Here is a 72089-nt window from a genome sequence, read left to right on the forward strand (position 1 = left end):
TGGAAAGAAAATTACCCGGGTAGCTTCATATTTCCCACCTCATCCCTGCCATGAACTACTATTATATTTACTATATATAATTCCAGGTATTATATGTTGATATATTACTCTTTACTGTGTCAACTATTATTATACACTTACCTCACTTTCTTTGATGACCAACGTATATGTTACCCTTAGATCAAGATATGTGTTACCTAATGATGTTCAATAATTTATACAACCAGTCCCCAATTGATGGGAATTCTGTCTTCAGTATTTCCTAAGCCAAAAATTGTTGGAGTGAGCATCACTGTACAAATGAGTTTTCAAGTGTAAGAAGACTATGAACAATGTGATCTCATTTGATTTATAAAACAGTTACATATATATATATGCATGTATGTATATTTAAGGTTTGAGATTAAAAAACTTTTACCAATACCTATGGTCAATCGAAAGAGTTTAGAAACCAATACTTTATAAACATTAGGTATTAATCTTGAATTCTTTCTTTTTATTGCCAACATTATAGGCAATAATTATGTCTCAATGTTCTTCTAATTTGCATTCTTTTAATTATCAGTGCTGTTGAGCAACTTTTCCAAATTTCTTTAGTTTTCAATATTGTTTTTCTGATGGCTTGTAAAACTTTAAAATATAATAAACATATATTAGGAGAAAAATAAAATCCCTAGGATCACAACCCCTAGAAAGAAAGACCATTAGCAGATTGGCATATGTTTTAATCATATTTGCATATGTTAACGAGCACAGAAATATATACATATAAACATACGAATCATAAAACAAAAGTGGAATCATACAAACCAAATGCGTTCACAATAGCTTTTAAACATAATGATGTTGCTTGCACATCTTTCCATGTTGACACTTTATTAGCTGTGTAGCATTCCTTATGGATGACCAATAATTTGATCTGCTGATGAATATTTAGATGGTCTGATTTTTCACAATCCTAAACAATGCTGAGATTAATATCCTTGTTGTGAGGCCATAAACCAGAGAAGCCATAAAATTCCTAGTTAAGGCAAAAAAAAAACTCTTCCCTGTAGGTGCATCTTAAAGTGATATGTTTATGATCTTGCAAATCCCGCTCTGTGCCTTCCTTGTTCTTACCCCATATAACCCCCTGTAATCTCCTGAGTATCAGGGAGCTACTACTGCAACCAGCGAAGACCAGCTTCCTGGTTTGTAAATTCCCTAGTAAACTGTTACTATTTGGCTATATGGAGGGGCTTGTTCATTTTTTGGTCTTAAATGGCCATTGAATTTATGCAGAACTTATTCTGTAGGGTCACAGCCAGATAATTGGCCACCCTGCCAGGAAACTGAAAAACAAACGCTGAAGGAAATGGGAATCCGCGGGGCAAATCCCAGGGTGGCCAACTTCCAGTATTGTGAAGGGTGATAGCCTCCTTTTCTTTTTAGAACAGTTTGGCCTAATGCATGAGAACAGGGACAGCCCAAGATGCCAGTCAGAGTTAATGTCCTAAAAGGGAACCTGGTGGACAAATGGAACTCCCAAAGAAAAGAAGCGATTGCAGTCACATGTGGCTGTTGTTATGGGCAATTAGATAAGCTACTGAAGCCCGGTTCAAAGCAGAAACTGAAGGAAGGAGATTAGAAGCGGCTTTAATTCTAGAAAAGGTTATTAGGTTAGCATGTTCCAATAAAGCTAATGAATTAGCAAAAATGGTACAAACCCAAGAGGGACAATTAGAAGTAATGACAAGTAGAGTTGCAAAAATGCGTGGAAGAAGGATGCTGCTGCAGGTCCAAGTAGTTGTTCAGTGTGATGGCTGGCATCTGCAGGTGCGGGATCCCTGGGAGAATGTAGAAGAGGGAGAATGGGAGGAGGAAGTTGAAACTGAAGAGGAGCCTAAACAATCAAGGCTGTTAAAGACTTCAAAAATGAAAGCATGCACTAGGTTTGCCTTCCTGGAACAACCAGGGATTGCTGATAAACCTCAGGAAGAGATCCCTGCTCAGAAGCAACCAGTAGTGAGACAGTATACCCCTGCAGAATTAGTAGAATTAACAGAAAAGTTTAAACAGAACGGCCACTTATTTACTAAGATTATAGGACATAGGGGGACATGGTCTTATGCCTTCAGGTGTGGAAATAGCAAAAATGGCTAGCATCATTACACATGCCTCTCTTTGGCAGCGTCTTTACCAGGCATGGCGAAGACCAGATGGTATTCAAAATGTATTAATATGGTACATTTTAGATGCAAAATTAGCCTGGCCAGGCCCTTGATCTTGAGGCTTGCTCTCGTTAAGTTTATTTATGTAGCAGAGAAGCTAAGCCTACCTGTAGTTATGCCTAAGAGTTAATTCCAGAGGACCTTTTTTGGTGCGCAGATGTAGCTTCTCTCTCTCTCTCTGTAAGCCCAAATCTGCAAGTAAAATTACTCTCCCCACTATGTGAGACATGACATCCAGGGATGAAAGTCTCCCTGGCAACATGGGATAAGACTCCCAGGGATCAGTCTGGCCCTGGCCCCATGGGATCAGTAATGCCTTCCTGACCAAATGAGGGAAAAGAATTGTAACAAATAAAGTATCAGTGGCCAAAAGAGTTCAAAAAGCATTGAGAGGCTACTCTTATGCAAGCTTCAGTTTGATATTGCTGTCTATCATGGTTTGCCAAACCCCAACCAAAACCATTCCTGCCAACCCTAAAGAACACCTAAGACTTTATTTGAGATTCTATAAAGATTCCATGCACTAAGATTACTTCCCAGAAACCTACAACCTCCAGATGGGTGCCTAAGCCAGATAAGTCCTGAAACCCAGAGGGGTCAGCCTCTCTAAAACATCAACTAGTTTCACCCCCCTATCCCATATTATCAACAGCCCTTCCCAATGTGAAAAAGTTAGAATGGGCAAAGCCCAAATACTCCTAAAGAATGGGATAAAGATCAAAGGAGAAGGTGGAGTTATAACTGAGAAGATAGAATTTAACAAATGATAAAGACTGCTGAATCATTATATTGATATTTCTTTTAGTCTCCAGTGTCTTAGGGCAGCTAGAAGGAAAAACCTAAGATTGTGGAACTGTAACCTAGACCAAACTCTGAAATCTGTTCTATAAGTAATTGTTGCAGTGTGCTTTGAAATTTATTGCTTTTTTGTATGTATGCTATTTTTTCACAATAAAAAATGAAAAAAATTTGACCTGTACTAATGAGGGGGATGTGCTGTCCACAATAGGCTAATGGTCATCTATGGAAAAATTACAAGATATAGTCGGAGAAATAGGAATGGTGCATGCAGCATATGCTGAACACTTTTGTCGACCTGATGATGAACTATTCACCACTGGTATGAAGGATAAAATTCTCCAAACCATGCTTCCAGCCTGTAATGGGACATTAATAGCTATTCTGTGCCCGCCAGTGGCCAAGCCATTGATTGGGTGGCACAGACAATAGCAGACTTGGGTGAGGCAGAAAGAATATGGTGACAAGGGGTAAGGCAAGGGGTAAGGAAAGTAACCAAAGAGATTCCCAAGGGAAGGGGCAGAGGGGGCCTGTTCGTGTAACCTGTAAAGAATTATGGGCTGATTTAATTGTTGCGGGCACCCCAGTAGAAAAAATAGATAAACAACCTAATGCTATATTAGTTGGATTCTGGCAAAAACTGCCAAAAGATAAAAGGTCTCAGCCTCTGCCTATGTCTGAATCTATGCTACCAGTTATCACTCCCACAGCAGCCCCTGAGGAAAGGAAGTCTGGTATAATGGGGTAGATACCCTCCACCCCCGAAAACTAGGAGTGGGGCCACAGTTGTCTGCAAATACGGGTGACAGCAGGCAATCAGAGGTCTCAAGTAGAGCTATTATCCACTGGTCAATAAACCATTTACATGTTGTAGCACTTATTGATACTGGAGCAGAGTGCACACTCATCTGTGGGAATCCTTGCCCCTAAAGGTGATAGATGAATACGGGGGGAAAGCCATATGAATTGTGCAGACTACCCTAGCATTACAAATCGGGCTCCTCATTCCCTGAAAGTATATTGTGTGTATTTCTCCCATTCCCGAGTATATATTAAGGGCAGATGTGTTACAAGAACCAGACCTTACCACCATCACTGGTGAATTTTGCCTTCACATCTGTACAATGAAATCAACTATATGGGGTGCTGCTCTTTGGTCCCCAGTGTACCTGCCCCCATCCAGGAGAGTCACCTATACCAAGCAATATTGCCTCCTAGATGGACATGCTGAAGTCAGTGAAATATAAGAACTGGCCAGAGTGAGGATCATACGACCAGCACAGAGTGCATTTCATAGTCCTGAATAGCCAGTGAAAAAACAGATGATGATTGGAGAATGAGAATTGATTACCGATAATTAAATAAGGTTATTCCTCCTATTCACGCCACAGTGTCAAATATTGCAATGCTTCTCAATTAGTTTTTGGCCCAGTTGGGAGAGTTCCATTATGTATTTGACTTAGCTAATGCCTTTTGCAGTATGTCACTAACTGAAGATAGCCAAAATCAATTTGCATTTATTTGGGGAGGGTGGCAGTCAACTTTCTAAGTTTTGCCACAAGAGTACCTGCATAGCCTCACCATCTGGAATGGTGGCAGCTGATCTAGCAAGATGGGAAAAGCCACCAAATGTTGCCATCTCACTACATTGATGATATGTTTACTTCTGATGGTTCTACATCTCTAGAAACAGAGGCCCCATCATTACAGCACCTCTTAACAAGTTGAGGATGGTTCATCAACAATGCCAAGATCCAGATAGTCTATAAAATTTCTAGGAGTGATTTGGCTGAGTAAGACAAAAGTCATTCTGGAAGCAGTCATGGATAAAGTACAAATGTCTCCAACTCCCTGCCCTGTAAAGGAACTGCAAGCAAGACTCCGGTTGCTGGCCTACGGGAAGCTATGCAAGGAAGCCAGAGGGGTCCGAGGTCGCGAAAGGCCCACTGTCGGAGAATGCTCCAGCCCAGCCGAGCGAGGATATCCCTACAGCAATTCCGGTCCCGCTAAACGCAGCATGGGCAACACGCAGAGAAGGTTGCCGAGGAGCCCAAGTAGAAGAAATATGGAGTTTGGAGCCTGAGAATTTTGAAAAATTAAAGCCAGTTCATGGGTTAATTTTTCTTTTCAAGTGGCAGCCAGGAGAAGAACCAGCAGGCTCTGTGGTTCAGGACTCCAGACTTGACACGATATTTTTTGCTAAGCAGGTAATTAATAATGCTTGTGCTACTCAAGCCATAGTAAGTGTATTATTGAACTGTACCCATCAAGATGTCCATTTAGGAGAGACATTATCAGAGTTTAAAGAATTTTCACAAAGTTTTGATGCAGCTATGAAAGGTTTGGCACTGAGCAATTCGGATGTCATTCGACAAGTTTACAATAGTTTTGCCAGACAGCAAATGTTTGAATTTGATGCAAAAACATCAGCAAAAGAAGAAGATGCTTTTCACTTTGTCAGTTATGTTCCTGTTAATGGAAGGCTGTATGAATTAGATGGATTAAGAGAAGGACCTATTGATTTAGGTGTATGCAATCAAGATGACTGGATCAACGCAGTGAGGCCAGTCATAGAAAAAAGGATACAAAAGTACAGTGAAGGCGAAATTCGATTTAACTTAATGGCCATTGTGTGTGACAGAAAAATGATATATGAACAGAAGATAGCAGAGTTACAAAGACAGCTTGCAGAGGAGGAACCCATGGATACAGACCAGGGTAATAATATGTTAAGTGCTATTCAGTCAGAGGTTGCCAAAAATCAAATGCTTATTGAAGAAGAAGTGCAAAAATTAAAAAGATATAAGATTGAAAATATCAGGAGAAAACATAATTATCTGCCTTTTATTATGGAACTGTTAAAGACTTTAGCAGAACACCAGCAGTTAATACCACTAGTAGAAAAGGCAAAAGAAAAGCAGAACGCAAAGAAAGCTCAGGAAACCAAATGAAGAAGATGCTTTTGGATGTGTCCACATTTCTGCTTCTGCGCTTATTTTCATGCAAACCATTAAGTACAAAGGGCTTTGAGCAACATCGTAATTGGCCTAGTGCACGTTTGACAATAGTACCAGTCTGTCTTGTCCTAATGCATGGCTTCATAAATTTTCCCAACCTACGTCATGTGCATGTAGTGCATATTAAATAAAAGTAATGTTAAGAGTTGTTTGCTCAATTCCATTATTTGACATTAAATCTGAGAATTCCTATTGGTTCTCTCTGAGTATAAAACTACTGTAATGAACCTAGAAAATGCACAAATGATATGCTGTACCTGTAATTGTTCTAATTAATCTTATGATGTTTTAGCCCAGTGAAATACTTAAAATTGAAAAATGTCAGATCTTGTTTAAATTGAAAAAAAAAAAAGGAACTGCAAGCTTTTATAGACTTATTAAATTACTGGAAACCCTTTGTATCCCACATAGCTCAAATACTTTGATCATTATATAGACTGGTTAAAAAAAAAAGAGGGAATGCTCAGTGGCATTGGGACACAGAGGTCGAGCAAATATTCTAATAAGTAAAAATAGCTGTAAAACAGATCCTGTCTCAAGGTACTTTAGTAGTGGGATAAGCCTGTGAATTGGATGTTGCCAGCTACCCAGAAGGGTGGGGCTTGTGGCAAAAACAAAATGGGAAGTGAGTACCACTTGGGTTCTGGTCCCAGCTATGGAAAAGAATAGAACAATGATATAGTCTTATTGAGAACCAACTATTAGCAGTATAACTAACTCTTATGGAAGTTGAGCCTTTAACAGTGGCTTTGCCAATAAGTGGATGGGTCAATGACATATGTAATCAACCCAAAAGTCCTTGTGTAGCAGCTACAAAAAGGCATGCTTATTTGCAGCTATGGAGTTCTCCTCATACTGGCCCACTTTCCGGGGATTTACAAAAGTTATTGGGGCTAGTCACTTATGTAGGGGATCCAAACTCCCCTACATCATGCCAGCAATAAAGAAAGTAGCATCAAAAATGGAGGGAGTACATAAGTACATGGAACCTTGAGTAGGGCATGAGATTTTGTTTGTTCGTCCAGAGTGATGCCCTGATAAATCCCAGAGTGATTTGAACAGTGAATAAAAAAGTATTTGCAAAGTCCCCTTGGGGGAATGATGAGAAAGGGGGAAAATTCAACTTCCCAAAGTTGAATTCTTGATATTCTCACAAGCAGTGGGGACAACCAAAGCAATAGGCTGAGCCCCCAATCTTGGGGTTTGTTCATATGAAACTTAACCGCACAAAGGATAGGTCAAGCCTACTTAAAATTAGGCCTAAGAGTCACCCCCAAGAGAACCTCTTTTGTTGCTCAGATGTGGCCTCTCTCTCCAGCCAGCACAACAAGCAAACTCACCACCCTCCCCCTGTCTACATGGGATATTACTCCCAGGGGTGTGGATCTTCCTGGAAATGTGGGACAGAAATCCTAGAATGAGCTGAGACTCAGCATCAAGGGATTGAGAAAAACCCTAGAATGAGCTGAGACTCAGCATCAAGGGATTGAGAAAATCTTTTTGACCTAAAGGGGAAAGAGTGAAATGGGACAAAAAGTGTTAATGACTGAGAGATTCCAAACAGAGTTGAGAGGTTATCCTGGAGGTTATTCTTACGCATTAAACAGACATCACCTTGTTAGTCAAGATGTAATGGAGAGGCTGAAGGGAACTACCTGAAAATGTAGAACTGTGTTCCAGTAGCCATGTTTCTTGAAGATGATTGTATAATGATATAGCTTTCACAGTGTGACTGTGTGATTGTGAAAACCTTGTGTCTGATGCTCCTTTTTTTTTTTAACTTTTTTAATTAATTTTAAAAAAATTAACAAACAAAACATTATCTGATGCTCCTTTTATCTACCTTATCAACAGATGAGTAAAACAAATGGAATAAAAGTAAATAATAGGGGGGAAATGTTAAAATAAATTTAGATTGAAATGCTTGTGATCAATGAAAGGGAAGAGTAAGTGGTATGGTATGCATGAATTTTTTTCTGTTGTCTTTTTATTTCTTTTTGTGAGTTGATGCAAATGTTCTAATAAATGATCATGATGATGAATATACAACTATGTGATGATATTATGAATTACTGATTATATATGTAGAATGGAATGATCATAATAAAAATTTTTAAAAAATAATAAATCTATTTCATTGCCTTTGCATTTCTGAAAAATGGTACTTCCCAAAAGCTTGGCAAAAATTCAGATAAACAAAAACTCTTGAGAAAAAAAAAAAGGAGAGTGTAGGGGCCCTGATGGAGGATTTCTGGTATGTTGTTGGCTCCTTCAGAGGACCTTACCCTCATAGCACACAATAGCAGTTAAATAAATACAGATACCATATGGATAGATGAAAGAGAATGTCATAGCAGCCAGTGGGCTCAGTTACAAGCTGTCTGGATAGTTATAGCTCACAAACCTATGCAAATCTGTGCACTGACAGCTTGGCTATATATTGTTGTCTGACTCTGGATGGAGCAGTGGCAACCAGAGAACTGGTCTATAACCACAAAGACATATGGGGTAAATCCCTGTGGGAAGATATCTGGATTTCAGAACAAAGCCCTGATGCCAAAATGATATATCTGGCATGTTCCAGCCCATACTTCATGCATCCCTCTGGAAAATTTGGAAGCTGACATCTTTGCTAAAATAAGGTGGGTTGAAGAAAACTATGACCGAGCAGATTGGCTACACCATAAATTTGGATACAAGCATCCTGTGCTGGCTTGAAACTGTTATGTACCCCTAGAAAACCCATGTTCTTTTAATCCAATCTTGTGGGGGAGACCTATAGCTTAGGGTGGGAACTTTTGATTGGGTTATTTCCATAGAGATGTGACCCCTGACAGAAATACTACGGGTGCAAAACAAGGACTCACAGAAATAGCCAGAACTGGAGAGAGTTGAGGAAAGCTAAGAAATGAAATCCAGAGTTTGCCCTGGAAAATCTCAGTGAGGGCCCATTGACACTTGGGGAGAAAGCCACTGGAATCAGAATCTGAAAACAATGAACCAGGAGCAAGGACCTCAGATGCCAGCCACGTGCCTTCCCAACTGACAAAGGTATCCCAGATGCCAGCTGCCATTCCTCCGAGAAGGTATCTTCTTGTTGGTGCTTTAATTTGGACATTTTCATGTCCTTAGAATTGTAACATGTAACTTAATAAGTCCCCTTTGTAAAAGCCAATCAATTTCTGGTATATTGCATTCCGGCAGTTTTAGCAAACAGAGACAGGTCCTAAGACTGTATGGGAATTATGTAAAATATCACATCTCCCTTTGAAATATAGCAACATGCATATAGCCTGTGAGTCCTATCTAACGTGCTTGAAAGAAATTTCCCCTACCCCATAATAGAGGGCAGATACTACAGGGAACATAGGCTGGGCAGTGCTGGAAAATGGACTATATAGGACTCCTTCTTCATCAGATGGACAAAAGTACACACTAACCTGTGTAGATACTGCTTCAGATGTTATGCAGGCTTTTTGGATGTTGACTAACAAATCAACTTTCAACAATATGAGGACTTGAGGAACTTTCCTATATGTATTAGTACCTGCAACACATTAAGGCACCCATTTTACAGGTCACCAAGTCCAAAATTGGGTACTAGAAAATGAAATTGCCTAGCATTTTCATTTGCCATACATTCCCCAGTACAGTGGCCTGATAGAGAGGAAGAACTGTATTTTTAAACACCAGCTGCAGTAGTTATCTCAACCATTCATTGCATGGGTGGGTACCTTGTTTGCAGGAAACAATTGTCAATAAATAGTGCTCTGAGGATTGGACAAACCTTAGCCTATGAGTGTTTCAGGACCCTGATGTCCACTTGATATTGAACAAAAACAGTGGGTTCTCTTCCCAATGTGCAAAACAGCCAATCTATGATATCAGAGTTTCAACGAGAGAAAATGTTTATTGCTATATGCAAAACAGGAGACCAAGTAGCCTGTCAACCCCAAACTCTGTTTCCCTGAGTCTAAGGATTCAGGGTTTTATGGATTCAAACAAGAGGGGTGGGGTGGAATTGTTACCATTACAATAGTAAGTATACACAGGTCTGAGACTAGGCTGTAAGAACTATTACAATAGTATCTGTAAATCAGGTTGAGACTAGACCAGAATGACCATTACAAATAGTAACTGTAAACAAGGGTGAGACTGGTTGAATTTCAGTAATTTCAGGTAATAACTTCTGCCTATTCTACAATGTAGAAAGAAAAAACATCTATATAATGATTCAGTAATCATAATCATTTGTTAATTATTGATTTCTTGCTTGCAATTCCTCCTTTATGTTTTTGTTCATTCTTCAATCTTGAGGGATATCTGGTTAGTAACTATTCTGACTTCTTCATGCTGAAAAGGGGCATCAGCGTGGGATAGAGGAATGAAACTGTTGTCATTCCTGGAGAGACTGGTACCTCTGGGTTTCAGGGCTTAGCTGGCTTAGGAACAATCTAGAGGCTTTAAGTCTCTGAAAAATAAACTTAATAAGTAAATTAAAAATTATAGGTTTAAATAAATAACTTTTTATAGATTTTAGATAGAATCTGGGGTGTTCCTTAGAGTTTTCAGGAATAATGTTGTCAATATCTGGCTGAGACCTACATTAAAGTAACCTCCAGAATGATCTCCTGACTCTATTTGAGGTCTCTTAGTCACTAAAACTTTATTTCTTTTTCCACTTTAGATCACAAATCCATTGCTAATCCCACAGTGTCAGGGGAATTACCCCTGGAAGTCATGTCCCACATTGGGGTGAGGCGGGGGGAAGTTAGTGAGTTTATTTGCAGAGTTTGACTTAGAGAAAGAGAGAGACAACATTTGAACAACATGGAAATTTGCAGGGGGTGACTCTTAGGTATTATGTACTACTAGGTAGGGTTCATATGCTTTAAAGTAAATTAGAAGCCCCTATTCCATGAGAGAAAAGTAGAAATTCCCAGTTGGGAAGTTTAATAGTTCCACACTTCTTTTCCCAGTCCCTCAAGGGATCTTGCAAATACATTTTCATTTTATGCCCAAAACACTCTGAAATGCAACAAGATAATATATCAACTTTTACAGAATACTAAGATCTCATTCCCAATTCTAAGTTCCATGTCAAATAAAGCTGAATTAGGTTGTTTAAGTAAACTGACAAGATAGGTTAAATTAGATAGTGTGCTACAGAAGATTTAAATTTTGGACAAAATAAATATCTCTTCCTTTGGTCTCACACAGAAGTTAAAGTTTTAAAATACAGACAATATTGCCCTTTCCCCAATATTCTGATTTACCTTAATCCTAACCAGATCAGCTTCATTCATATCTCTAATTGAAGTCTCATCACTTTTTCAGCTTTTTTAACAGTAGCTGAATGGAGTAATGCAGACTTTCAGAGGTGGAGGACTCTAACTCTGAGTCTCAGGTGTCACACAGGTACCCATAGTTCCAAGGAACTACCAGGTTATACACAAAGAACACAGCATCTTAGAATTCAGAAATAATAGTTAAAGCTCAGGAATAAATGTGATTGCTGTCAGAGCTTACAGTCTAGGCCATAATTTTCCTATAACCATTTTCTAAATGAAGCTATATTTGATTCTGATATGACATAGAATATTTTTCTTCTAGACTGAATACTCAGGTGGTTAAGAAAAACTTTTTATAATCTTTCATTAGTAGCAGACCAACAATCTGCATTATTTTAAACTATGGATTTTTTTTTTTTTTTTTTTTTTGCTTAGACAGGCTCCAGGAATCAAACCTGGGTCTCCAGCATGGCAGGCGAGAATTCTGCCACTGAGCCACCATTGCACCACCCTGCATTATTTTAACAACAGGAAAACTGAACAACAGTTTTGCATGAATATACAGTTTGAAGGACACCAAAAGCTCTTAAAAATATTATAAACAAACCTATTGATTTTTTGGTCAGTATTGGCTATGACAAACAATTCACTTTCACAACCCTTCTACAATTTTCCGTATCCATTCAGGTCTTGCTTTACACATTAAAGCTAGCCATTTACAAAACTACACTCCTTTAGACAAGTTCTTCAACATTTAGTCAGCCTTGACTATGACAAATGAAATTTACTTCCACAAGTGAATTTTAAGTTACTTTTAAGATCATTTAAGTTACTAAAAAGATCTTTGATATTTTCTTTAAACATCCTATTAAACATAATTTTTAAAAATAGTTTGTTAAAATAATAATTTAATTTCATTAAAGTCAAACATATTTATTACCATATTAAAGATCTAATAGATATAATGCTAGCTTATTTCATCGGTAAACATGTACAAATTAAGGAAGAATCAAATTTACCCAAGTAGAATGAAATCATATTTGTTTGGTTCAAAAGTCATGATAAAAACAAGAATAGGACTAGGTTTTGTCACTGCGTTTTTGCAGCTGTTTGCATTTTACTATTGGAAGTTAAAAAATCTCTTTGTTTTCATAATATCCTAAAATTATGAACAACCTCAAAAGTCTCAGACTTTGGAAAATATACAATTGTTAAATGTGTCCCAAACATAAATCCAGGAAAACTTTTCCATAGCTACCAAGGACGTTTTCTTTTACTTACTGAAATTTGGCAATTAGATCTTATTCAATTACCCCATCCCAAGGTTATGTATATTTTAATAATGATTTGTTTATTGCAGTTACCATTGCAAAGATATTATTGGAAAAAAATTTAGTTGGGAAAAAAATTTTAATTGTGGCATTCTCTCAGAACAAACATGGCCTATTCCACAACATATCTTCTGTACCTACCATTTCTAATCTCCAGGCCCAGTAGAAAGAATTCTAAACCAAACTCACCCCTCCCCCATCTTTCTGCACCTAACACTTCCCCCATAGTTTCCTTAGTTGTCCATTCATATTTGGCCAAGGTCTAAGAGGCCCTGGGGCCAGAGGTTTGTGATACAGAAAGAATGAGGTCTGGTTTTGCAAGTTTCACACAAGGCTAGTGAGATTTAAAAGACCCCTAAGGTGGCTATACTGTTGATGAGAGATCCCTTGCCCTACTTTAATTGTTTCCAATTATTAGATCTATTTTACCTAAAGCTTTATCTTTGGAAAATTCCAGGAGGCAGTTTCTTTCCAATGTCCAGGTTTGTTTGCAGTAATTGTAAAAACTAAGGCTGTGAACTCTGGTGCCTAGAGGGCTTTTTTATTTATCTTAGGGACTCCAGGGGTGTGTGTGTGTATGTGTGTGTGTGTATTATATACACTTATATATGTATATGCACTTATTTATTTTTAAACAATTTGAATTGAGTTCTTTTAAGAGTTTTTTCTTGCTAGTTTGTTATTACCAGCCAGAGGTAGGAAAATATACATTTCACAAACAGACACAAATAGAAGGTTAGACATACACACACACACACACACACACACACACACACAACCCAGAAACATAGAAATATAAAACTCACTAACTTGAACCCTCCTTTTTCATCCTTTTCTGGTATGCTTAAATATTAACCCAATCTGGGTTAAAGGTTGAACCAAGCTTTCTAATTTCTTTAGGCCTTCTCTATAGAGTGGGATATTATTTTCCCAATTACATAAATCTGATGTAGAGAATGAGGTATGCATATATACAATCCTCTCAAGTCTGCCTGTTTGTCTACTCCTATAGGCACTTGCCAGAGAGGTAGAAATTTTTGCCTGTGGCTTTGTTGCTGGTTTTAGAGAGCAGCCCTGGCCAAATTGAGTACCCTGGCCAATATGGGAGGGAGAGACCATATCTACCTCAGGGTCTTTTGCCTCTGATAGAGATATATAGAGGAGGAGTAGGAGGTAGGGGAGCGTCCTCCTTTCCTGATCTGTTGGTTCCTTAGTTACAGGGTTCATATGGAGCAGATGAAGGAGTTAATAAACATTCAGGTTTGAGTCAGGGAGGACATAGTAACTGTAAACAAGGGTAAGACTAGTTGAGTTTCAGTAATTTCATGTATTAACTTCCACCTATTCTACAAGATAGAAAATATCTATATAATGACTCAGTCACCATAATCATTTGTTAATTCTTAATTTCCTGGTGACACACTGCATCAGCAAGAAGAATAGAAGTAACATTGTAACAATGTATTCCTCCAAATAAAACAGGGACTCATATTGAGATTGTCAAAAGCCATACCCAAAGGCACCCACCAAATTTGATGGGGTTTACGCTGGAAACACCAACCAAGTGGTATTCTTATTCCTTGGGAACTGGGAAAGGAATTAGCAAGAACTCTGACTCCTAACATATGCAAATAAGGTCCTTTTGCTCTAGTTTATGGACAGCCTCCTCTTTCAATACCAGGGCAGAAGTCACGCTCCTATTATAGCTTAATACACAAGCTCTTTATATAATGTCCTACCTGGTGCCGTAGAACCGTAGGGGGCTGTTTCTGTTTGCTAAAGCTGTTAGAGTGCAATATATCAGGAATGGGATGACTTTTACAATGGGAATTTATTAGCTTACAAATGTACAGTTCTAAGACTGTGAAAATGTCCTAATTAAGGCATCAACAGGACAATACCTTCTCTGAAGACTGTTTACCCTGAGCTTGGGCTCCTCTGTCAGACAACAAGGCACATGATGAAATCTGCTGGCCCTTCTCTTCTGGGTTTTGTTCTGACTTCTCTGTCTATGGCTTTTGTCATGGTCAGGTTCATGTGCCAACTTGGCCAGGTGGTGGTACCTGTTTGTCTAGTTAAACAAGTGTTGGCCTGTCTGTTGCTATGAGGACATTTCATAGAAGTGAATCATGAGCACAGCTACATCCACAGCTGATTCCATTTGTAATCAGCCAAGGGGAGTGTCTTCTGCAATGAGTGATGCTCAATCTAATCACTGGAAGCTTTTTAAGGAGGATTCAGAAGAAAGTTTCTCTTCCTGCTTCAGCTGGCGAGCCTCTCCTGTGGAGTTCATCCAGACCCTCCATCGGAATCATCAGCATCACAGCCTGCCCTACAGATCTTGGACTCTACATTCCTATGATCACGTGAGACACTTTTATAAATTTTATATTTACAAATATTTCATGTTGACTTTGTTTCTCTAGAGAACCCTAACTAATGCAACTTGGTACCAGGAGAGGTTCTTAAGAAACAGAATCTTAAAAATGGGTTTTTATGAATGGTTTTCTACTCTGACTGGACTCAAAGGCACGAAGGACTCTGATTCCCATAACCAGAATGACTCTGCCAATCCATGGAGTGAGTTGGCAAAAGAAAGAGTCAAAATATCACCATTCGATTATTCTAATGCTTCGTTTGTACAAAGCCAGGCTCTGGGGGATAATGTTTTTGACACCTTTACATAGTTTTGTGGAAATAGGAGGTATAGAGACATTGGTGGTTGTTGTTAGATACACTGGATACATTAATGATTGAAAGGGATGGGCTTAAGGCTTCAAACGAGAAGCTTAAGCATTTTCTGACAGATGTAAGCATTTCTATGAGTGTCCTGAAGGAAAGTCTTATTTCCTGTAACTGTAAACTCAAGACCTCTGAAAATCAGACCAAGAATCTTATTGTTAGAGTAACAACTTTACAACGTAAACTGAAATCTCAGTCTTGCATGGTGTCTGCTGTTAAAGTGAGGGCAATTGTTTGGAAAGGAGTGGGACCCTGAAAAAAGGGATGATGACATACGGATTGATAATGATGTCGGGGGTGAAGTTGAAACCCTAGATCATGCTGAATCTTCTCTAGATAACCCTCTAATAGTTTGCCCTGAGGACATAGCCACCCCACCTCCAGCCTGCCTTGAGGAGTTGGTCTCCCAACCTCCTGCTGAAGGGATTTGCCCTAGAGTGATTAATCCTGTTTCACCAAATGAAATTGCAAATGAATGCCCTGAAACAAATGGCTTGGAAGATATTTCTAATTATTTTCATGACCCACCCCCACCACCTCTCATTTCTTCCATACCTATAACTAGACTAAAGTCTCAACAGGCCCCTAAAGGTGAGGTACAAAGTATCTCACATGAAGAGGTACATTATACTCCAAAAGAACTGTGTGTTTTCCAATTTATATAGACAGAAATCAGGGGAATATGTGTGGCAATGGATTTTAAGGGTGTGGGATAATGGTGGAAGAAATATAAGGCTAGATCAGGCTCAATTTATTGATATGGCCCACTAAGCAGAGATTCTGCTTTCAATGTTATAGCTTGAGGGGTTAGAAAGGGCATTAACAGTTTCTTTGGATGGTTGGTTGAAACATGAATCAAGAGATGGCTGACACTACCTGAGGTTGAAATGCCAGAACTGCCCTGGTAAAATGTAGATGAGGGGATCCAGAGGCTTAGAGAGATTGGAATGTTAGAGTGGATTTATCATGCAAAGCCTGCTCTTACACCCCAGGAATGTCCGGAGGATGCACCTTTTATCAGAACAGTGAGAAATAAATTTGTGAGACTAGCACCATCATCCCTGAAGAGCTCTGTAGTTGCACTTCTCTGTAGGTCAGAGAATCCTTATGAAGGATTCCATGAAGTGGAATCCTTAAACACAATAGGGACGACTGGATCCCAAGTTGGCAGAAGCCAGGTGGCAGCACTTAATCACCAAAGACAGGGTGGACGTGGCTATTATAATAGACGGCAAACTCAAAGCAGGAGTCAAAATTATATGACTCACAGAGATTTGTGGCATTGTCTAATAAAATCATGGGGTACCTAGAAATACAATAGAAGGGCAGTCTATTAAATTCTTGTTTGAGCTGTATAAGCAAAAGAGTTCTAGGTGAAGTGAACAGAAGTCTAACCTGAATTACAAAAACACAGAGTCACGACCTCTTAATCAATTTCCAGACTTGAGACAGTTTACAGACCCAGAGCCCCTTGAATGAAGGGGAGGCCAGGTCCCTTTGGGGGAGAACCCTGTTACACTGCCACAAATTTATACTGTTAATCTTCTTCCAATCCTTCCCCAAGGAGACAGACGGCCTTTCACCAGGGTAACTGTGCATTGGGGAAAAGGAAATGATCAGATATTTTGGGGATTATTAGACCTTGGTTCAGAAATGGCATTAATTCCAGGGGACCCAAAACATCACTCTGGTCCACCAGTCAGAGTAAGGACTTATGGAGGTCAAGTGATCGATGGAGTTTTAACTTGAGTCCATCTCACAGTAGGTCCAGTGGGCCCCTGGACCCATTTTGTAGTAATTTCCTCAATTCCAGAATGTATAATTGGAATAGACATATTGAGCAACTGGCAGAATCCCCACATTTGCCCTCTAACTCATGGAGTGAGGGCTATTATGGTGGGAAAGGCCAAGTAGAAGCTGCTAGAACTGCTCCTATGTAGCAAAATAGTAGATCAGAAGCAATACTGGATTACTGCAGGGATTGCAGAGATTACTGCCACTCTTTTTGTGTGTGTGTGATTAAATAATGGGAACATTTATTACCTCACTTAACAAGGAATCAGAGCTAGGCCACACCAGGACTTGTTCCACAACTCCGAACATTTTTCTCTATTATTGTGTGAGCTGTATCACACTTCAAGGTTGCAAGATGGCTGCTGCCATTTCAGTCTTTATGTTCTCTTAGAACCAAAAGAGAAAGCAAGGTTATAAGCTCTTTTTTAAAAAAAATTTACTAATAAAACCAATCAACATACATTATAAAGATTCTTTTTTCTTTCTTTTTTTTACATCACATAGTTGTATATTCATCACCATCATGATCATTTCTTAGAACATTTGCATGAATTCAGAAAAAGAAATAAAATGAAAACAGAAAAGAATTCCTAAATACCATACCCCTTACCCTTCCCTTTCATTGATCACTAGCATTTCAATCTACTAAATTTATTTTAACATTTGTATCCCCATATTTATTTATTTTAAATCCATATGTTTTACTCATCTGTCCATAAGGTAGATAAAAGAAACATCAGACACAAGATTCTCACAATCACACAGTCACATTGTGAAAGCTATGTCATTATACAATCATCTTCAAGAAACATGGCTACTGGAACACAGTTCAGCATTTTCAGGTACTTCACTCCAGCCTCTCTGTTATGTCTTAACTAAAAAAGTGATATCTATTTAATGTGTAAGAATAACCTCCAGGATAACCTCTCAACTCTGTTTGGAATCTCTCAGCCATTGACACTTTATTTTGTCTCATTCCCTCTTTCAGTCCAGAATGTTTTCTCAGTCCCTTGGTGCTGAGTTCCAGCTCATTCTAGGATTTCTGTCCCACGTTGCCAGGAAGATCCACACCCCTGGGAGTCATGTCCCATGTAGACAGGGGAAGGGTGATGAGCTTGCTTGTTGTGTTGGCTGGAGAGAGAGGCCACATCTGAGCAACAAAAGAGGCTCTCTTGGGGGTGACTCTTAGGCCTGAATTTTAAGTAGACTTGACCTGTCCTTTGTGGGGTTAAGTTTCATATGAACAAACCCCAAGACTGGGGACTCAGCCAACAGCTTTGGTTGTCCACACTGCTTGTGAGAATATCAAGAATTCAACTTGGGGAAGTTGAATTTCTCCCCGTTCTCACCATTCCCTGAAGGGGACTTTGAAAATACTTTTCCACTCACTGATCAAATCACTCTGGGATTTATCGGGGCATCACTCTGGACAAACCAACAAAATTTCATGTCCTACCCAAGATTCCAAGTACGTCTGGTGTTCAATCAAGCTATCTATATAAGTTATATTAAGAAATGCACTAGTCAAAATATAAATTTTGTACCAAATAAACATTTTTTGCTTTAGTCTCACACATAAGGTGAAATTTTAAAATATTAATTACCGGGACTTCCAGGTCAAGATGGTGGCTTAACAACATGCGCATTTTAGTTCGTCCTCCAGAACAACTACTAAATAACCAGAAATGGTACAGAACAGCTCCTGGGGCCACATCAGTGACCAGACACAGCGTACCCCAGTCTGGACCAGCTGGACCGGCTGCGAGCACCCTCCAGAACCATGAGTTCCCAAAGCTGCAGCGGCCAGCGCCCCTCCCCCACAGGCCACTTCCCAGAGAGGAAAGGAAAGGACTTTACCAGCAGCAGGGACTGGGCACAATCAAACACCAACTGTGGAACTAATTAACAAATTCTGACTACTAAAAATAGGCCCCCAGCTTAGGTGAACCTGATCAAAGCGGAGGTTACTCATTTTTGCCCCGGCACCAAGGGGGCAGGACTGACAGAAAAAGGGGGGGGAAAAAAAGAAGGAAACAGAGGTTTTTGTGGCTGTGTATCTACAAAGGCTTGACTGCCTCTGGATACAGCAGCAAGACTTTTCAGGCTGCAACTGCCCCAGGCATAGGCAGAAGTGAGCTCTTCTGGGGGCTTATCTGGAGCCTGTGCTTTCCCCAGGGGAGGGGTGAAGCCCCACCCAGGTGGAATCCCTCCATCAAGGAATTCAGACCCCAAGGCTTGGTAATTTGAAGCCATTAAAACCAGCCTACAACCTCTCCTCTGTCTCCACCACGCCCCGAGCAGGAAGAGTCTGCCAAAGTTAAAGGTACCACATCATCCTATGCTGCTGGGACCTGCAGTCAGACAAGTGCCACACATAGGGCAGGAAAAGAAAAACAGAGTCCAGAGACTTCACAGGAAATTCTTTCAACCTGCTGAGCCTCTCCCTCAGGGAAAACCGACACAGGTGACTCTTTCCTCCTGATAGGAGGCCAGTTCGGTCTGGGAAAATCTGGCTGGGGTCTATAATATCTAAGTAGACCCTCCTAAGTGTGGGTGGGGGAAAGGCACCATACAAGCAGGGCAAGAAACAAGAAAACAAGAACTGAAAAATTCTCCTCTGTTAAACAAAACTTAAGCTAAAGGTCCAGATAAAGCTGAACAGAAAGTCAAAGAACAGATAGACAACAAATTCATCCAGCAAGAAAACCCTAGATAAAAGAAGTGAAAGCAATCTCCAGAATAAACTAATTAAGGTAATTAAATGCCTAGATGCCAGCAAAAAATAACAAATCACACTAGGAAAATTGAAGATAAGGCCCAGTCAAAGGAACAAACCAACAATTCAAATGACATACAGGAGCTGAAACAATTAATTCAGAATGTAAGAACAGACATGGAAAACCTCATCAAAAACCAAATCAATGAATTGAGGGAGGATATAAAGAAGGCAAGGAAAGAACAAAAAGAAGAAACTGAAAGTCTGAAAAAACAAATCACAGAACTTATGGGAATGAAAGACACAGTAGAAGAGATGAAAAAAACAATGGAAACCTACAATGGTAGATTTTGAGAGACAGAACATAGGATTTCTGAATGGGAGGATGGAACATCTGAAATCCAACAAGAAACAGAAACTATAGGGAAAAAAATGGAAAAATATGAGCAGGAACTCAGGGAATTGAAAGACAATATGAAGCGCACAAATATACATGTTGTGGGTGTCCCAGAAGGAGAAGAGAAGGGAAAAGGAGGAGAATAACTAATGGAGGAAATTATCACTGAAAATTTCCCAACTCTTATGAAAGACTTAAAATTACAGATCCAAGAAGTGCACTGTACCCCAAAGAGAATAGATCCAAATAGACATACTCCAAGACATTCACTAATCAGAATGTCAGAGGTCAAAGAGAAAGAGAGGATCTTGAAAGCAGCAAGAGAAAAGCAATCCATCACATACAAGGGAAGCCCAATAAGACTATGTGCAGATCTCTCAGCAGAAACCATGGAGACAAGAAGACAGTGGGATAATATATTTAAATTATTAAAAGAGAAAAACTGCCAACCAAGAATTCTATATCCAGAAAAATTGTCCTTCAAAAATGAGGGAGAAATTAAAACATTTTCAGACAATAAATCACTGAGAGAATTTGTGACCAAGAGACCAGCTCTGCAAGAAATACTAAAGGGAACACTAGAGACAGATACGAAGACAGAAGAGAGAGGTGTGGAGAAGAGTGTAGAAAGGAAGACTATGAGTAAAGGTAAAAAGAAGGAAAATTAGATATGACATATAAAATCCAGAAGGCAAAATAGTAGAAGAAAGTACTACCCATGCAGTAATAACACTGAATGTTAATGGATTAAACTCTCCAATCAAAAGAAATAGTCTGGCAGAATGGAATAAAAAACAAGACCCATCTATATGATGTCTCTACTCAAAGGACACGAGGCCAAGGACACAAATGGACATTTACACACCAATGTTTATAGCAGCATTATTAACAATTACCAAGAGATGGAAGCAGCCAAAATGTCCATCAACAGACAGTTGACTAAACAAACTGTGACATTTACATAAGATGAAATATTATGCAGCTGTAAGACAGAATAAAGTTATGAAGTATGTAACAACATGAATGGACCTTAAGGACATTATGCTGAGTGTGATTAGCCAGAAACAAAAGGACAAATACTGTATGGTCTCACTGATATGAACTAACATTAGTGAATAAACTTGGAATATTTCCTTGGTAACAGAGACCATAGGAGATAGAAATAGGGTGAGATATTGGGTAATTGGAGCTGAAGGGATACAGATTGTGCAACAGGACTGAATATAAAAACTCAGAAATGGACAGCACAATACTACCTAACTGTAATGTAATTATGTTAAAACACTGAACGAAGCTGCATGTGAGAATGATAGAGGGAGGAGGGCTGGCAACATAAATGAAATCAGAAAGAAAGATAGATGGTAAAGATCAAGATGGTATAATCTAGGAATGCCTAGAGTGCATAATAATAGTGAAATGTACAATGTACAAATTTTAAAAATGTTTTTTCATGAGGAAGAACAAAAGAATGTCATTATTGCAGGGTGCTGAAAATAGTTGATCATTAATACTTTAAAATGTCACCTTATGTGTGAGATTAAAGCAAAAAATGTTTATTTGTTACAAAATTTATATCTTGACTAGAGCATTTCCTAATATAACTGATGTAGATAGTTTGATTGAATGTCATAAGTACTTGGAATCTCAGGTAAGACATGAGATTTTGTTGTTTTGTCCAGAGTGATGCCCCAGAGTGATTTGATCAGTGACTGGAAAAGTATTTGCAAGCCCCCTTCGGGGAATGGTGAGAGTGGGGAGAAATTCAACCTCCCCAAGTTGAATTCTTGATATTCTCACAAGCAGTGTGGACAACCAAAGCTATAGGCTGAGCCCCCAATCTTGGGGTTTGTTAACATGAATCTTAACCCCACAAAGGATAGGTCAAGTCTACTTAAAATTTAGGCCTAAGAGTCACCCCCAAGAGAGCCTCTTTTGTTACTCAGATGTGGCCTCTCTCTCCAGCCAACATGACCAGCAGTCTCATCACCCTCCCCCTCTCTGCGTGGGACATGACTCCCAAGGGTGTGGACCTTCCTGGCAACGTGGGACAGAGATCCTGGAATCAACTGAGACTCAGCATCAAGGGATTGATTGAGAAAAACCCTAGAATGAGCTGATAATTAACATCAAGGAATTGAGAGAACCTTCTCGACCAAAGGGGGAAGAGTGAAATGAGACTAAGTGTCAATGGCTGAGAGATTCCAAACAGAGTTGAGACGTTATCCTGGAGGTTATTCTTATGCATTAAGTAGATATCACCTTGTTGTTCAAGATGTAGCGGAGAGGCTGGAGGAAACTGCCTGAAAATGTAGAGCTGTGTTCCAGTAGCCATGTTTCCTGATGATGATTGAACAATGATATAGCTTTCACAATGAGACTCTGTGAATGTGAAAACCTTGTGTCTGATGCTTCTTTTAGCTACTGTGTCAACAGAAGAGTAGAACATATGGAATAAAAATAAATAATAGGGGGAACAAATGTTAAAATAAATCTAGTTTGAAATGCTAGTGGTAAATGAAAGTGAGGGGTAAGTGGTATGGTATGTATAATTTTTTTTCTCTGTTATTTTATTTCTTTTTCTGTTGTCTTTTTATTTCTTTTTCTAAATCGATGCAAATGTTCTAAGAAATGATGAATATACAACTATGTGATGATATTAAGAATTACTGATTGTATATGTAGAATGGAATGATATCTTAATGTTTTATTTGTTAATTTTTTTAATTAATAAAAAAGTTTTAAAAAATTAATTACCATCTATGTTCAGCACACTACAGTAATGATATTCCTTTGTTCTTCCTCATGCACAAACATTTTTAAAATTTGTGCATTTAGTCACTATTATTATACACTCTAGGCATTCCTAGATTATACCATCTCAATTTTTAATGTTTTTATCTTTCTGATTTCATTTGTGCCCCCAGCCCTCCTTCCTCTATCATTCTCACATGCAGTTTCATTCAGTGTTTTAACATAATTGTATTACGGTTAGGTAGTATTGTGCTGTCCATTTATGAGTTTTTATATTCAGTCTTGTTGTACAATCTGTATCCCTTCACCTCCAATTACCCAATATCTTACCCTATTTCTATCTCCTGATGGTCTCTGTTACCAACGAAATATTCCAGATTTATTCACTAATGTCAGTTCATATCAGTGAGACCATACAGTATTTGTCCTTTTGTTTTTGACTAATCTCACAGAGCATAATGTCCCCAAGGTCCACCCATGTTGTTACATACTTCATAACTTTATTCTGTCTTAAAGCTGCATAATACTCCATTGTATGTATATACCACAGTTTGTTTAGCCACTTGTCTGTTGATGGACATTTTGGCTGTTTCTATCTCTTTTCAATTGTAAGTAATGCTGCTATAAACATTGGTGTGCAAATGTCTGTTTGTGTCTTTGCCCTTATGTCCTTTGAGTAGATACCTAGCAATGGTATTGCCAGGTCATATGGCAGTTCTATATTCAGCTTTTTGAGGAACTGCCAAACTGCCTTCCACAGTGGTTGCACCATTTGACATTCCCACCAACAGTGAAAAAGTGTGCGTCTTTCTCCACATCCTCTCCAGCACTTGTCATTTTCTGTTTTGTTGATAACGGCCATTGTTGTGGGTGTGAGATGATATCTATTGTGGTTTTGATTTGCATTTCTCTAATGACCAGGGAAGTTGAGCACCTCTTCATGTACCTTTTGGCCATTTGTATTTGCTCTTCTGAGAAGTGTCTGTTCAAGTCTTTTTCCCATTTTGTAATTAGATTGGCTGTCTTTTTAACAAAGTTCTTTGATGCACAAAAGTGTTTAATTTTGAGGAGTTCCCATTTATTTATTTTTTTCTTCAGTGCTCGTGCTTTAGGTGTAAGGTCTAGGAAACCGCCCCCTATTATAAGATTTATAAGACACTTCCCTACATTTTCTTCTAACAGTTTTATGGTCTTAGATTCAATGTTTAGGTCTTTGATCCATTTTGAGTTAATTTTTGTATAGGGTGTGAGCTATGGATCCTCTTTCTTTCTTTTGCATGTGGATATCCATTTCATTAGGCACCATTAATTGAAAGATAAATGGACCTGTTCTGTCCCAGGTGAGTTGGCTTGACTGCCTTATCAAAGATCAGTTGTCCATAGATGAGAAGGTCTATATCTGAACACTCTATTCTATTTCATTGGTCGGTATATCTATTTTTATGCCAGTACCATGCTGTTTTGACCATGAAGCTTCATAATGTGCCTTAAAGTCAGATAGCATGAGACCTCCGTCTTCATTTTTCTTTCTCAGGATACTTTTAGTTATTTGGGCCACCTGCCCTTCCAGATAAATTTGGTCATTGGTTTTTCTATTTCTGAAAAGTAAGTTTTTGGAATTTTAATTGATATTACATTGAATCTGTAAATCAATTTGGGTAGAATTGACATCTTCACTATATTTGGTCTTCCAAATAATTTCTTATAGTTTTCTCTGTATAGGTCTTTTTTCTCTTTAGTTAAATTTATTCCTAAATCTTTTATTCTCTTGGTTGCAATTGTAAATGGAGTTTTTTCTTGATTTCCCCCTCAGATTGTTCATTACTAGTGTATAATTTTTAAGTGTTGAAGTTGTAACCTGCCACTTTGCTGTACTCATTTATTAGCTCTAGTAGTTTACTGTGGATTTTTTTGAGGTTTTTGACATATAGTATCATATCATCTGCAAACAGTGAGGGTTTTATTTCTTCCTTTCCAATTTTGATGCCTTGTATTTCTTTTTCTTGTCTAATTGCTATAGCAAGAACTTCCAACACAATGTTGAATAAAAGTGGTGATAGTGGACATCCTTGTCTTGCTTCTGATCTTAGGGGGAAAGTTTTCAGTTTTTCCCTATTGAGGATGATGTTAGCTGTGGGTTTTTCATATATTCCCTTTATCATGTTGAGGAAGTTTCCTTCTGTTCCTATCCTTTGAAGTGTGTTCAACAGGAAAGGATGTTGAATTTTGTCACATGACTTTTCTGCATCAATTGAGATGATCACGTGATTTTTCTACTTTGATTTGTTGATATGGTGTATTACATTAATTGATTTTCTTATGTTGAACCATCCTTGTGTACCTGGAATGAATCCTACTTGGTCATGGTATACAATTCCTTTAATGCACTGCTGGATTCAATTTGCTGGAATTTTGTAGAGGATTTTTGCATCTATATTCGTTAGAGAGATTGGTCTGAAGTTTTCTTTTTTGTAATATCTTTGTCTGGCTTTGGTATGAGGATGATGTTGGCTTCATAGAATGAGTTAGGTAGCTTTACCTCCTCTTCAATTTTTTGAAGAGTTTGAGCAGGATTGGTGGTAATTCTTTCTTGAATGTTTGGTAGAGTTCACATGTGAAGCCATCTGGTCCTGGACTTTTCTTTTGGGGGAGCTTCTTAATGACCGATTCAATTTCTGTACTTGTGATTGGTTTGTTAAGGTCCTCTGTTTCTTCTCTAGTCAATGTTGGTTGTTGATAGCTTTCTAGAAAGTTTTCCACTTCATCTACATTGTCAAAATTGTTAGCATAAAGTTGTTAATAGTATCCTTTCATTACTTCCTTTATTTCTGTGGGTTCTTACTGCCACTCTTAAGGACTTGAAGGATGCCAGGGTGGTGACTCCCACCACATCCCCATTCAATTCTCCTATTTGGCCTGTGCAGAAAACAGATGGGTCTTGAAGGATGACAGTGGATTATTGTAAGCTCAACCAGGTTGTAACTCCAATTGCAGCTGCTGTTCCAGATGTGGTATCATTGCTTCAGCAAATCAATGCATCCCTTGGTACCTAGTATGCAACTGTTGATATGGCAAAGGCTTTTTTCTCAATAGCTGTTAGTAAGGGCCACCAGAAACAGTTTGCTTTCAACTGGCAAGGTAAGCAATATACTTTCACTGTCCTACCTCAGGGATATATCAGCTCTCCAACCCTATGTCATAATCTCATCCGCAGGGACCTTGATCATTTCTTTCTCCCACATACATCACAGTGGTCCATTATAGTGATGATATCATGTTGATTGAACCTAGTGAGCAAGAAGTAGCAACTACTCTAGACTTATTGGTAAGGCATTTGCATGTCAGAGGATGGGAGATAAATCCAACAAAAATACAGGGGCTTTCCACCTCAGTGAAATTTCTAGCTGTCCAATGATATGGGGCATGTCAAGATATCCCTTCTAAGGTGCAGGATAAGTTGCTGCATCTGGCCCCTCCTATCACCAAAAAAAGTGGCACAATGCTTAGTTGGTCTCTTTGGATTTTGATAACACCATTTTCCTCATTTGGGAGTGTTAATCCAGCCCATTTATCAAGTGACCAGAAAAGTGGGAACCTGAAGAAGAGGAGGCTCTGCGACAGGTCCAGGCTGCTGTACAAGCTGCTCTGCTTCTTGGGCCATATGATCTAGCACATCCAATGGTGCTGGAAGTGTCAATGTCAAATATCGATGCTGTTTGGAGCCTTTGACAGGCCCCTATAGGAGAATCACGGAGCAGACCCTTGAGATTTTGGAGCAAAGCATTACTCCAAAGCAACAATTTTATTGTTATTAATAATAATACAGATAACTACTCTCCTTTTGATAAACAGCTTTTGGCGTGCTACTGGGACTTAGTAGAGACCGAATGCTTAACCATGGGCCACCAAGTTTCCATGAGACCTGAGTTGCCTATCATGAGCTGGGTGTTGTTTGACCCACCAAGCCATAAAGCTGGGCATGCACAGCAGCACTCTATTGTAAAATGGAAATGATATATACAAGACAGTGGCAGAGCAGGTCCTAAAGGCACAAGTAAGTTACATGAGAAAGTGGGCCAAAAGTCCATGGTCTGCACTCCTGCCACATTACCTTCTCTTTCCCAGGCCAGAGCTATGGCCTCTTGGGGAGCTCCTTACAGTGAATTGACTGAGAAAGAGAAAACTCGGTCCTGGTTTACAGATGGTTCAGCACGATATGCAGGTACCACCCAAAAGTGGACAGCTGCAGCCTACAACCCCTTCCTGGGGTGTCCTTGAAGGACGGTGATGAGGGGAAATCCTCCCAGTGGGCAGAACTTTGAGCAGTGCACCTGGTTGTTCATTTTGCTTGGAAGGAGAACTGACCAGAGGTGCGTTTGTATACTAACTCATGAGCTGTTGCCAATGGTTTGCTGGATGATCAGGGACTTAGAAAAACCATAATTGGAAAATTGGTGGTAAAGAGTTGTGGGGAAAAGGTATGTGGATAGACCTTTCTGAGTGGGCTAAAAACACGAAGATATTTGTGTCCCATGTGAATACACACCAGAGGGTGACTTCAGCAGAGGAAGATTTTAATAATCAAGTAGATAAGATGTCCCATTCTGTGGATACCAGTCAGGCTTTTCTCCCAGCAACTCTTGTCATTGCCCAATGGGCTCATGAACAAAGTGGTTATGGTCGGAGGGATGGAGGTTATGTATGGGCTCGGCAACATGGACTTCCACTCACCAAGGCTGACCTGGCTACAGACACTGCTGAGTGTCGAATCTGCCAGCAGCAGAGACCCATCCTCAGCCCCCAATATGGCACCACTCCCTGAGGTGACCAACCAGCAACATGGTGGCAGGTTGATTACATTGGACCACTCCTTTCATGAAAGGGGCAGCGATTTGTACTAGCTGGAATAGACACATACTCTGGATATGAGTTTGCTTTCCCTGCATGCAATGCTTCTGCCAAAACTACCATCCGTGAGCTTTCAAAATGCCTTCTCCATCATCATGGTATTCCACACAGCATTGCTTCTGATCAAGAAACACACTTCACATAAAATGGAGTGCGGGAATGGGCACATGCTGATGGAATTCTCTGATCTTACCATGTTCCCCATCATCCAGAAGCAGCTGGATTGATGGAATGGTGGAATGGCATTTTGAAAACTCAGTTTTATGGTGCCAACTAGATGGCACTACCTTGAAAAGCTGGGGTAATCTTCTCTAGGAAGCTGTGTATGCTCTGAATCAGCTGTATGGTGCTGTTTCTCCCACAGCCAGGATTCATGGGTCCAGGAACAAAGGGGTGGAAATGGGAGTGGCACCACTCACTAATATCCTTAGTGATCTACTAGGAAATTTTTGCTTCCTGTCCCTGTGACCCTGAGCTCTGCTGGTCAACATGTTTTAGTTCCAAAAGAGGGACTGCTTCCACCAGGAGAAACAATGATTCCATTGAACTGGAATCTAAGACTGCCATCTGGTCACTTTGGGCTACTCATGCCCCTGGATAAACAAGCCAAGAAGGGGATTACATTACTGACTGGGGTGCTTGACCCTGACTTGCAGGGGGAAATAGGACTGCAACCACACAATTAAGGTAAAGAAGAGTTTTCCTGGAATATAGGAGATTCCTTAGAGTGTCTTTTAGTACTACCATGTCCTGTAATTAAAATCAATGGAAAACTGCAACAACCCAATCCCAGCAGGACTACCAGTAGCTCTGAAACTTCAGGAATGAAGGTTTGGGTCACACCACATCAGGCAAAGAACTATGGCTAGCTGAGCGCTTGCTGAGGGTAAAGGGAATATGAAATGGGTAATGGAATAAAGTAGTGATAAATATGAACTATGACTATGTGATCAGTTACAGAAACAAGGACTGTAATGCTGCTTTGTTCATGTTATACTATTTAAGTTGTAAGATATCAAGTTTAAGAATTAATATTACCCAAGGACTTGCACCCGATTCTGGATAGATTTAATGTGTTTCCGGTTATATGCAGGACAACTGAGTATTGTTAGGTGAGAAAAAAAATGTGTCTTTTATGGTTTTCTGTTTAGAAATTAGGTTTGGTTTAAAGTGATGAATATAGCTGCCAAGTTGACAAGGGGTGGACTGTCATGGTCATATTCATGTGTCAACTTGGCCAGGTGGTGGTACCTGTTTGTCTGCTTGGGCAAGTGCTGGCCTGTCTGTTGCTATGAGGACATTTCATAGAATTAAATCATGATCACGTTGGCTACATCTACAGCTGATTCCATTTGTAATCAGCCAAGGGGAGGGTCTTCTTTAATGAGTAATGCTTAATCTAATCACTGGAAGCCTTTTTAAGAGGATTCAGAAGAGACAGGGTCTCATCCAGCTTTGGCTGGCAAGCCTCTCCCGTGGAGCTTGTCCAGACCCTCCCATTGGAATCATCAGTTTCACAGCCTGCCCTACAGATTTTGGACTCTACGTTCCCATGATTACTGAAGGCGCTTTTATAAATTTTATATTTATGAATATTTTCTGTTGATTCTGTTTTACTAGAGAATCCTAACTAATACAGCTTTCTCTCTAAACTTCTCTGGGTATTTCTCTGAATTTCATTTCTCTGGGATTCTTCTATGTGCCCTTTATCTACTTAGGAAAGCCTCTAGTAAGGGGATTCAGAGCCAACTTGAATAGGGTTGGTCACATCACAATTGAATTAACCTAATCAAAAGGTTACACCCATAGAAATGGATTAAAAGAACATGACATGTTTATTTCATGCAAAATATATATTTTGGTTAGTACATTACCTAATTTCATTTGTGTGGTCAGTTTAATTGCACACCATAAGTACATGGAATCTTGAGTAGGGCATGAGATTTTGTTGGTTTGTCCAGGTTAGTTTGATGCCCCAATATATCCCAGAGTAATTTCGGCAGTGAATAAAGAAGTATTTGCAACGTCCCTTGGGAGACTGGGGAGGAAGGGGGACTATTCAACTTCCCCATTTGGAGAATTTCTGATATTCTTGCAAGCATTGGGGAAAACCAAATCAATAGGCTGAGCCCTCAGTCTTGGGATTTGCCCCTATGAAACTTATTCCTGCAAAGGATAAGCTAAGCCTACTTAAAATTATGCCTAAGAGCTACCCCCAGAGAGCCTTTTTTTGTTGCTCAAATGTGACCTCTCCCTCTAAGCCAACTAGGGAGGTGAACGCACTGCCCTCCATCCTACATGGGACATGACTCCCAAGGGTATAAATTTCCCTGGCAATGTGAGGCAGAATGCCAACGATTCACCAGGACCAAGCATCATGGAATTGAGAAAGTTCTCGACCAAAAGAGAGAAGAGAGAAATGAGCCAAAATAAAGTTTCAGTGGCTGACGATTTCAGAGTTGAGAGGTTATCCTAAAGGTTATTTTTATGCATTATATAGATATCCTTTTTTAGTTTGTGGTGTATTGGAGTGGCTGAAGGGAAGTACCTGAAACTGTTGAGCTGTATTGTAGTAGCCTTAATTCTTGAAAATGATTGTATAAAGGTATAATTTTATAACGTGACTGTGTGATTGTGAAACCTTGTTTCTGATGCCTCTTTTATCCAGGGTAAGGACAGATGAGTTTTAAAATGTGGGTAAAAAATCAAGTAAATTATAGGGAGGATAAGGGGTAAAATAAATTGGATAGATGGAAATACTAGTGGTCAATGAGAGGGAGGGGTAAGGAGTATGGTATGTATTAGCTTTTTCTTTTTTTCTTTTTATTTATTTTTCTGGAATGTTGCAAATGTTCTAAAAAATGATCATGGTGATGAATACATAACTATGTAATGATATTACAAGCTATTGATTGTACACCATGTATGGACTATATGTTTTTGAAGATTTGTCAAAAAAATATTTTTTTAAAAAGCTAAGCATCATGAAAGAGTATTCCACTTTCTCCATCTCCTCCCTTCATGATTCACCCATTGCCGTCTGACCTCCATCCCAGCCACCCAAATGTCCAGGTCAGAAACCACTGAAACTGCCCTTGCTAGTGACTTCTGTATTGCTAAATCTGTCTTTTTGGGTTTTTTTTTTTTGCATGGGCAGGCACTGGGAATCGAACCCAGGTCTCAGGCATGACAGGCAAGAATTCTGTCACTGAGCCACCGTGGCCCACCCTGTATTGCTAAATCTGATGAATGACTTTCTGTATTTATCTTACAAGATTTCTCTGGAAAACCTCTTTACCCATTCCCTCTCAGGAGCTTTAACAGACACTTCTCTGCCTCCCTCTTGAACATGTGCTTTTCTCCCTTGTGATTCCTTCCTTTCTCAGCATTTCTGTAGCGACAAATATACTATCCATGCTGGCATCTCTATGTCTGCAGTCTGAATTCTCCAGCCAACTCTCTGTTGAATATCTGTACCTCAATGTCCAAATGCACTTCAGAGTTACCATTTCAAAAACTAAATCCATCCTCCTCCCTCCTTCCAGACCTGTTTTTCTTTCTCAATAACTTTCCCCACCATCCACCCAAATGTCCAGGTCAGAAACCTGGGCTCATTCTATGTTCTCCCTCTCTTTTTTATGTTCCACATCCATTTGGTCCCTGAGTCATGAAAACTTATCTGTTGAATGGCTTTCAACAAGTTACAAAAGAGAACTGTGGTGGCTTAGAGTTATATATTCCAGAAAAAAAACATTTTCTTAAACTTAATCCATTCAGCTAAATATAGACTTGCCATGTGATCTAGCAATCCAATTACTGGGTAAAGATTCAGAGGAACCGAGGGCAAGGACACAAATGGACATTTGCACACCCATGTTTATACCAGCATTATTTACCATTGCCAAGATATGGAAACAGCCCAAATGTCCATCAATGGATGAGTGGCTAAACAAGCTATGGTATATACATACAATGGAATATTACACAGCTGTAAGACAGAATAAGTTCATGAAGCATTTAACAAAGTGGATGAAACTTGAGGACATTATGCTGAGTGAAATTAGCCAGAAACAAAAGGACAAAAACTGTTTGGTCTCACTAAATATGAACTAACATTTATGAGTGAACTTAGAGAGCTTAAGTTAAGAACGCAGGTTATCAGGAGATAGAGATAGGGTAGGGATTAGACATTTGAAGCTGAAGAAACACAGAATGTGCAACAGGAATGATTGTAAAATTCAGAAATGGATAGCATAATTCTGTCTGATGGTAGCACAATGATATAAGTATAGGGAATGAAGCTGAATGTGAGTATGGTTGAGGGAGAAGACCTGGGGACATATATGACACCAGAAAGAAAGATAGAGGATAAAGAGAGATGGCATAACTTAGGAATGCCTAGAGTGGACGATGATGGTGATTAAATGTACAAATATAAAAACGTCCTTGCATGAGGGAGAACAAATGAATGTCAACATTGCAAGGTGTTCAAAATGGGATGGTATAAGGAAAAGATAAAGCTAGGGGCTATAATCAATCATAACATTGTAATACACTTCCACTGAATGTAACAAAGGCATTATGCCAAAAGGAAATGTCAACAAGCGGGGGGGATATGGGGGCGGGGGTATGGATTCTTTGCGGAAGAAAAGGAAATGTCTTCATGCAGATTATGTGATGAATGCATGACTGTTTACTTAGGTTGGATTGTATGATGTGCAAACAAAACTGTTTAAAAAGGAAAAGATAGAAACAAGTGTTAGAAGAATCGTGGAGAAAAGAGATGTACCTATTCACTGTTTGTAGGGAAGCTGAGAGGCGCAGCCCCTTGTGAGGGCAGTGTGGTGGTTCCACAGGAGACTAGCAACCCCTTGCTGTGTATATACATCAAAGAACTGAAAGCGAGAACACAAATGGATATTTGCACACTGGTATTTATGGCAGCAGTGTTCGGATTTGCAATGGATCAAGGTGGCTTAATGGTACAATAACTGAGAAATGGAAGAGGGAACTGTGGTGTTTACAAACAATGAACTATTGAGCAGCTGCAGGAAGCAATGAAGCTCTGAGACATGTATCTAGGTGAATGAAATGGCAGAAACAAAAAGACAAATATTATACCTCACTCACATGGATTAACTATAATACCCAAAGTCGGAGAATATAAATTGAGATAATGGATTATCAGGTTGGGGATTACTGTAAAGGGTCCTAGACTGTAAACTCTTATAGCAGTCACATCTATTTTGGAGTTGTAACTGTTGCTTCTAAATTATGAGATGTTAAGCTCTTTGTGTATGCCCTGTTCATTCCCTGGAACATAGAGTATTTGTGTGACATCTGAGACTCAGAGTTAGAGCTCTGAAGCTATAAGAAAGTCAGCATTACTACATACAGCAACTCTTTAAAAAGCTGAAAAAATGATCAGACATCAAATAGAGATATGAATGAAACTGATCTGGACAGGACTAAGGTAAATCAGAATATAGGGGAAAAGGTGATATAGTCCATATTTTAAAACATCAACTTCTGTCTGAGACCAAAGAAGAGATGTTTATTTGGTGCAAAATTTATATTTTGGGTAGTGCATTATCTAATTTAATGTACATGGTCAGTTTATTTAAACACCATAATAATGTGGAATCTTGAATAGGGCATGAGATCTTGTTGGTTTATACATGTTAATGTCATGCCCCAATATATCCCAGAGTAATTTGAGCAGAGAATAAAAAAGTATTTGCAAAGTTCCCCTGGGGGAGTGGGAAGAAAAGAGGAAATATTCAACTCCTGCATCTGGGGAGTTTCCGATATTCTTGCAAATGGTAATAACAACTGATTCAATAGGCTGAGCCCTCGATCTTGGGGTGCACCTGTATGAAACTTATTCCTGTGAAGGAGAAGCTAAGGCTACTTATAACTGTCCCTTACAGTCACCCCCAGAGAACCTCTTTTGTTGCTCAGATGTGGACTCTCTCTTTATAAGTCAACTTGGCAGGTGAAGTTACTGCTTTCCCCACTACATGGGATATGACTTGCAGAGGTATAAATCTCCCTGGCAATGTGGGACAGGACTCCAGGGATGAGCTAGGACCAGGTATCATGGGATTGAGAAAGTTCATGACCAGAAAGGGGGTGAGAGAATGAGACAAAATAAAGTTTCAGTGGTTGAGAGATTTTAAACAGAGTCAAGAGGTTATCCTAGAGGTTATTCTTATGAATTATATAGTCACCCCTTTTTAGTTTATGGTGTATTGGAGTGGCTGGAGGGAAGTACCAGAAACTGTTGAGCTGAGTTCTGGTAGCCTTGATTCTTGAACATGATTGTATAACTATGTAGCTTTTACAATGTGACTGCTTGATTGTGAAAACTTTGTGACTGGTGTTCCTTTTATCTGGAGTACAGACAGATGAGTAAAAAGAATAAGGACAAAAATAAATAAATAGGGTGGTGCAATAGTGGCTCAGTGGCAGAATTCTCACCTGCCATGCCAGAGACCCAAGGTCAATTCCCAGAGCCTGCCCATGCCAACATAAATAAATAAATAATAGAGGAGGATAAAGCCAAAGAACATTTGGGTAGATTGATATACTAGTGGTCAATTAGAGGGAGCAGAAATTAGTGTGGGATGTATGAGGTTTTTGTTTTTCTTTTTATTTCTTTTTCTGGAGTGATGCAAATGTTCTAAAAATGATCATGGCAATGAATACAGAATTATGTGATGCTATGGATGGACTGTATACGTGTGAAGATTTCTCCATAAAAATACTAAAAGCAAACAAACAGGGGAAGCAACGGTTATTCAGTGGTAGAATTCTCACCTGCCATGTGGGAGACCCAGCTTCGATTCCTGGTCCATGCACTTCCAAAAACTAAACAACAAAAAAAAGAACAAAAAAGAAACCAAACAAAAGAATTCAGTGAATGGTGCTGCAATAATGGAATAGTCACATGGAAAAATAATGAAATGTGACCCCACATTAGAGCATACAAAAAACAAGCAAACAAACCTTAATCTATTCATGTGGATGTGACCCCACTGTTGATAGGACCTTTCAGTGAGGTTACTTCAGTTAAGATATAGTCCAACTGAATAAGAAAGGGTCTTAATCCCATTCCTGGAGTCCTTTATAAGGCAACTAAAACTCAGACACAGGGAAAGAAAGCCACAGAGAGCTGCCAGAAACTAGAAGTCAATAGAATGTGGAAGAGAAGCCAGGAGAGGCTGCTATCAGCATTGCCCAGTGACAGAGAAACCAAGGACCAAGGATTGCCGGCAACCAGCCCCAGAACACCAATCTTCAAGGAGTAAGCATCACCTTTATAATGACCTGATTTTGGACTTCTCTTAGCCTCCAAACCTTGAGTCAATAAATTCCTGTTTTTAAGCCCCTGCCTCCCAAAAAGAGCATGGCCTTTTCTGGGTACATAACAGCTGCAAACCACCACATTCCACCCTCTAGACACCCAAAATACCTGTTCTTTCTATATACAAAATACATTAAATTCATCACAATATCACAAAGGTTTAAATCATTTCAGTAACCATATTAAGTACAAAGTCTCATCACAATGAGTTTCAGTGAGCCTTGAGTTCCTCCATTGGTGAGGCTCCTCTGGAGTTCATTAGATGCCCAGGTTGTGTTGATTCCTCACCAGTCACTTCTTCTGAATATGAGATGATCTGCTGCACCAAGTCAATTGCAGGGGGATCCCATCAAAAAAATCAAAATTTATACCACCAGGAAGAAGTATTCCAAATCCAAATGAAGATAGTACAAAGCTCAGCCTAGATATAAAATTATTTGAGGTTCCTGCAAATAAGAATACCTTTCACCCATAGAGAAATGATCCGAGAATATGCAATTTAAGTCTTTTCCCTACTAAAGGAAATACTAGAGAAATTAATCATAGGAATAACTATAGGAAAAAAATTGTTTTGAGGCATCTGCAATGGCAGCATTGGATCCTGTTCATACAATACAAGCTTTAATGAGGAAGCACAGGCTGATACCAGTTTCTACAGGTAATGCTGGATTACCACCCTGTTGCTATTACAGTGGAGGTGAAGCAAGGTGAAGCCATTTAACCACCTCCTCCACTGGTTTTAAATTCTCAAGCTAGTGCTGCTTTAGAGCAAAGAGAAGAAAGAACATGAATTAGTACATGTTATGAAAAGACCTTCATCGCCATCACTTTTCTCTGTTGATATGAGAATAGCATCGTCTCCATCTTCTATTCCAGAAAGAGATGAATTTTTTCAGCATGAGAAGGGAGAGCACTTTAAGTCTTTATTAGGATATGATCCTCAGGTTCTGCAAATATTGAAAGAAGAGCATCAGATAATTTTTAAAAATTGGATTATATGTTCAAGAGAACAGGGATGGATTGAAAAGAAAGCACAGCTAGATGAAGAGCTGTTAAGAGCAAAAATTGAAGTGGAGAAGCTGAAAGCAATTCGCTTATGGCATGATATGCCAGAATATAATAGTCTCTCAAATTTTTTTTTTATTCTTCCACTTTAATCATTTTAATTTTAGCCAGAATTCTTTCATTTGGGCATATTCTGAATGCCTATTCTTGGAAAATGTTGTTAACCTTTATTATGGAAAAACTTTCTTGATATGATTTCCTAAAATTATTTAATTTCCCTTTGAAATATATTCAAATTTATTGATTAATTGGCATGGTTTTTCATGGTCTTCCCCACATTTTCTTTCTAAGACTTTGTAAAAGATGTTTTATTTTGATGGTTAAAATATAACATACATTATTTTAAAAAATCTTTTACCAGTATGGTCTGCCCTGGGGCAAAATTCCTCTAAGGCCATGGAACTGTGAAAGTTAGAACAAACTTTCCAATATACAAAGGAGAGACAGTCATAGGATAAACATTAAAAAGCAAAACCAAACAAAAAAAACAGGTCAGCAGACCCAAATAGTTCTGAAGACCTGCAGGCATACATACTTCATTAGATTCCAAGGTCTGAGAGTCATCTATAGAATGTCAGTTTGTCCTCAGGGCTTGATAGAGCAGCAGCTCCACCCTTTTCAAGGGCTTGTGCACTGACCCTGCTCTCTCCAAACACTGGGGTGAGGGCACCAACATCTATAAGTTAAAGTTTGGTTCACCTCCTCGGGGAAGAAACTAGTATTGGGAATTATCTTGTCAGCAGATGGGCCCGTAACTTGCATCTTACCAAACAATCATGACCTCCCCATGTTCATTTGTACTAAACATCTTATATTTTGTCCTTAGATTAGTGTTTCTAATCTTTATCACAGAATGAAATGCATTCCTGAAAAGGGCAACAAAACGTACTGCAGCCCATAACCAGACTGACTGTGGTTGTGTGGATAGTTGCTGACTTCTACTGTAGATGGAATGCTTTGGACGATATTGCCTTTTATCCTAACAGAGTGGGGTTTGGGAATTTGCTTTACTAATTTTCCTCTTGATATTAGCAGGCATGGCTATTTGTATATGTATCTTATAATGTTGCTGTGAATTCTGCCTAGTGATGAGCCCCTTAATTACAGCTCAAGGATATTTGTGGAAGAGGAGCAAATAGAATATAAGGGTGGGTTTTTTTGATGGTTAGAGTATGAGGCCATAAACCAGAGAAGCCATAAATTCCTAATTAAGGCAAAAAAAACTCTCCCTGTGCGTGCATCTTAGAGTGCACGTGGACATTCCTAAGCAGAATCCCTGTCTGCATTAGAAGCACTCCTGCTACATATCAGTAACTTCAAAGTAACACGTTTATGATCTTGCAAATCCTGACTTGGCTCTGTGCCTTCCTTGTTCTTACCTCATATAGCACCCCTGTAACCCCTTGAGTAGCAGGGAGCTACTACTACAGCCAACCAGGACCAGCTTTCTGGTTTGCTAGTTCCCTAATAAACTTACTATTTATCTATATAGAATGACCTGCTTCATTTTTTTGGTGTTAAGTAATGATAGAACTTTGGCAGAAACTCTTCTATAGGTTCACAGCCACATATTACTAGACACATATTTGTGCACTTTTCTGATAATTTCTCGGGGTACATTCCTAGAGGTGGAATTCTTAAGGCAAAGGTTTACATCTGTTGAAAGATTTTTTTAATTTTTATTGTGGTAATATATACAACAAAACATTTCCCACTTTAATCACTTTCAAGTATAAAATTCATAGCAAGACTACACATCTTTTCATATGTACATACTATATCTTTGTATCTTTGTATGCAAGGAACAACTCTATCAGAGTTTTGCAGTTTTAATTTTAATAGTTAATTCCAATTCCCAACCTTAAAAGGTTGTTTCAATTTCTACTCCCTCAGGCGATGTTTGGGGCTGTTCATTTCTCCACACCCTCACCTGTATTATTATGTATTATTTTGTTATGGCTAATCTAAGAAAGTACAGCATTACTCTAACTGTTTTAGTTGGCATATGGTTGATTACTATTGAAACTCAGTATTTTATGTTTATTGGAATTTGTAGTGAGGATCACAATAAAGTAAGATCTGGTGAACTGAAGGACTAGTGGGGAGGCAGGAGGCTTACAATTACCATATGCAGATTAAAGGGTCTAGGAGACCTCAGGGGCAATGGCATAGTGAGGAAGAGGAGGCCTCCATGCTGCTGCTGTCTCCAGATGTCTCCTCGGCCCTTTACTCATTTTTGTATTAAAATTTTTGCTTCCAGAGTCTGAACAACAAAGGCAGTCTAAAATTGAGAAAGCTTCATCCCTGACCCTGGGAGAAACATTGATTGGAAAAGAATGGAATTCTGAAACTTGGACATATGGGTTGATAATGATGGCAGTGGAGAAATGAAAACCCTGGAATGGGTAAAAAGACCCAAAGTAGTGCCTTAAGCAAAGGAAAAACATCCTTTTGCCCTCATGCCACTCAGCCAGATATAAAGTAGTGGTGTTAGGTCAGTGCTTCAGGCAGTTATGCAAGTCTTCTTTTGGCTCTTCTTTCTCACAATAGTAGGCGTATATCTATCTGAACCACCCAAGTCATAATATATATGGGGGAGAATGTGTGTGTGTATTTGCACTAGAGATAATAGATTAAATTAAATTATAGCTCAAATTAATTTCTCTCTCGTCTAAAGATAATCAATTAAAATTTAATCTGAGATGTAGAGCTGTGATTCAAAATGTGTAAGGGATTTTAAACTAAAGAGAGTTGATGGTTGCACAACCTTGTGAATGCACTAAATGCCACTGAATTGGACACTTGAAAATGGCTAATTGTATATTATGTGAATTTCACCTCAACAACAACAACAAAAATACCCCTAATTTAATCTCAGGCTTCTGTGGTACAAGATGCTGCATCAAACACATGTGTTGCCTCCCCAAAACAAAGGAAAATAATTATAAAGTACAAAGAAATGAATGCAGATGGGGTTGAACCAAAGAACAAATCATTGTGGAGACACTAGAGCTAAAACCAATCTCAGGAAAAGGCTGCAGCAGATGTATGGAAAGAAGTAAGAGGATGACATAAAATGAGATGATTATTTGAAGAACTGGTTGAAAATGACTAAATATATTGGTGTGATGGTTAACTTTAGGTGTCAACTTGGTCAGGTGATGGTGCCCAGTTTTCTGGTCAGGTAAGCACTGGCATACCCGTTACTGCAAGGATATTTCGTGACTGGTTGATAAACTGAAAAGGCTGGTTTATTAAATCATCATTCAGTTGATTGCATCTGTGACTGATTACATCATCTATGATCAACGAAGGGGGTGTCTTCCAAAAATGAGAGAATCTGATTTGATCCAATCAGTTGAAGTCTTTTAAGGGAGAAGAGAATTTTCACTGCCTCTTCAGCCAGCAAGCCTCTACTGTGGAGTTTCTCTTGACCCCTCAATAGAGTTGACGGTCTTGCAAAACCGCCCTGCAGATTTTGGACTCTCATGTTCCCATGGTTGCATGAGACACTTAAAAATCTCATATTTATACATACCTCCTGTTGGTTCTGTTTTTCTAGAGAATCCTGATTAATACAGTTTGGTACCAAGAATGGGGAGCTTCTTGAGAAACAGAACCTTAAAAACGGGTTTTTGTAACTGGTTTTCTACTCCGATTAGATGCAAAGGCACTAATGAATCAAGGTATCACTGACAGTCCATGGTGTGAGTTGGCAATAGAGATACGCAAAACATCACCATTTGATTCTGCGAATTATACGCTTATACGAGGCAAGGCCCTGGGTGAGAGTGTTTTTGACACCTTAGTGGAGTTTGTGGGTCGTAAGAGGTATAATGATGGTGCCTGGTTTTTCTTAGATATGCTAGATACAGTTATGACCAAAAGGGATGAGCTGAAGGCTATAAATTTGCAACTTAAATGCCATAAGACAGATGTAAATGTTTTTATGTGTAGCCTGAAAGAAAATCTTATTTTCTGTGGTTGCAGATTTGAGATTTCTGAAAACAACATCCAGAGTTTCATTGTGCAAGTAGCAGATTTACAACATAAACTAAATTCTCAACCTTGCAGGGTTTCTGCTGTTAAAGCAATGGCTTTGATTGGAAAAGAATGGGATCCTGAAACTTAGACACATGGGTTGATAATGATGGCGGTGGAGAAATTGAAACCCTAGAGTCTGCTGAGTCTTTGCTAGATAGACCCTTAATGATCCGTTCTGAGGAAACAGCTGCCACACCTCCAGCCTGCCCTGAGGAGACAGCTGCCTGATCTCCAGCCTGCCTTCAGGAAACAGCTTCCTGGCCTCCAGTCCACCCTGGAGACTTGCCATCAAACCTCCACCTAAAGAGATTGACCCTTCAGTGTTTGCTAAACCTGTAGCTGCTACCCCTGGGGAAACAGCCCTCACTCCTGTCTGAAGAGATTAATCCTGTTTTGCCAGACAAAACTGTAACAGAATGCCCTGAGGTGATTGGCTTGAAAGATACTTCTAATTCTTTTCATGACTCACCCCCACCACCCCTCTTTTCTTCAAGACTTGTAACTAGATTAAAGTCTCAACAAGCCCCTAAAGGTGTGATACAAAATGTGACCCTTGAGGAGGTACACAATACTCCAAAAGAGCTGCATGAGTTCTCCAATTTATAGAGACACAAATCAGGGGAATATGTGTGAGGATGGAATTTAAGGGTGTGGGATAATGGTGGGAGGAATAAAAAGCTGGATCAAGCTGAATTTATTGATATGGGCCCACTAAGCAGAGATTCTGCATTCAACATTGTAGCTCGAGGGGTTAGAAAGGGCATTAATAGTTTGTTTGGATGGTTGGCTGAAACATGGATCAAAAGGTGGCCGAGGTTACCTGAAGTCAAAATGCCAGAACTGTCCTGGTATAATCTAGATGAAGGAATCCAAAGGCTTAGAGAGATTGGAATGTTACAGTGGATTTATCATGGAAAACTTGTTCACATGTCCCAGGAATGTCCAGAGGACAGACCTTTTGCCAGGATTTTGAGGGATAAGTTTGTGAGACTGACCCCATCATCCCTGAAGGGCCCTGTAGTAGCCCTTCTCTGTAGGTTGTAAATTATTTTGGGAACTGTTCTCACTGAGCTGGACTTCTTAAACACAGTGGGAATGATTGGTTCCTGAATTGGCAGAAGCCTCGTGGCAACAGTTAATCACCATAGACAAGGTGGGCGTGGCCACCATAATGGACAGCAGACTAAAAGCAACAGTAAAAATAATCTGACTTGCAGAGATTTACAGCATTGGCTAGTAGGTCATAGAGTGCCTAGAAGTAAAATAGATGTGCAGTCTCCTAAATACTTGTTTGAGCTGTATAAGCAGAAGAGTGATCAAGTGAAGAGAAGTCTAACTTGAACTACAAAAACAGAGATTCACAGCCCCTTAATCAGTTCCCATTCTTGAGACAGTTTACAGACCCAGAGCCCCTTGAATGAGAGGAAGGCCAGGTACCTTTGGGAAAGGACCATGTTACATTGGCCAAAATGTACACTCTTAATCTTCCTCCTAACCTTCCCCCAAGAGACTGATGGCCTTTTACCAGGGTAACTGAACTGGGGAAAAGGAAGTGATCAGATATTTCGTGGATAACTAGATGCTGGCTCAGAAATGACTCTAATTCCAGGAGACTCAAAACGTAACTCTGGTTCACCAGAATAGGGGCTTCTGGAGATCAGGTGACTGATGGAGTTTTAGCTCAGGTCTGTCTCACAGAGGGTCCCATTGGGTCCCTTGGCCCATTTTGTGGTTATTTCCCCAGTTCAAGAATGCATAATTGGAATCAACATACTCACAATAGCAGAATCCTCACATTGGTTCTCTGACTCATGAAGTGAGGTCTATTATAGTAGGAAAGGCCAAGTAGAAATCACTAGAAATGTCTCTACGCAGCCAAATAGTAAATCAGAAGCAATACCAGATTCCTGGAGGGATTGCAGAGATTAGTGCCACTGTTAAAGGATTTGAACAATGCAGGGGTGGTGATTCCGACCACATTTCCATTCAACTCTCTTATTTGGCCTGTGTGGAAAACATATGGGTCTTGGGGGATAACAATGGAGTATCATAAACTTAACCAGATGATGACTCCAATTGCAGCTGCTGTTCTAGATATGGTACCATTGCTTGAGCAATTCAGTACATCCCCTGATTCCTGGTATGTGGCTATTGATCTGGCAAATGTTTTTTTCTCAATAGCTGTCAGTAAGGACTACGAGAAACAGTTTTCATTCCACTGGCAAGGCCAGCAGTATCCCTTTACTGTCCTGCTTCAGGTGTATAGCACCTCTCTAGCCCTGGGTCATAATCTTGTCCATAGGGACCTTGGTCGTTTCTCCCTCCCACAGGACATAACATTGGTCCATTATATTGATGATATCATGTTTATTGGACCTAGTGAGCAAGAAGTAGCAACTATTCTAAACTTATTGGTAAGGCATTTGCATGTCAGGGGATGGGAGTTAAATCCAACAAAAATACAAGGGCTTTCCACCTCAATGAAATTTCTAGGTCTCCAGTGGTGTGGGGCATGTCAAGATATTCCTTTTAAGGTAAAGGATAAGGCTGTTGTGTCTGACCCCTCTTATAATGAAAAAAGGCACAATACATAGTTGGCCCCTTTGGATTTTGGAGACATCATATTACCATATGGATGTATTACACCAACCCTATTACTAAATGACCAGAAAAGCTGCTACTGTTTTTAAAAATATTTTTTAAGATATCTTCACACACCCTACAGTCCATCAAAATTATTCAATCAATGACTCAGAATCTCATCACATAATTTGTGTATTCATCACCATGATCATTTATAGAACATTTGCATCACTCTAGAAAAAAAAAAGAAAAAGAAAAAAGAAACAAACCCATACATCCCATACCCCTTACCTCTCCCTCTCACTGACCACTAGTATTGCAACCTACCCTTTTAATTTCCTTTGTATGTTCTATGGTGGGGTCACATTTCATTATTTTTCCATGTCAGTATCCCATTATTGCAGCACCATTTGTCCAATTTTTGTTTGGTTGTTTTTCTGTTTGTTTGTTTTTCTTGTTTGTTTTTTGGAAAGTGCATGAACTGGGAATCGAATCCAGGTCTCCCACATGGCAGGTGAGAATTCTACCTCTGACTACCCTTGCATCTCACTCTACCCATTTTTTTTACCCCTTATCCCTCACACCTATTATTTGTCTTTATTTTTTACTCATCTACCCATAGCCTGGATAAAAGGAGCATCAGTACAAGGCTTTCATAATCACAGGGTCACATTACAAAACCTGCAAAATTATACAATCATCTTCAAGAATCAAGGCTGCTGGAATACAGTTCAACAGTTTCACTATACTTCCCTATAGCCACTCCAATGCACCATAAACTAAAAAGGGATATCTATATAATGTATAAGAATAACCTCCAGCACAACCTCTCAACTCTGTTTGAAATCTCTCAGCCACTGAAACCTTATTGTGTCTCATCCTGTCTTTCTCCTTTTAATCTAGAAGGCTTTCTCAAACCCTTGAAACCAGGTCACGGCTCATCCCCAGGAGTCTTGTCCCACATTGCCAGGGAGACTTACAACCCTGAAATTCATGTCCCATGTAGGGGTGAGGGCAGTGATTCTACCTAGTGAGTTGGCTTAGAAATAGAAACCACATCTGAGCAACAAAAGAGGTTCTCTGAGGTTGACTCTTAGGCATAGTTATAGGTAGTGTTTTAGTTTGCAAGCAGCCGGAATGTGATATTCAAGGACTGGAATGGCTTTTAAAAGGAGAATTTTTAACAGTTTTTAACAAGTTTACAGTTCTAAGCCTACAAAAATGTCCAAATTAAAGCATCCAGTTAAAGACAACCTGGTTCAAGAAGGCCAATGATGTTTGGGATTTCTCTCTCACCTGGAAAGGTACATGGTGACGTCTGTTTGCTTTCTCTCCAGGCTTCTTCAATGGCTTCCCCAGGGCTCTGTCCTTTCTGTTGGCTCTGTCACTTGTGGTGGCACTAAAGCTTTTTCCAAAATGGTTCCCTCTCAAAAGGCTCCAGTAAACAACCCCACGTTGAATGGGTAGACACACATCTCCATGGAACCCACCTAATCAAAAGTTACCACCCACAATTGGGTGGGTCACATCTCCTTGGAAACAATAAAAAAGATCTCACCCAGCAGTACTGAATGAGGATTAAAGAACTTGACTTTTCTGGGGTACACAACTGTTCTAGTTTGCTAGCTGCCAGAACACAATATACCAGAAATGAAATGGTTTTTAAAGGGGGGGATTTAATGAGTTGCTAGTTTACAGTTATAAGGCTGAGAAAATGTCCCAATTAAAACAAGTCTATGGAAATGTCCAATCTAAGGTATCCATCCAGGGAAAGATACCTTGGTTCAAGAAGGCCGATGAAGTTCAGGGTTTCCCAAGTGAGAAGACACATAGTGAACGCAGTCAGGGCTTCTCTCTCAGCTGGAAGGGCATATGGCAAGCATGGTGTCATCTGCTAGCTCTCTCTCCTGGCTTCTGGTTTCATGAAGCTCCCTGGGAGGCGTTTTCCTTCTTCATCTCCAAAGGTCTCTTGCTCATGGACTCTCTCTGCTGCGTGGTGCTGCAGCATTCTCTGCTCTCTCTGAATCTCCTTCATTCTCCAAAATGTTAACTCTTTTATAGGACTTAAGAAACTTAAAAAGACCCACCTAAATGGGTGGAGACATATCATCACTTAATCCAGTTTAACAACCACTCTTGATTAAATCACATCTCCAGGAACAGCCACTCTTGATTAAATCACATCTCCAGGGAGATGATCTGATTACAGTTTCAAACACACGGTACTGAATAGGGATTATTCTGCCTTTACAAAATGGGATTTTGATTAAAACATGGCTTTTCTAGCGTACATACATCCTTTCAAACCAGCACAACAACATATTCAAACTGGCACATAGATTTAGCTTCTTTGCAGGAATAAGTTTCATAAGGGTGAGCTCCAAGGTCAAGGACTCAGCCTGTTAAACTTGTTGTCCCAAAGCTGCTGGTTTTAAGAGGAGTCCAGAGCAAGAGGAGGCTCACAACAGGTCTAGGCTTCTCTACCACTTAAGCCATATTATCCAACAGATCCAATGGTGCTAGAAGTGTGAGTGGCAAATAGAGATGCTCTCTGGAGACTTTGGCAGGCCCCTATAAGAAAATCACAATGCAGTCCCTTAGGATTTTGGAGGAAAGCCTTGCCATCTTCTGCAGATAACTACTCTCCTTTTGAGAAACAGCTTTTGGCCTACTCCTGTGCCTTAGTAGGGACTGGATGCTTAACCATGGGCCACCAAGTTACCATGAGACCTGAGTTGCCTATCATGAGCTGGGTGTTGTCTGACCCACCAAGCCATAAAGGTGGGCATGCACAGCTGTACTCCAGCATAAAATGGAAATGGTATGTACAAGATAGGGCTCAAGCAAGTCCTGAAGCACAAGTTACATGAGGAAGTAGCCCAAATGCCCATGGCCCCCACTCCTGCCAAATTGCCTTCTCTTTCCAAGCTCAGAGCCATGGCTTCTTGGGGAGTTCCTTACAGTCAGCTAACCGAGGAAGAGAAAACTCAAGCCTGGTTTACAGATGGTTCTGCACTATATTCAGGTACCACCTGAAAGTAGACAGCTGTAGCACTGCAGCCCCTTCCTGGGATATCCCTGAAAGACAGTGGTGAGGGGAAAGCCTCCCAGAAGTTCAAGGAATGCACCTGCTTGTTCATTTTGCTTGGAAGAGGAAATGGCAGGAGGTGCACTTGTATACTGACTCATGGGCTGTTCCTAATAGTTTGGCTGGATGGTCAGGGGCTTGAAGGTGCATTATTGGGAGATTGATGACTAAGAGGTCTGGGGAAGAGGTATGTGGATAGACCTTTCTGAGTGGGCAAAAAACATGAAGATATTTGTGTCCCATGTGAACGTTCACCAGAGGGTGACATCAGCAGACGAAAGTTTTAATAATCAAGTGAATAAGATGACCCGTTCTGTAAATACAAGTCATCTTCTTTCCCCAGCTGCTCCAGCCCTTCTCCAATGAGCTCATAAACAAAGTGATCATAGTAGTAAGGATGGAATGGCCTTTTGAAGACCAAATTACAGTGCCAACTAGGTAGCAATACCTTATAGGGCTGGGACAATGTTCTCCAGAACACTGTGTATGCTCTGAATGAGCACCCACTCTGTGGTGCTGCTTCTCCCTTAGCCAGAATTCATGGGTCCAGGAATCAAGTGGTAGAAATGGGAATGACACCACTCACTAGCACCCTTAGTCATCCAATAGGAAAGCTTTTGCTTCCTGTCCCTGAAACCTTAAGCTCTACTGGTCTACCTGTCTTAGTTCCAAAAGGAGGTGCACTCCTACTCGGAGACCCAACAATGATTCCATTGAATTTGAAGTTAGGACTGCCACCTGGCCACTTTGGGCTTCTCATGCCTCTGAAACAACAAGCAAGGAAGGGGATTACTATACTGGCTGTGGTGATTGATCCTGACTATCAGGGACAAATAGGACTGCAACTACACAATGGAGGAACCTTGGCCTGTGATTAATGTCAATGGAAGACTACATCAACCCAACCCAAGTTTGACAAACAAAGGCTCAGCAACTTCAGGAATAAAAGTTTGGGTCACCCCACCAGGCAAAGAACTATGGCCTGCTGAAGTGCTTGCCGAGGACAAAGGGAACATGGAATGGGTAGTGGAAGACAGCAGTAATAAATATGAACTTCCACCATGTGACAAGATAGAGAAACGAGGACCCTGATCATATGACTATTTCCTCCTTGTTTTTTATGAGTGTGTTTGTATTTATAAATAAAGCAGTCTGCGAGTCTCCAGAACAGTGAATTCCCCAAGCTGCGGCGGCCGGCGGCTGGCGCCCTTCCCCCACAGGTGGCTTCCCGGACCGGCTGCGAGTCTCCGGAACAGCGAGTTCCCCAAGCCGTGGCGGCCGGCGACCGGCGCCCCTCCCCCACAGGCAGCTTCCCAGAGGGAAAGGAAAGAGTCTCCAACAGTAGCAGGGACTGAGTCCAACCAAACACCAATAGTGGCATTAATAAACAAATTCTGACTACTAAAAATAGGCCCCCAGCTCAGGCAAAACTGATCAAGGTGGAAGTCACCTATTGGGCAAATGAAAAAGAGGAAAGGGGACGAAACAGAGTCTTCTGCGGCTGTTTCTATGGAGGCTTGGTTGCCTCTGGACTCAGCGCCAGGATTACACAGGCTGCAACTGCCCCAAACGCAGAAACAGGCTGCTTTCAGGGCTGTTTCCCACCTGAACCTTCCCCACGGGAGGGGGGAAACGCAACTCAGGTGGAATCCCTCTGTCAAGGAATTCAGATCCCAGGGCTTTGCAATTTGAAGCCATTAAAACCAGCCTACAACCTTTCCTCTGTCTCCACCATGCCCCCAGCAGGGAGAGCCTTCCAAAGTTAAAGGAGCCACAACATATTTTGCTGGTGGGACCCGCAGACAAACAAGCGCCACATACTGGGCAGGATAAGAAAAACAGAGCCCAGAGACTTCACAGGAAAGTCTTTCAATCTGCTGGGTCTCACACTCAAGGAAAACTGATGCAGGTGATTCCTTCCCCCGAAAGAAACCAGCTTAGTCTGGGAAAACCCGGCTGGAGTCTGTAATACCTATGTAGACCCTCCTAAGGGTAGGGAGGGAAAAGGCACCTTACAAGCAGGACAAGAAACAAGAAAATAAGAACTGAAAATTTACCCTCTGTTAAACAAAACTTAAGCTAGAGGCCCAGAAAAAGCTGAACTGAAGGTCAATGAACAGATATACAACAAACTCATCTAGCCAGAAAACCCTAGGTAAGAGAAGTGAAAGAAATCTCCAGAATAAACTAATTAAGGCAATTAAATGTACAGACGCCAGCAAAAAATAACAAATCACACCAGGAAAACTGAAGATATGGCCCAGTCAAAGGAGCAAACCAATAGTTCAAATGAGATACAGGAGCTGAGACAACTAATTCCTAATATACGAACAGAAATGGAAAACCTCTTCAAAAACCAAATCAATAAATTGAGGGAGGACATGAAGAAGGCAAGGAATGAACAAAAAGAAGAAAAGGAAAGTCTGAAAAAACAAATCACAGAACTTATGGGAATGAAAGACACAGTAGAAGAGATGAAAAAAACAGTGGAAACCTACAATGGTAGATTTTGAGAGACAGAACATAGGATTTCTGAACTGGAGGATGGAACATCTGAAATCTGACAAGAAACAGAAACTATAGGGAAAAAAATGGAAAAATATGAGCAGGAACTCAGGGAATTGAAAGACAATATGAAGCGCACAAATATACATGTTGTGGGTGTCCCAGAAGGAGAAGAGAAGTGAAAAGGAGGAGAATAACTAATGGAGGAAATTATCACTGAAAATTTCCCAACTCTTATGAAAGACTTAAAATTACAGATCCAAGAAGTGCAGCGTACCCCAAAGAAAATAGATCCAAATAGACATACTCCAAGACATTTAATAATCAGAATGTCAGAGGTCAAAGAGAAAGAGAGGATCTTGAAAGCAGCAAGAGAAAAGCAATCCATCACATACAAGGGAAGCCCAATAAGACTATGCGCAGATCTCTCAGCAGAAACCATGGAGGCAAGAAGACAGTGGGATAATATATTTAAATTATTAAAAGAAAATAACTGCCAACCAAGAATTCTATATCCAGAAAAATTGTCCTTTAAAAATGAGGGAGAAATTAAAACATTTTCAGACAAAAAGTCACTGAGAGAATTTTTGACCAAGAGACCAGCTCTGCAAGAAATACTAAAGGGAGCACTAGAGACAGATATGAAAAGACAGAAGAGAAAAGTGTGGAGAAGAGTGTAGAAAGAAGGAAAATTAGATATGATATATAAAATACAAAAGGCAAAATGGTGGAGGAAAGTATTACCCAAACAGTAATAACACTAAATGTTAATGGACTGAATTCCCCAATTAAAAGACATAGACTGGCAGAATGGATTAAAAAATAGGATCCTTCTATATGCTATCTACAGGAAACACATCTTAGACCCAAAGATAAACATAGGTTGAAACTGAAAGGTTGGGAAAAGATATTTCATGCAAATAACAACCAGAAAGGAGCAGGAGTAGCTATACTAATATCCAACAAATTAGACTTCAAATGTAAAACAATTAAAAGAGACAAAGAAGGATACTATCTACTAATAAAAGGAACAATTCAACAAGAAGACATAACAATCATAAATATTTATGCACCGAACCAGAATGCCCCAAAATATGTGAGGAATACACTGCAAACACTGAAAAGGGAAATAGACACATATACCATAATAGTTGGAGAGTTCAATTCCCCACTCCCATCAATGGACAGAACATCTAGACAGAGGATCAATAAAGAAACAGAGAATTTGAATATTACAATAAATGAGCTAGACTTAACAGACATTTATAGGACATTACATCCCACAACAGCAGGATACACCTTTTTCTCAAGTGCTCATGGATCATTCTCAAAGATAGACCATATGCTGGGTTGCAAAGCAAGTCTCAACAAATTTAAAAAGATTGAAATCATACACAACACTTTCTCAGATCATAAAAGAATGAAGTTGGAAATCAATAATAGGCAGAGTGCCAGAAAATTCACAAATACATGGAGGCTCAACAACACACTCTTAAACAACCAGTGGGTCAAGGAAGAAATTACAAGAGAAATTAGTAAATATCTCAAGGCGAATGAAAATGAAAACACAACATATCAAAACCTATGGGACGCAGCAAAGGCAGTGCTAAGAGGGAAATTTATTGCCCTAAATGCCTATATCAAAAAAGAAGAAAGGGTAAAACTTCTGGAATTAACTGTCCACTTGGAAGAACTGGAGAAAGAACAGCAAACTAACCACAAAGCAAGCAAAAGGAAAGAAATAACAAAGATTAGAGCAGAAATAAATGAAATTGAGAACATGAAAACAATAGAGAAAATCAATAAGACCAGAAGTTGGTTCTATGAGAAAATCAACAAGATTGATAGGCCCTTAGCAAGATTGACAAAAAGAAGAAGAAAAAGGACACAAATAAATAAGATCAGAAATGGAAGAGGAGACATAATCACTGACCTCACAGAAATAAAGGAGGTAATAACAGGATACTATGAACAACTTTATGCTAATAAATACAACAATGTAGATGAAATGGACAAGTTCCTAGAAAGGCATGAACAACCAACTTTGACTGAAGAAGAAATAGATGACCTCAACAAATCAATCACAGGTAAAGAAATTGAATCAGTCATTCAAAAGCTTCCCAAAAAGAAAAGTCCAGGACCAGACGGCTTCACATGTGAATTCTACCAAACATTCCAGAAAGAATTAGTACCAACCCTGCTCAAACTCTTCAAAAAAATCGAAGTGGAGGGAAAGCTACCTAATTCATTCTATGAAACCAACATCACCCTCATACCAAAACCAGGCAAAGATACTACAAAAAAAGAAAACTACAGACCAATCTCTCTAATGAATATAGATGCAAAAATCCTCACCAAAATTCTAGCAAATCGAATCCAACAACACATTTAAAAAATTATACATCATGACCAAGTAGGATTCAACCCAGGTATGCAAGGATGGTTCAACATAAGAAAATCAATTAATGTAATACATCATATCAAGAAATCAAAGCAGAAAAATCACATGATCATCTCAATTGATGCAGAGAAGGCATTTGACAAGATTCAACATCCTTTCCTGTTGAAAACACTTCAAAGGATAGGAATACAAGGGAACTTCCTTAAAATGATAAAGGGAATATATGAAAAACCCACAGCTAATATCATCCTCAATGGGGAAAAATTGAAAACTTTCCCCCTAAGATCAGGAACAAGATAAGGATGTCCACTATCACCACTGTTATTCAACATCGTGTTGGAAGTCCTAGCCAGAGCAATTAGACAAAAAAAGAAATACAAGGCATCAAAATTGGAAAGGAAGAAGTAAAACTCTCACTGTTTGCAGATGATATGATGCTATACGTCAAAAACCCTGAAAAATCCACAGCAAAACTACTAGAGCTAATAAACGAGTACAGCAAAGTAGCAGGTTACAAGATCAACATTCAAAAATCTGTAGTGTTTCTATACACTAGCAATGAACAAGCTGAGGGGGAAATCAAGAAACGAATTCCATTTACAATTGCAACTAAAAGAATAAAATACTTAGGAATAAATTTAACTAAAGAGACAAAAGATCTATACAAAGAAAACTACAAGAAACTGTTAAAAGAAATCACAGAAGACCTAAATAGATGGAAGGGCATACCATGTTCATGGATTGGAAGACTAAATATAGTTAAGATGTCAATTCTACCTAAATTGATTTACAGATTCAATGCAATACCAATGAAAATCCCAACAACTTATTTTTCAGAAATAGAAAAACCAATAAGCAAATTTATCTGGAAGGGCAGGGGGCCCTGAATTGCTAAAAGTGTCTTGAGGAACAAAAGCAAAGCTGGAGGTCTCACACTGCCTGACTTTAAGGCATATTATGAAGCCACAGTGGTCAAAACAGCATGGTACTGGCATAAAGGTAGATATATTGACCAATGGAATCGAATAGAGTGCTCAGATATAGACCCTCTCATCTATGGACATTTGATCTTTGATAAGGCAGTCAAGCCAACTCACCTGGGACAGAACAGTCTCTTCAATAAATGGTGCCTAGAGAACTGGATATCCATATGCAAAAGAATGAAAGAGGACCTGTATCTCACACCCTATACAAAGGTTAACTCAAAATGGATCAAAGATCTAAACATTAGGTCTAAGACCATAAAACAGTTAGAGGAAAATGTAGGGAGATATCTTATGACTCTTCTAATTGGAGGCAGTTTTATGGACCTTACACCTAAAGCAAGAGCACTGAAGAAAGAAAGAAATGAATGGGAGCTCCTCAAAATTAAACACTTTTGTGCATCAAAGAACTTCATCCAGAAAGTAAAAAGACAGCCTACACAATGCGAGACAATATTTGGAAACGACGTATCAGATAAAGGTCTAGTCTCCAGAATTTATAAAGAGATTGTTCAACTCAACAACAAAAACACAGCCAATCCAATTACAAAATGGGAAAAAGACTTGAACAGACACTTCTCAGAAGAGGAAATACAAATGGCCAAAAGGCACATGAAGAGATGCTCAATGTCCCTGGCCATTAGAGAAATGCAAATCAAAACCACAATGAGATATCATCTCACACCCACCAGAATGGCCATTATCAACAAAACAGAAAATAACAAGTGCTGGAGAGGATGTGGAGAAAGAGGCACACTTATTCACTGTTGGTGGGAATGTCAAATGGTGCAACCGCTGTGGAAGGCAGTTTGGCGGTTCCTCAAAAAGCTGAATATAGAATTGCCATATGACCCAGCCATACCATTGCTAAGTATCTACTCAGAGGACTTAAGGGCAAAGACACAAACGGACATTTGCACACCAATGTTTATAGCAGCATTATTTACAATTGCAAGGAGATGGAAACAGCCAAAATGTCCATCAACAGACGAGTGGCTAAACAAACTGTGGTATATACATACGATGGAATATTGTGCAGCTCTAAGACAGAATAAACTTATGAAGTATGGAACAACATGGATGGACCTAGAGAACATTATGCTGAGTGAGACTAGCCAAAAACTAAAGGACAAATACTGTATGGTCTCACTGATATGAACCGACATTAGTGAATAAACTTGGAATATATCGTTGGTAACAGAGACCATCAGGAGATAGAAATAGGGTAAGATAGTGGGTAATTGGAGCTGAAGGGATACTGACTGTGCAACAGGACTGGATACAAAAACTCAGAAATGGACAGCACAATACTACCTAACTGTAATGTAATTATGTTAAAACATTGAATGAAGCTGCATGTGAGGATGATAGAGGGAGGAGGGCTGGGGACATAAATGTAATCAGAAAGAAAGATAGATGTTAAAGATCGAGATGGTATAATCTAGGAATGCCTAGAATGTATAACAATAGTGAAATGTACAATGTACAAATTTTAAAAATGTTTTTGCATGAGGAAGAACAAAGGATTGTCATTATTGCAGGGTGCTGAAAATTGATGATATCTAATACTTTAAAATGTCACATTATGTGTGAGACTAAAGCAAAAAATGTTTATTTGTTACAAAATTTATATTTTGACTAGTGCATTTCCTAATATAACTCATGTAGATAGTTTGATTGAATGTCGTAAGTACTTGGAATCTCAGGTAGCACATGAGTTTTGGTTCGTTTGTCCAGAGTGATCCCCCGATGAATCCCAGAATGATTTGATCAGTGACTGGAAAAGTATTTGCAAGCCCCTTTCGGGGAATGGTGAGAGTGGGGAGAAATTCAACCTCCCCAAGTTGAATTCTTGATATTCTCACAAGCAGTGTGGACAACCAAAGCTATAGGCTGAGCCCCCAGTCTTGGGGTTTGTTCACATGAAACTTAACCCCACAAAGGATAGATCAAGTCTACTTAAAATTTAGGCCTAAGAGTCACCCCCAAGAGAGCCTCTTTTGTTACTCAGATGTGGCCTCTCTCTCCAGCCAATATGATGAGCAGTCTCACCACCCTCCCCCTCTCTGCGTGGGACATGACTCCCAGGGGTGTGGACCTTCCTGGCAACGTGGGACAAAGATCCTGGAATGAGCTGAGACTCAGCATCAAAGGACTGAGAAAAACCCTAGAATGAGCTGAGAATTGACATCAAGAGACTGAGAGAACCTTCTCGACCAAAACGGGGAAGAGTAAAATGAGACTAAGTGTCAATGGCTGAGAGATTCCAAACAGAGTTGAGAGGTTATCCTGGAGGTTACTCTTACGCATTAAGTACATATCACCTTGTTGTTCAAGATGTAGTGGAGAGGCTGGAGGGAATTACCTGAAAATGCAGCGCTGTGTTCCAGTAGCCATGTTTCCTGATGATGATTGAACAATGATATAGCTTTCAGAGTGAGACTCTGTGAATGTGAAAACCTTATGTCTGATGCTCCTTTTAGCTACTATATTAACAGAAGGGTAGAACATATGGAATAAAAATAAATAACAGGGGGAACAGATGTTAAAATAAATTCAGTTTGAAATAGTGGTAGGTGAAGGCGAGGGGTAAGGGGAATGGTACGTATAGTTTTTTTTTTCTCTCTATTATCGTTTTATTTCTTTTTCTGTTGTCTTTTTATTTCTTTTTCTAAATCGATGCAAATGTACTAAGAAATGATGAATATGCAACTATGTGATGATATTAAGAATTACTGATTGTATATGTAGAATGGAATGATTTCTAAATGTTTTGTTAGTTAATTTTTTTAATTAATAAAAAAATAAAAATAAAGCAGACATCTTATTTTCTTCTTATCATATGGCATAAATTGTATCGCTCATGTTACAGAGTTTGAGTTACAGGATATGAAGTTTAAGAATGAATGCTAGAGCTTTCTCCGCCGGCCCGCCGCGCGGCGCCCACGCCCCGCAGCAGCCGAGCCGCCCGACCTCCCTCCCCCCTCTCTTTCTCCGCCGGCCCGCCGCGCGGCGCCCACGCCCCGCAGCAGCCGAGCCGCCCGACCTCCCTCCCCCCTCTCTTTCTCCGCCGGCCCGCCGCGCGGCGCCCACGCCCCGCAGCAGCCGAGCCGCCCGACCTCCCTCCCCCCTCTCTTTCTCCGCCGGCCCGCCGCGCGGCGCCCACGCCCCGCAGCAGCCGAGCCGCCCGACCTCCCTCCCCCCTCTCTTTCTCCGCCGGCCCGCCGCGCGGCGCCCACGCCCCGCAGCAGCCGAGCCGCCCGACCTCCCTCCCCCCTCTCTTTCTCTGCTGGCGTGGGCGCCGCCCACCACGGTGCCCTCTTCCCCCGCCTTCACTGTGCTCCTCCGCCACCAGCCTCGACAGCCTTGCCGCCCTCACCTTTCCTCCTCCAGAACAGCTACTGGGGGAGTGGAGAAAATACAGAGCAGCTCCCGGAGCCACGAGGGAGATCAAAGGGACAGCGTACCCCATCCTGGAACGGCTGACTATCTGGGAGAACCAGCTCCAGTGAGATCACCAAGGGGCACGGGCTTTCCTGGGTGGGACGGCAAGCGACCGGAGTCCCTCCCTTCCACCTTCCCAGGCCAGCTGGTAGAATTGGACAGGCGGTCCCCTTAGGCCGCGGCGACTGGTGCCCCCACCACACGAGGCCCCCCGGAACAACTGAGATAGTTGGGTCGGAAATCCCCAGACTGTGGAGAACAGTGACCGGGGGATCCCTTCCAAACACGTGACTCCCCCGTCGGCTGGGAACAGTGCACTCTCCCGGGCTGCGACAGCTGGCGCCCTCCCGCCACGCTTGGTGCCCCGGGCCGACTAGCTAATTTGGCCGGACGCTCTCCTGTGCTGCGACGGCCGGTGACCCTCCCCGCATTCGGAACCCCAGGCCAGCTGGCATTCTTCCAAGACGCTTTGGCTGCCGAACCTCCCCTACGGCGAGAATTTTCCAGAGTTAAAGGACCTACAGCAACTTTCACTGGTGGAACCCACAGACAAACGTGTGCCACGAGCGCCACCTACTGGGCAGGATAAGAAAAACAGAACCAAGAGATTGCACAGAAAAATCTTTCAACCTGTGGGGTCGAACACCCGGGGAAATCTGACTAAATGCCCAGACGCCAGCAGAAGATAACGGATCACGCTCAGAAAATTGAACATATGGCCCAGTCAAACGAAGAAACCAATAGTTCAAATGAGATACAGGAGCTGAAACAACTAATGCTGAATATACGAACAGAAATGGAAAACCTCTTCAAAAACGAAATCGATAAATTGAGGGAGGACATGAAGAAGACATGGGCTGAACATAAAGAAGAAATAGAAAAACTGAAAAAACAAATCACAGAACTTATGGAAGGGAAAGATAAAGTAGAAAAGATGGAAAAAACAATGGATACCTACAATGACAGATTTAAAGAAACAGAAGATAGAATTAGTGATTTGGAGGATGAAACATCTGAATTCCAAAAAGAAACAGAAACTATCCGGAAAAGAATGGAAAAATTTGAACAAGGTATCAGGGAACTCAAGGACAATGTGAACCGTACAAATATACGTGTAGTGGGTATCCCAGAAGGAGAAGAGAAGGGAAAAGGAGGAGAAAAACTAATGGAAGAAATTATCACTGAAAATTTCCCAACTCTTATGAAAGACCTAAAATTACAGATCCAAGAAGTGCAGCGCACCCCAAAGAGATTAGACACAAATAGGCGTTCCCCAAGACACTTACTAGTTAGAATGTCAGAGGTCAAAGAGAAAGAGAGGATCTTGAAGGCAGCGAGAGAAAAACAATCTGTCACATACAAGGGAAACCCAATAAGACTATGTGTAGATTTCTCAGCAGAAACCATGGAAGCTAGAAGACAGTGGGATGATATATTTAAGTTACTAAAAGAGAAAAACTGCCAGCCAAGACTCCTATATCCAGCAAAATTGTCCTTCAAAAATGAGGGAGAAATTAAAACATTCTCAGACAAAAAGTCACTAAGAGAATTTGTGACCAAGAGACCAGCTCTGCAAGAAATACTAAAGGAAGCACTAGAGTCAGATACAAAAAGACAGAAGAGAGAGACATGGAGAAAAGTGTAGAAAGAAGGAAAGACAGATATGATATATATAATACAAAAGGCAAAATGGTAGAGGAAAATATTATCCAAACAGTAATAACTCTAAATGTCAATGGACTGAATTCCCCAATTAAAAGACATAGACTGGCAGAATGGATTAAAAAACAGGATCCTTCTATATGCTGTCTACAGGAAACACATCTTAGACCCAAAGATAAATATAGGTTGAAAGTGAAAGGTTGGGAAAAGATATTTCATGCAAACAACAACCAGAAAAGAGCAGGAGTGGCTATACTAATATCCAACAAATTAGACTTCAAATGTAAAACAGTTAAAAGAGACAAAGAAGGACACTATATACTAATAAAAGGAACAATTAAACAAGAAGACATAATAATCATAAATATTTACGCACCGAACCAGAATGCCCCAAAATACGTGAGGAATACACTGCAAACACTGAAAAGGGAAATAGACACATATACCATAATAGTTGGAGACTTCAATTCACCACTCTCATCAATGGACAGAACATCTACACAGAGGATCAATAAAGAAATAGAGAACCTGAATATTACTATAAATGAACTTGACTTAACAGACATTTATAGGACATTACATCCCACAACAGCAGGATACACCTTTTTTTCAAGTGCTCATGGATCATTCTCAAAGATAGACCATATGCTGGGTCACAAAGCAAGTCTTAACAAATTTAAAAATATTGAAATCATACACAACACTTTCTCGGATCATAAAGGAATGAAGTTGGAAATCAATAATAGGCGGAGTGCCAGAAAATTCATAAATACATGGAGGCTCAACAACACACTCTTAAACAACAAGTGGGTCAAAGAAGAAATTGCAAGAGAAATTAGTAAATACCTAGAGGCAAATGAAAATGAAGACACAACATATCAAAACTTATGGGACGCAGCAAAGGCAGTGCTAAGAGGGAAATTTATTGCCCTAAATGCCTTTATCAGAAAAGAAGAAAAGGCAAAAATGCAGGAATTAACTGTCCACTTGGAAGAACTGGAGAAAGAACAGCAAACTAATCCCAAAGCAAGCAAAAGGAAAGAAATAACAAAGATTAGAGCAGAAATAAATGAAATTGAAAACATGAAAACAATAGAGAAAATCAATAAGACCAGAAGTTGGTTCTATGAGAAAATCAACAAGATTGATGGGCCCTTAGCAAGATTGACAAAAAAAAGAAGAGAGAGGATGCAAATAAATAAGATTAGAAATGAAAGAGGAGACATAACTACTGACCTCACAGAAATAAAGGAGGTAATAACAGGATACTATGAACAACTTTACGCTAATAAATACAACAATTTAGAAGAAATGGACAGGTTCCTGGAAAGACATGAACAACCAACTTTGACTCAAGAAGAAATAGACGACCTCAACAAACCAATCACAAGTAAAGAGATTGAATTAGTTATTCAAAAGCTCCCTAAAAAGAAAAGTCCAGGACCAGACGGCTTCACATGTGAATTCTATCAAACATTCCAGAAAGAATTAGTACCTACTCTCCTCAAACTCTTCAACATAATCGAAGTGGAGGGAAAACTACCTAATTCATTCTATGAAGCCAACATCACCCTCATACCAAAACCAGGCAAAGATATTACAAAAAAAGAAAACTACAGACCAATCTCTCTAATGAATACAGATGCAAAAATCCTCAATAAAATTCTAGCAAATCGTATCCAACAACACATTAAAAGAATTATACATCATGACCAAGTAGGATTCATCCCAGGTATGCAAGGATGGTTCAACATAAGAAAATCAATTAATGTAATACACCATATCAACAAATCAAAGCAGAAAAATCACATGATCATCTCAATTGATGCAGAGAAGGCATTTGACAAGATTCAACATCCTTTCCTGCTGAAAACACTTCAAAAGATAGGAATACAAGGGAACTTCCTTAAAATGATAGAGGGAATATATGAAAAACCCACAGCTAATATCATCCTCAATGGGGAAAAATTGAAAACTTTCCCCCTAAGATCAGGAACAAGACAAGGATGTCCACTATCACCACTATTATTCAATATTGTGTTGGAAGTTCTAGCCAGAGCAATTAGGCAAGAAAAAGAAATACAAGGCATCAAAATTGGAAAGGAAGAAGTAAAACTATCACTGTTTGCAGACGATATGATACTATATGTAGAAAACCCAGAAAAATCCACAACAAAATTACTAGAGCTAATAAATGAGTACAGCAAAGTAGCAGGCTACAAGATCAACATTCAAAAATCTGTAGCTTTTCTATACACTAGTAATGAACAAGCTGAGGCGGAAATCAAGAAACGAATCCCATTTACAATCGCAACTAAAAGAATAAAATACCTAGGAATAAATTTAACCAAAGAGACAAAAAACCTATATAAAGAAAACTACAAAAAACTGTTAAAAGAAATCACAGAAGACCTAAATAGATGGAAGGGCATACCGTGTTCATGGATTGGAAGACTAAATATAGTTAAGATGTCAATCCTACCTAAATTGATTTACAGATTCAATGCAATACCAATCAAAATCCCAACAACTTATTTTTCAGAAATAGAAAAACCAATAAGCAAATTTATCTGGAAGGGCAGGGTACCCCGAATTGCTAAAAACATCTTGAGGAAAAAAAACGAAGCTGGAGGTCTCGCGCTGCCTGACTTTAAGGCATATTATGAAGCCACAGTGGTCAAAACAGCATGGTATTGGCATAAAGATAGATATATCGACCAATGAAATCGAATAGAGTGCTCAGATATAGACCCTCTCATCTATGGACATTTGATCTTTGATAAGGCAGTCAAGCCAACTCACCTGGGACTGAACAGTCTCTTCAATAAATGGTGCCTAGAGAACTGGATATCCATATGCAAAAGAATGAAAGAAGACCCATCTCTCACACCCTATACAAAAGTTAACTCAAAATGGATCAAAGATCTAAACATTAGGTCTAAGACCATAAAACAGTTAGAGGAAAATGTTGGGAGATATCTTATGGATCTTACAACTGGAGGTGGTTTTATGGACCTTAAACCTAAAGCAAGAACAGTGAAGAAGGAAATAAATAAATGGGAGCTCCTCAAAATTAAACACTTTTGTGCATCAGAGAACTTCATCAAGAAAGTAGAAAGACAGCCTACACAATGGGAGACAATATTTGGAAACGACATATCAGATAAAGGTCTAGTATCCAGAATTTATAAAGAGATTATTCAACTCAACAACAAAAAGACAGCCAACCCAATTACAAAATGGGAAAAAGACTTAAACAGACACCTACCAGAAGAAGAAATACGGATAGCCAAGAGGTACATGAAGAGATGCTCAATGTCCCTGGCCATTAGAGAAATGCAAATCAAAACCACAATGAGATATCATCTCACACCCACCAGAATGGCCATTATCAACAAAACAGAAAATGACAAGTGCTGGAGAGGATGCGGAGAAAGAGGCACACTTATTCACTGTTGGTGGGAATGTCAAAGGGTGCAACCACTGTGGAAGGCAGTTTGGCGGTTCCTCAAAAAGCTGAATATAGAATTGCCATACGACCCAGCAATACCATTGCTAGGTATCTACTCAAAGGACTTAAGGGCAAAGACACAAACGGACATTTGCACACCAATGTTTATAGCAGCGTTATTTACAATTGCAAAGAGATGGAAACAGCCAAAATCTCCATCAACAGAAGAGTGGCTAAACAAACTGTGGTATATACATACGATGGAATATTATGCAGCTTTAAGACAAGATAAACTTATGAACCATGTAATAACATGGATGGACCTAGAGAATATTATGCTGAGTGAATCCAGCCAAAAACTAAAGGACAAATACTGTATGGTCCCACTGATGTGAACGGACATTCGAGAATAAACTTGAAATATGTCATTGGTAACAGAGTTCAGCAGGAGTTAGAAACAGGGTAAGACAATGGGTAATTGAAGCTGAAGGGATACAGACTGTGCAACAGGACTAGATACAAAAACTCAAAAATGGACAGCACAATAATACCTAATTGTAAAGTAATCATGTTAAAATACTGAATGAAGCTGCATCTGAGCTATAGGGTTTTTTTTGTTTTTGTTTGCTTGTTGGTTTGTTTGTTGTTGTTGTTTTTTACTATTACTACTACTTTTATTTCTTTTCTTTATATTAACATTTTATATCTTTTTCTGTTGTGTTGCTAGTTCCTCTAAACCGATGCAAATGTACTAAGAAACAATGATCATGCATGTATGTGATGATGTTAAGAATTACTGAGTGCATATGTAGAATGGTATGATTTCTAAATGTTGTGTTAATTTCTTTTTTTTTTTCTTTCCGTTAATAAAAAAATAAAATAAAAAAAAAAGCACCTTAGTGCAATGTGAGATGAAGTTATACATTTATAAATTGGAGGAAGGGCTATTGTGTAATGGAAAGTGAAGAAGGAGAACTAGAAAGATACCACAAACACATGGATGTTCTCAATTTTAGGGAAAAATATTGTAACATATGGAAATCAAAATCTGAAAGAGATTTTATCAAAATTATGCATGCCAACACACCACTTGGAATATTCTAATGTATATACATCACATTTTGAAGTTCACAACTTTTATTATAGCAAGAAGTAAGCTATGAGGGAAAGCTCATGGGCTTTACAGCCCATCTGACTTATTTTTGAACCCTAGATAATTCTTTTAATACCATTTTGGATTCTGTAACATCCTAAGTATCAGTTTCTTCTTATTTTTGTAATTTATAATAAAGAGATAGCAATGTTAAAATGGTATCAGATTTATGTGCAGTCATATGTGTGAAATATCTAGTATACTGTCTGGGATGTAAGTGGTGCTCAAAGAGTTTAAGCCCATGTTTTTATCAACCTCATGCAAAGAATAATTTATTTTTCCCCAGAATTACTCTTGTACTTTGTGAAACAAAGATAATATCAAATTTTAATTTGCCACAGATTTCTTGTATATGAAAGTTGTTTATTGAGTGCCTAACATTTTCAAAGCAATACAATCTGCATATGCTTTAGGGACTAGATTATTAAAATTCATATTGTGATTTTTGTACAAATATATACAGACCAAAAAAAAAAAAAAAAAAGAATGAATGCTAGAGATTGGAGCAGCGCCATCCCCCTTGAGGTTTGGCGGCCAATGACTCTTTCGTGGGCTGCCGCCATGGTTACTACCGCCCGTCTCACACTGCTGTTGAGAGGAAATGGAAGAAAGAAACAGAAACCTGCCAAGGAGAGAGCTGGTCTTTCCAAGTTACATGACCTTAAAGATGCTGAAGCTCTTCAGAAACTGTTCCTTGAACGTATACAGCTTGGTGGAGAGTTACTAGCCTAAGGTGAATATGAGAAGGATGTGAAATTGCATTTGACAAATTCAATTGCTGTGTGTGGATAGCCACAGCCGTTACTGCAAGTATTACAACAAACTCTTCCACCACCAGTGTTCCAGATGCTTCTGACTAAGCTCCCAACAATTAGAGAATTGTAAGTGCTCAGAACTTGGCTGAAGATGATATGGAATGAAAAACAAATATCAGCATAATAAACTCCCAATTTAAAGTATTTTAAAAATTCATATCTTAGAAGATGAACAGCTCTGGGGTTATAGGGGCACATATGCTTTGATAGGGACTGTGTACCACACTGAAATCTACCAAAGTTAACTTTTATTTTGTGTAGATCCATTTGTCTGGTTTATTTACTTTTCCCAGTGAAAAGTTTATTTTGATAAGTATTTTTCATTTTATAAATACACTATGAGTTAACTGAACTATCATGGATTTTGTTTCTTTCTAAAATGTGTAATTAAAATGTACATACGTGTAACAATACTTAGGTTGAAAGTACCCAGTGCTCAGTTTTCAAAGGCAATGCAAAAAGAAAAAAAAAGTATAGGAGAAAGCTGAAGAATGCACATTTTAAAAGCTAGTTTTGGGTGGACCATGGTGGCCGTCTGCCATGCCAGAGACCCAGGTTTGATTCTTGGTGCCTGCCCATGCAAGAAAAAAAAAAAAGCTACTACATATTTTGCTATATATCAGGAAAATTGTATGAAAACTTGATAAATTTTCAAAACTGAGCATTAATCTTCGAGAAAAAATTTTTCCCATTTAATCTTTCAAACATAAATGTATTTGTGACACATGCTGCTATGCTGTATTAACTTTATCCCTATCCCTTGTGTCAGTCTTGAAATACTTTGTTTAAATCTGTGGGCTTAGTGAAATGTTTTATTTTAAATGTTGGGCTCTATGTTCTGGGTATTTATCACCCTGTACTTTAATTTCTTTAAAATTTTTGTTCTATATTCACACCCTGTACTTTAGATACATGTAATAGTTGTAAATAGCACTAGTTGTGTGTGAGCTTCACCAATTCATATCTGCTCACTTTCCTCATTTATAAAATGAGGGAGCTGCCCACTGATCTCTGAGGCATCCATTTCAGCTCCTAATTTATATAGTTCTGTTCAGTATCTTCAAATCCACCTTCTCCTGAGGAATGTCCTTGCTTGGCCACTAGGCCATGTGTTGTTTTATATTCTGAGTTTTGCATGCTTACCTGACTTAGTATTTCCAAATTGATCTTTTGTTAATGTCTAATTATTATGTTGACTTTCAGCGAAATCATGTGGTTCTGTTGCAACTCTGTAGACTAATCTGAAGTGTATCCTTTAAGTAACTGGGTCAAGAGATTGAGAGAACCTTCTCCACCAAAAGGGGGAAGAGTGAAATGAGACAAAGTGTCAATGGCTGAGAGATTCCAAACAGAGTCTAGAGGTTATCCTGTAGGTTATTCTTATGCATTAAGTAGATATCACCTTGTTAGTCAAGATGTAATGGAGAAGCTGGAGGGAACTGCCTGAAAATGTAGAGCTGTGTTCCAGTAGCCATGTTTCTTGAAGATGATTGTATAATGATATAGTGTTCACAGTGTGACTGTGTGATTGTGAAAACCTTGTGTTTGATGCTCCTTTTACCTACCTTGTCAACAGACGAGTAGAATATATGGAGTAAAAATAAGGTAACTGGGATGACCTGCTTGTAAAAAAGTGTTCCTTTTTGTTATTCTCTTCGGTGTGTTTCCTTTTATCCTAATTCAACTTGATTCATTTATCCTGTTGAACACTGAGTCTGTCTTGTTGAACACTGAGAGTGAGGCATAGCCTTGTGGCTGTAGATTGAAAAGAATGGAGCCAGTGGGACCTTTTGTTCTCAAATACTGACATGCAGTCACAGATTCAATTTCAGAACTAAGAATAAGGATCCTTGGTGTCATGTGGCATGTGCTGAGCTGAAATGAGCAGCGTTTCTCCTTGTTCAAATTAACTTTGTACTATATAAAAGTCTGTGGAGATTAACCCCACAAAGGATAGGTTAAACCTACTTAAAATTAGGCCTAAGAGTCACCCCCAAGAGAACCTCTTTTGTTGCTCAGATGTAGCCTCTCTCTCCAGCCAACACAACAAGCAAACTCACCACCTTCCCCCTGTCTACCTGGGACATGACTACCAGAGGTGTGGACCTTCCTGGCAACGTGATACAGAAATCCGAGAATGAGCTGAAACTCAGCATCAGGGGATTGAGAAAACCTTCTCAACCAAAAGGGGGAAGAGTGAAATGAGACAAAGTGGCAATGGTTGAGAGATTCCAAACAGAGTCGAGAGGTTATCCTGGAGGTTATTCTTACACATTAAGTAGATATCATCTTGTTATTCGAGATGTAATGGAGAGGCTGGAGGGAACTGTCTGAAAATGTAGAGCTGTGTTCCAGTAGCCATGTTTCTTGATGATGATTGTATAATGATATAGCTGTCACAATGTGACTGTGTGATTGTGAAAACCTTGTGTCTGATGCTCATTTTATCTACCTTGCCAACAAACGATTAAAACATATGGAATAAAAATAAATAATAGGGGGAACAAATGTCAAAATAAATTTAGTTTGAAATGCTAGTGATCAATGAAAGGGAGGGGTGAGGGGTATGGTATGTAAATTTTTTTTCTGTTTTTGTTTTATTTTTCTGTTGTCTTTATTTCCTTTTCTGAATTGATGCAAATGTTCTTAGAAATGATCATGATGATGAATATGCAACTATATGATGATATTGTGAATTACTGATCATATATGTAGAATGGAATGAGCATATATTAAGAATGTTTGTGTTTCATTCCTGTAACTTTTTTTTTAATTAGTAAAAAATTTTTTTAAAAGTCTGTGGAGAGATCCCAGAGATTTTTCCTTTGTTCTGGGCTTTTTATCTTGGTTTACTTACTAGCTTTTCTTACCTTAACCTACGGGGTTGTGTGTGTGTGTTTGGTGGTTGCAGTATAGTGGAAAGAGTTTGAAATGCAGGTTTAGCTTTTGCCTCTTATTAGCCACATAGCATTGTGTATGTCATGTCCTATCACCTCTAGTATTCTCACCAATGAATTAGAACATCAGATGTTCTAATTAGATGGCTCAAACATTTAAGGACTCTTCCTCCATGTACCTTCTAGGTTTGTGAGAACTTTTGGAGTACTTTTCTTTATTTTAATATTTAAAACATTTATGCAAGTTTATTTGTTGTGGTACTGCTTGAAATAGCAGAAATTAGAAATATCCAGAATGTCCAATACTAGGGGTATTTTTGAAATGTAGAATATCCAAAATATTTAATTAAACATGCTCTCTTTACCCTGTGAGTAAATATACTGTAAATTATATATAATTTATATAAAATTTACCTGCTACATAGTGCATATTTACCTGTTATTTGGTGTCGATTTTTGAAATGTGGCATAGTTCAATTTTAAATATAAAATATAATTATATGAATTAAATCACCTGATACTATAATCATATACAATGTATGAATTTCTGCTGAACAAACTTTGAGTGAAATGTACCTGGTGATTGGAAGAAGGTGATTTACAGTGCTTTGAGATTTTTTTTCAGAGAGTTCACGGAAACTTCCTTAAGAAAGTGATGCATGAAAGGAGGTCCTCAAGGATGAGTGCACAGATTGCTGGGGTGGAGACACTCTTTCTGGTATGATGACAAGCACATGCGAAGATTTCTTTAGGAAGGGGTATGGCAAGAATACGGTGATGAGACATGTAGTGTGGCTTTAACTCTGACAATGATAGGGCTCATAGAGATAAGAGAACCATACAGAGATCCTTAATCAGGATAGCAGTTTAGTTTACATTGTTAAAACAATGCAAAACAGCCAACACAACAAGCAAACTCACTGCCCTCCCCCTGTCTACATGGGATATGACTCCCAGGGGTGTAAACCTTCCTGGCAACATGGGACAGAAATCCTAGAATGAGCTGGGACTCAGCATCAAGGGATTGAGAAAAACCCTAGAATGAGCTGAGACTCAGCATCAAGGGATTGAGAAAACCTTCTCGACCAAAAGGGGGAGGAGTGAAATGAGACAAAGCAGCAATGGCTGAGAGATTCCAAACAGAGTAGAGAGGTTATCCTGGAGGTTATTCTTATGCATTAAGTAGATATCACCTTGTTATTCAAGATGTAGTGGAGAGGCTGGAGGGAACTGCCTGAAAATGTAGAGCTGTGTTCCAGTAGCCATGTTTCTTGATGATGATTGTATAATAATACAGCTTTCACAATGTGACTGTGTGATTGTGAAAACCTTGTGTCTGATGCTCCTTTTATCTACCTTGTCAACAGATGAGTAGAAGATATGGAATAAAAATAATAGGAGGAACAAATGTTAAAATAAATTTAGTTTGATATGCTAGTGATCGATGAAAGAGAGGGTTAAAGGGTATGGTATGTGTAATTTTTTTCTGTTTTCATTTTATTTCTTTTTCTGTTGTCTTTTTATTTCTTTTTCTGAATTGGTGCAAATGTTCTAAGAAATGATCATGATGATGAATATGCAAAAAAAACTGTTGCTTTCCTATTTCTTTGCTTTGTATATATGTTATACTATACAATAAAAAAAGTTTTAAAAAAATAGTGCACTTATGAAAATGTGGTATCATGAGTTATAAAAAATGTTCCACACCTATGCAAGTTGTTGGTGGGGTAGTATACCGAAATCCTGTATTTTATGCATGTGAGCCCAGAACTTCTCTAATAAAAGTAAGTCAATTATTTTAAAAACTTTCTTTTAAAAAATGAAAAAAAAAGAAATTGTTGTTCTCCGATTCATAATGTTTCCTTATTATTTTGTTAATTTGAATATAGCTTTGGATATTCTGATGGAAATAGAAAGTTTAAGAAAGATGTATGGCTGATATTTCACATTTACAAGTGGAGTTAATTTTGACAATAGTATCCAAGAATTTGTACATCTTTGGAAGTGAAAACTGACTAGGCACTCAGGAAAAGAAATATTGAGTATAATTTTAATATATTCTATGTAATCATGCACCAAATTTAATATGAAAAAAATTCACGCATTTGAATATGACACAAGCTCTTGGTTTCATTTTATTCTCAAAATTGCTTAAAACCTTGGCTGCTTAAAATAGTACTTCTTAAAATTTCATGAGTATACCAATCACCTGGAGATCTGGTTAAACCGTTGAGCGTCACTCAGGAGGTCTGGGAGGCGGCCTGGGATTATGTGTTTCTCACAAGCTTCTGGATGACCCTGATGCTGCTGGTTCACATTTTGAAGAGTGAGGCAAGCAATCCAATGGAGCACATTCATTTTTAAAAGCTGGGGTGTGATTATCCTTCTTGCAGCACCCTTGTTTTCCCTTTAGTTGCTATTTTCCATTCCCACACATATTCCCCTTATTTCTGTGTATATAAACTGTAAAACTCATGCAATTCTTTTGGAGAATAGCACACCTCCTCATGGTATGCCCTTCAGAACTTTAGTCTAGTTATCGGCCCATAGCCTTCACAATGTCTGTGATTTCCTTGGTGGCTCACCAACTGTCATGCTCTAACTGCAGTACTACCAAATCAGGACACATGTGGCTGGTACCTTTGTCAAGAAGACCAAATAATGCCTTTGAACCAGCTTTATTCCAAGAAGATCCAGGGAAGCCTCTGACATCAGTGATTTGTGCCATGTCTGTATTCTTACAACTCATCAGAGCTTCAAGGGAGCCAGGGTTGTTAGGAAAAGAAATATTGAGTATAATTTTAATATATTCTATGTAATCATGTGCCAAAATTTAATATGAAAAAAAATTCATGTATTTGAATATGACACAAGCTCTTTATTTCATTTTATTCTCAAAATTGCTCAAAACCTTGGTTGCTTAAAATAGTACTTCTTAAAATTTAATGAGTATACCAATCACCTGGAGATCTGGTTAAACCCCAAGGTGCTTACTGTGTGTTTTGAAATCTCAGGACTCACTTGGGGTTGATAAATGGAATTGTTCAAAACACTATAATGGGCTTCTGAGAAGATGGCAGAGTAGGGTAGGCTGGGTTCTCCCCTGCCTCTCTCAAAACCTTTTCATTGCAAAAGCTGAAGCATGATATCTGCCTAAGAGTTGAGGTTTTAACACATAGATGAGAGTTTGGGAGTGGCTTGTCCTTTCCATGCTGTCATTTTCCACTCAGAGCTACGGCCACAGTCACCACCTTGCATCCATCACGGCTGCCTTGCAAATGGCCAGATACTACACTTCCTTTGTGGTCTCAGGTCTCTTGGTGTACTTCTATTATTTTTATCATGACACTTTGTGTGCTTTTGGGGAGGGATGAACAGTAGAAACTTGACAGTTGGTCAGTTTTACTAATAGGATCTGAAATTCAAAGTATTGTAATGGCGATTACTCAATAATTGACCATGCAGCAAAGAAACTGTTCTCTAGATATAGACTGAGGGAGGTAGAGGGAGAATATAGTTGGCACAAAGAGCAGGGAGCAGACAACTTGGCAGGAAAATAATGGGCCCAGAAAAACTGCAGATTGGTTGGAGGAGTGAGTAGTCAGTTTAGATTTCGGGAAGGTTGAAAGATGACTATATATGCCCTTGAAAATTGTGCAGTACAAGCTGAGAATCACTTGGCTTTTTGGAAAATAATCCACTTTGATTTAAGCTTTGTTGAAAAGGCAATGATAGCTTTAATTTAGAACTGATTAAGCCAAGTGCATTTTCTTATTTAAATGACAGCTTTGGTACTTTAAAATTAGGTCTTACTTTTAAAAGCTTCGGCTATATTACATATAAAAAAATCACCTGGTATTTTCCCCCAGTGAACACTGTTTCCTGCCTAAAGGTTTTTTTTTTTAACTTTTTTTTTTGTATAATATAACATGTATGCAAAGCAAAGAAAGAAAAAAGCAATACTTTTCAAAGCACTCTTCAAAGTAGTTGCCTAAAGTTTTAATAGTGGTGATAAACCAGGGAATCATGATGCTCACCAAATGGTGATGAGTAGATGAGAATTAAACAACTCAAGATTTAAGTCAGGTAAAGCAGATTAAATGTTCCCATGTGCTAATGTTGCACCCTTGTATAAAATCTTTGGAAATGCAAGACATATATGCGTATGTTGACATGCTTCTTTGGTCAAAGATCTTTGTTAAATACAAAGGTTCATAGTTTATATTTAAAGGGAAAGCATTTAAAACACAAGCTTACCTGATGGCATTGTTTTTCTTTTGATAGATAACTAGACTTTATGTTCATATTTAAGTGTGTAAAACTTAGTATAGTTTGCTTAGCATGCAGTCAGTAAATATTTGATTCTTCTAATCTCTTCCTACCTGTCTTTAAAACCTCATTGATTCAATCTATGGACCACAGCATTAATGAAATATTATTGCAGAAGAGATTTTGAGAAAATTGGCATATCATGTAGCTATCATGCAAAATGATTTTCCTTGTAGCATAAAAAATGCAGTCTTTATTGTTGCCATGCCTCAGCTGTTTAAGTGAATATTCAAGGGCTTGTAGAAAAAAAATAGTGAATGCTAATGGAAGGGGGAACTGTGGTGTGTACACACAACGGACTACAGAGTGGCTGCATAAAAGAAAGACGTTGTGAGGCATGCAACTAGGTGAATGAACCTTGAGGACAATATGTTGAATGAAATGTCAGAAACAAAAAAGACAAATATTATCATGCCTCACTCATATAGACTAACTGTAATATACAAAATTGAGAACTGAAGTTGAGAGTATAGGTTATAAGGTTGAGACCTAATTTAACTTGTTATGGTCCTAGATTGTAAGCTCCCTTACAGCAGTCACGTCTATTCTGGAGTTGTAACTGTTACTTCTAAATTCTGAGATATTGAGCTATTTGTGTATAATCTGGTCGTTCCCTGAAATTTTGAGCATTTATGCCGCAGCTGAGATTCAGAGTTAGAGCTCTGAAGCTATGAAAGTCAGCATTACCCCATACAGCAATTGTTTAAAAAGTTGAAGAAGTCATCAGACTTCGACTAGAGATATGAATGAAGCTGGTCTGGACAGAACTAAGGTAGATCAGAAGACTGGGTAAAGGATGATAGAGTCCATATTTTAAAACTTCAACTTCTGTGTGAGACCAAAGGAAGAGATGTTTATATGGTGCAAAATTTATATTTTGGGTTGTGCATTACCTAATTTGGCTTGTTATGCTCAGTTTATTCAAACACCATAATTACATGAAATCCTGAATAGGGCAGGAGATCCTACTGGTTTGTGCAGGTTAGTGTGATGCCCCAATACATGCCAGAGTAATTTGGGCAGAGAATAAAGAAATATTTGCAAAGTCCCCTTGGGGGAGTGGGGAGAAAGGACGAAATATTCGACTTCCCCATCTGGGGAATTCCTAATATTCTCTCAAGCAGTGGAGACAACCAATTGAATAGGCTGCGCCCTCGATCTTGGTGTTCGACCCTATGAAACTTATTCCTGCAAAGCAGAAACTAAACGTATTTATAATTATACCTAAGAGTCACCCCCAAAGAACTTCTTTTGTTGCACAGATGGTGGCCTCTCTCTCTAAGCCAGCTTGACAGGTGAACTCATTGCCCTCCCTACTATGTGGAACATGACTCCCAGGGGTGTAAATCTCCATGGCAACGTGGGACCTGATTCCCGGGGGATGAGCTGGAACCTGGCATCATAGGATTGAGAAAGCTTTCTTGATCAAAAGCAGGAAGAGAGAAATGAGATGAAATAAAGTTTCAGCGGCTGAGAGATTTCAATCAGAGTTGAGATGTTATCCTGGAGGTTATTCTTATACATTTATTAGATATCCCTTTTTAGTTTATGGTATATTGGAGTGGCCAGAGGGAAGTATCTGAAACTGTTGAGCTGTGTTCCAGTAGCCTTGATTCTTGAAGATGATTGTATAACTATGTAGCTTTTGCAATGTGACTGTGTGATTGTGAAAACGTTGTGTCTGATGCTCCCTTTACCTAAGGTATGGGCAGATAAGTAAAAATTTTTTACATAGAATGTAAAAATTACCACAATTGTTTCCCCTCCTTGAATTCACATCTTTGGATTGACATTTCAGATCCTCTTATCAAGAGGTGTTTTATTTTTTATCTCTTGAATCTGTCTTCTGACTTGATTTGGTGAATGAGACATTGGCAAGCATGGTTTTATCCAAACAGTGGCTTGAAAAATGCTTGTGCGTTGAAAATTGCACTCTTGCTTGTCTTAGAAATCTGCTGCCACCGTGTGTCCAAACCTGGGATAGCCAGCCCGATGATAAGAGACACATGCCTCAATCATCCTGGTTGTTCCTAACTATAGCTAACCTCTCTCTAGGAGTAGCGTCACCTAGACAACCAGAGCAGCTGAGCTCAGACACAGGAGTGAGTCCAGCTGATACAAGTACAAGAATAGCCCAGCTGAGCCCAGCCCAAAGTGACAACTCCCACAATCTTTAGCTAAATAAATGATCGTTGTCTTTAAGCCTCTAATTTTGAGTGGTTTAGAATTACAGAGTAGAGAAGCAATAAAAGTGGTATGGTCCACAAGGATCTTTGGTGGTGATTAATTTATCATGAGTACCCTGGTACTGAAACAGGAGCCTGATCCATTTAACCAAAAGAATTCAC

The 72089-nt window shown here is 39.3% G+C and overlaps 2 pseudogenes across 1 annotated transcript; both read left to right on the forward strand.

Moving 5' to 3' along the window:
- The first annotated feature begins 5013 nt into the window (after positions 1 to 5013).
- On the forward strand, positions 5014 to 6249 carry LOC143671293 (ubiquitin carboxyl-terminal hydrolase isozyme L5 pseudogene; annotated as a pseudogene). Its single transcript, XR_013169530.1, has 2 exons — positions 5014 to 5109; positions 5216 to 6249. The product of XR_013169530.1 is annotated as a ubiquitin carboxyl-terminal hydrolase isozyme L5 pseudogene (transcript).
- A 3058-nt stretch (positions 6250 to 9307) lies between these two features.
- LOC143671750 (fibrinogen silencer-binding protein pseudogene) lies at positions 9308 to 36478 on the forward strand (annotated as a pseudogene).
- The last annotated feature ends 35611 nt before the right edge of the window (positions 36479 to 72089 follow it).

This window comes from Tamandua tetradactyla, chromosome X, assembly GCF_023851605.1.
Source record: "Tamandua tetradactyla isolate mTamTet1 chromosome X, mTamTet1.pri, whole genome shotgun sequence".
Classification (NCBI taxonomy): Eukaryota; Metazoa; Chordata; class Mammalia; order Pilosa; family Myrmecophagidae; genus Tamandua; species Tamandua tetradactyla.